This window comes from Quercus suber, unplaced genomic scaffold (assembly GCF_002906115.3).
Source record: "Quercus suber isolate HL8 unplaced genomic scaffold, Cork oak 2.0 scaffold_563, whole genome shotgun sequence".
Classification (NCBI taxonomy): Eukaryota; Viridiplantae; Streptophyta; class Magnoliopsida; order Fagales; family Fagaceae; genus Quercus; species Quercus suber.
In genome coordinates, this window is record NW_027070008.1 from 173,084 (window position 1) to 245,172 (window position 72,089).

Genomic DNA, 72,089 nt, shown 5'->3' on the forward strand with positions numbered 1-72,089 from the left:
TATGTTAAGAAATAATGGATAGTAATAAGCTTTGATTTTGGTTTAGGTGTTACCAATCGCCAGGTCTAAGCTCCTTCGACTTTAGACTCTCGGTTCCTCTACTTTTAGGTAAGGGATAAGTTATATGAGCATTTGGTAAGTCATGAGGTTATTTTAAAGTATATTATGCATTAACATGTTTTTGATTAGAGATATGGCATGTAAGCATTATTCAAACAAAGATATGTTCGTGGGCTTTCGAAACCCTATGCGTATGATTTAAGCATATTGAAGCTATGACTAATTCCATGAACATGATGTTTAAAGAAAATAATGGAAATGCTATTGTTATGAAATGTTATACAAAATAAGAAATTTCAGTATGATGTAATGTATGAAATATTTTCAGGTTATGTCCTCTGGTGATCTGAACTCGGCTAGTAGAGGTTAATTACTAGTTTTCCATGGAAAAATGTTATCTGTTTGGCCATTTAAAGTAGAGGAAATGGGGCTGCCCGTAACTCTAGGCCATTTAAAGTAGAGGAAATGGGGTTGCCTGTAACTCTAATCTGAACAAGGCCTTCTCCCCAATGTGTACGGACAGCGGGGAGGAACAAAACCTGGAGGGGATGTGCCATTAGGCCTCCCAAAGGGGACAATATCATACACACGAGAGCATCCAAATGTGATGAGGCTTTCTCTGTACAGACTTATCAGATATGGACTAACCAATATGTTATGAACAGCTATGTTATATTATTAATCATGAGGGAATTATTTTGTTTAAATGCATTGTGAAAAGTAAAAGCTCTCATGAAAAGAAGAAGTTTCGAATGAAAAGAAAGTTGTTCATTAAAGATAAAAGTTCTGAAGTTCTGTTATGCTATAAAGATAAAGTTTCTTATGAAAGTACAAGTTATGTTAAGAAGTTATCTGATATCTGTTTTTCTTTATGAAACGTTAAGTTTTATGATTATGAAATTTATAATATTTTATAAGAAGAAGTTTATGAAGGAAAGTTTTATTATTATATAAGATGCTTCCAGTTTAAGACAAAGTTACCGATTATCCAATTTAAGTTAAATGATTATTTTGTATTGAAAATATATACAGTGACTTTGTAAGAAATGAAAGAAATTTAATCTAAAAGGCTTTGATAAAATTATTCTGATAAGGAAAGGGAGAACAACTATTTTCCTACGAAAAACGTATAAGCTATTATTATAAATAGTATAAAATACTATGCATGAAATGATGTTCTCCTATCCGAACGTCGATAAAGTGAAATGAATTGATTTACATACATCCTTATTAAATTCTCATATATCTTACTCTTACTGAGCTATGTAGCTCACCCCTTCCACTTTTTCAGTTAGCAGGTTTTATTTTGGAGCAGAGGGAGCCTTAGCCGAGTTTTGGAAGGAGCTGGGTTTAGTTTTATATGAATAGATCCTAAATTAGTAATATGATGTTTAGATTTGTAGCATTGTGTATTTTAGGATCTAATGAAAGTGTATACCTTACAGTATTAAGAGATGTATTATGTGAAATTCCGAATTTGAATAATTGGTGGAATATGTCAATCTTTGAGTACAATGTAGATGTTCTGAATATCAAATGAAAAGTAATATCATTTAAGTAAAGAAATAAGAATGAAAGAAAGAGGGAAGCTTTTGATAAAAGTTTGAAAAAGCTAAGTTGGTTCTTGTTAATATCAGGTTTAGGCTTGATATTAGCATGTCGGTCATGGTCACAAATCCGGGTATCGGGTTTAGGGCATGACAGTTGTGGTATCAGAGCAAAGGTTATGATTTTGTAGACTCTAAGTACTGATCTTCAGAGTAAGATATTAAGATTGGGTAGTTAAGGGTAGACAATTAAGATACGTCTCTTCTGAGATGTTTGAATTGTTTGATCATTGGCTTATTATTTGATGTCTACTAGCATTTTTGGATATTTTGAATTATGAAAACATGCTCAGTATTGCTATGGTTTTAGCTATTTTGTTATTAGTACTATGATGCTTGCTACATTGGTGTTTTGTGGTCTGTCTTGTTTCCTACAAGTCAAAGAAGATCACTTTTATCATTTTTGTTCCATAGAAAAACCTCTGGAATCATCTTTGTTAGAGTACTATGGAATCATAGTAGGCTAACTCTAGGTTTGCTATATTATGTATTTCTCTGAAGAAAGAAATTGTGGTTGGCTTCTCTATTTGACTAGAAAATGAAAATGGAGCATAGACAAAATGTGTGATGTGTCTTTATTAAAAAATAGATTTGACTGCCTAAATGGAAGCCAAATCTTAAAGCCTTTAAAAAAAAAAAATTTACAGTATTTCAGTCTTTTTTATTATTTGGTGATCTGACTCTTTGTTCCACCTTTAGCCAAAGAAATTCATTTTTCACCAGAGATTTTGTTTATTACAATTGCTATTAAGTTAGCAAATTCAGTGCAACAGACATTTCTGAGGTGTCGGAAGGTTTAAGCAGTTGTATGGCACATGATTTTGTCAGCATGAGTATTTTGGCTTATTCAAGTATGATATACAATAACCATTGTTTGGTCCTCTATGATTCAAATTGATGACTTGGGGTTAGTCAGTTTTCAAATGGACTCAAGTTTGTTAAGTTTTTATTTATTATTTCTCTCATTTTTCCTTGCACTGTTTTTCTCCATTACATGTTCAGACCTTGACAAAGCTATTTTTTTTATAATAGCATTTTCTGGCATTATTCATAAAGCATTAATTTTTAACTAGTCTACTTTAGATGTGCATGGTGGACATATACTAAGAATTGGCCCAAGATCCTAGAAAGAGTATATATATTCACAATATATTTAGAAAAAAAAATTTGTGCTTGCTAACTTGCATATGTTCTTTCATAACAATTGCATGTGTCAATTGAAGTACTACATTTTTGAGTTTTCATGCAGAGTTGAGACAAAGTTTTCCATTATAAATAGTAATATTGTTTGAATAGTGAATGAGTAAAAATAAGATTGTAGATTATTTTGTTTGTTGGCTGCTAATGCTATTTAAAGATGTGTTTATCTCCTTCACCCCTTCTTTCTTCTTTATTATTTTAATATGATGCTTCGTAAATACTACATGGGAATTTACTATATCAAACATTAAATCAGCATTATTGCCATGGGCATTGTGCTTTTATGGCCTTATTTGAACACTATTAAGGTTGGCATCTAAAAAGCAACTTGACCTTGCATATTCTAGAGTTAGTAATCTTCTTGAAGCTAATATGATTATTCTGGCTCTAAAGAATTTTGGTAGTATGCATGAATTGTGGCAACTCTGATAATCATGTTGACGGTGGATTTAGGCAGGTTGAAAAATCTATCTATGAGTGCTTGTGGTGCTCTTGGAGTTAGGGTTCAAGACTAACTAGGGTTTTGGTAAGCTATGATTATTATGAAGACTATAATTGTGCTCTCTCTCTCTCTTTTCTAGTACAAGTGAACTTATGGGATGCCTCAAGTAAACTATAATATAGTGATAATATATTTATACTTCAACGATGAGGATTCTGTTTTGATTTCTGAAATGTAAAACAATGATTGTAATGTTTATTTGGAAATTGTTTATCAGATTTTTTTTTTATAAGAAAGAAAGAAGTTTTTGAGAGTGAGTTATTAAATGCTTTGAATATCTGTCTATCTTATTTTATTGTAGTCAGCCTTCCTAATGTTGGTATGGACTGAATTAGTTGAACACCGCTGGCCACGTGTGATTTGCTAAGTCATTTGCCAACTAACCTTATGTGGGGTGACATAAAATGAGTATTTTGCCTATTCCTTGGTTAGGTAATTTGTTAACTGCCGTTGAGCTCACGTGTGGTTAAACAAGTTATTGACAACGAAAATTTTTTAGTATAGCATAATATCACTTGCGATGATATTATTTGATGAAGTTTATTTATTAAAAAAGAAAAAATATATATGTTGTCAAAGTGAATTTTTATAAGTTTTGGGTGTTGATAATGTATCACGTTATATCTCATTTTTTAATAAAGGAGAGGTTTATGCTAAATGGATGCTTTCTAAGAAATTCTTTGAGTTTGTGGAATTGATCTTACTTGATCAATTCATTCTATGGTACCTCTTGAAATTTATTTTGTTGCCCAAGTTACTAAAATTTTGACGAGTGAATGATTTTTAATATCTATTTATCACAATTAAGATCTTTTCTTATTAAATCCACTAAGTATTGACATTATAAATTCTGATCAGTGCATTATAGAATTTCTTAATTGTATTCTTAGATTGAATATAAATTATGTGACGTACTCTTAGTGCTTGTCTGGATGTGTATATAGTGTTGCATCTTTTAACTGGGCATAAAAATTGTTGAAAGCATGTATCATAACTTAAGGAAATTTTATAATGAGGTAAAGATTTGTGATGTATATAAATGACTTGGCATGTGATTCTACTATGTTTTGTGATTTTTTTTCAACTTATCATTTCCCATGGTTGTAATACAAAGACATTTACTGTTATACTTTTTGAGGACGAAATTTTTTTAAGGAGGGAAGGATGTAACACCCCGACCCAACCGTATGTTAACTATGTGTTTGAATGGGTAATTATTATTTTAAGCTACTTTCTTTTATAATTAATAAAAGAGTATTTAAATAAATATATTATTTTATAATGCTTTTGGATAAGAATTGTGAAGATTAGAAATAATTGAAATGGCTATTGTATTATAAATATATACTAAGTATGTGCAAAATTATATTAAGTGGTTTAAGTTATTAGACATATAGTTGTTGATGTGTGCATTATATGTTTGGGGGAACCTCTTTGAGGTGGGAATTAGGATCTCCTTAATTCTAAGAGATAGGCTTTGAGATGAATGTGTAAGTGTATGTTAAGGAATAATGGATAGTAATAAGCTTTGATTTTGGTTTAGGTGTTACCAATCGCCAGGTCTAAACTCCTTCAACTTTAGGCACTCGGTTCCTCTGCTTTCAAGTAAGAGATAAGTTATATGAGCATTTGGTAAGTTATGAGGTTATTTTAAAGTATATTATGCATTAACATGTTTTTGATTAGAGATATGGCATGTAAGCATTATTCAGACAAAGATATATTCGTGGGCTTTCGAAACCCTATGCGTATGATTTAAGCATATTGATGCTATAACTAATTCCATGAACATGATGTTTAAAGAAAAGAATGGAAATGCTATTGTTATGAAATGTTACACAAAATAAGAAATTTCAGTATGATGTAATGTATGAAATGTTTTCAAGGTATGTCCTCTGGTGATCTGAACTCGGCTAGTAGAGGTTAATTACTAACTTTCCATGGAAAAATGTTATCTGTTTGGCTATTTAAAGTAAAGGAAATGGGGCTGCCGATAACTTTAGGCCATTTAAAGTAGAGGAAATGGGGTTGCCCGTAACTCTAATCTGAACAAGCCCTTCTCTCCAATGTGTACAGACAACAGGGAGGAACAAAACCTGGAGGGGATGTGCCATCAGGCCTCCCAAAGGGGACAATATCATACACATGAGGGCATCCAAATGTGATGAGGCCTTCTCTGTACAGACTTATCAGATATGGACTAACCAATATGTTATGAACAGCTATGTTATGTTATTAATCATGAGGGAATTATTTTGTTTAAATGCATTGTGAAAAGTAAAAGCTCTCATGAAAAGAAGAAGTTTCGAATGAAAAGAAAGTCTTAACTCCCATCCCTTTTGTACGTTCATAATGCATGTCCTTATCAATAGAAATTCCTAGAACGTCACCCTGGATAATAATACGCATGACTTGATCTTTGCTTCATTTAGCCGAGGGGATATTCCTCCTTAGCATACCTTCCATAACCCTCTCATGGGGTTCTGAGTCTTACCTCCCCAATGTTGTTTGTATCCTCGGACCACTCAATGTCCTTGGCTAAGGCCCAAGGCCAAATGTATATACTTTTGGGCCCCTTAACCCTACAATAGTCCCTCAAAACTCCAGTTTTTCCCCTTTTGTCTGAGGAGAAAAAATGGGTTTCGACTTTGGAGAATTAAATCCATTTTTTTCTCTGATTTACACACGTGAGAATATCGCTTCACATGTCCTGTAATTGTTCTTGACGCTTCGGAGCCCACGATGCCTCATTAAATGCTCTAGGCGGCGCTTTGTTTCTTGCATCCTACGATGAGATGATGATCTTACGACTAACATTTCTCCTTAAATTTTGAGCGAGATAACTCCTATTTTACTCTGCCTCCTATATAAGGCACTTGGTGGGTTTACTTTTTTCTTTACTTAACACATTTGCAAACTCTTAAGACCTCTCAAACTCTCAAGTACTCAAGACTTCCCAAATCTCCCAACTCTCAAGAAGCTCTTGGAGTGTCACCTGTTTTCATTTTCGTAAGTCCCCATGTCCTTAAGTTCTTTTCTTCTCGGTCAACTTCCTCAGGCTTCTAATCTTCCGTTTCTTTTCAAAAACATTTCCCTTACTTCCCTTAAATTGCTTAGATGGGTAGATTCAAGCATCTCGTAAATACTCCTGCCGGTATGGAGGGCTTTAGGGCCAAATAACACATTCCACAGGGGTTGCCCTGCGGTATTGTGCTCCAGTCCAGGTGGTTACAGATAGAAATGAAGGGAAGGTTGTCATTCCTATGATCGCATTCATAGAAGGAGGAATGACGCTCTCCATGGGTAGGGTGACCCGAGATTACCTAATCAACCATAGGCTGTGTCCCTACCAATGCACACCTAACCTATTTAGAGTTTTAGGTAGTGTCGACACTCTCAACAAGCAGATGGGTTTGAGATTAACCTGGCACGACATCATCCATATGTACGAGTGTCATTCACTTGTTGACTCAGGGTATTACCTCAAGTCTAGGTCCAACATTGTTAGGCTTGTATCGTGTCTTCCCAAGTCCAATAAGGGCATGAAGGACGACTACTTAATTGCCTTTGGGGAATGGCACGACGGTCTTCACTGCCTAACTTGGGAAGGAGAGTTAGGTGGTGTCACGCCCCAAACCCGATACCCGGATTTGTGACCATGACCGGCATGCTAATATCAAGCCTAAACCTGATATTAACAAGAACCAACTTAGCTTTTTCAAACTTTTATCAAAAGCTTCCCACTTTCTTTCATTCTTATTTCTTTACTTAAATGATATAACTTTTCACTTGATATTCAGAACATCTACATTGTACTCAAAGATTGACATATTCCACCAATTATTCAAATTCGGAATTTCACATAATACATCTCTTAATACTGTAAGGTATACACTTTCATTAGATCCTAAAATACACAATGCTACAAATCTAAACATCATATTGCTAATTTAGGATCTATTCATATAAAACTAAAACCAGCTCCTTCCAAAACTCGGCTAAGGCTCCCTCTGCTCCAAAATAAAATCTGCTAACTGAAAGAGTGGAAGGGGTGAGCTACACAGCTCAGTAAGAGTAAGATATATGAGAATTTAATAAGGATGCATGCAAATCAATTCATTTCACTTTATCGACGTTCGGATAGGAGAACATCATTTCATGCATAGTATTTTATACTATTTATAATAATAGCTTATACGTTTTTCGTAGGAAAATAGTTGTTCTCCCTTTCCTTATCAGAATAATTTTATCAAAGCCTTTCAGATTAAATTTCTTTCATTTCTTACAAAGTCACTGTATATATTTTCAATACAAAATAATCATTTAACTTAAATTGGATAATCGGTAACTTTGTCTTAAACTGGAAGCATCTTATATAATAATAAAACTTTCCTTCATAAACTTCTTCTTATAAAATATTCTAAGTTTCATAATCATAAAACTTAACGTTTCATAAAGAAAAACAGATATCAGATAACTTCTTAACATAACTTGTACTTTCATAAGAAACTTTATCTTTATAGCATAACAGAACTTCAGAACTTTTATCTTTAATGAACAGCTTTCTTTTCATTCGAAACTTCTTCTTNATTATCTTCAAAGACTTATTTACTTAGAAGTATTACATAAAAAATAATAATAAAACATGCTAATATAATAAGTAAATCTTTGTACAGTAGTCTTCTGTCATTTTCTGACAACGCACAATGGACTTATAAATGGGTCGTGGGATGTCAAGTCTGTCGGTGAGTTCTACCATGATGCGTGAAAGATTACCTCTAATTTTCCGCAATACACGCCAAAAACTTTACCAATCTTTCCACAATACATGCCTTCTCTTTTGAACAGAGAGTGAACGCATTGAAATAGAAGAGCATCTGTGGGTATATGCAGTTTCTACCCTCTTGCTTTTTAGCCCAATGTAGTTTCTACCCTTTATTTTGTGTTTTCAAATGGAAACACATGTTATGGTAACTCATTTAAGCCGTTACAATACATTACAAATAGAACTTTGAATATATTCATTACAAATTTTGAATATATTCAACTAATGACTAATTTATTCATCACTTATGTAATAATATTTAACAAGTTAACTAAATAAATCAAACTAGCACATGTTTATAACATACACATTCAAATTGTTTGAATTTAAAAGTGATAATATATTACAAATGACCCAAAAATAATAGATTTTTTCATCATATTCATCATATTGCCTAATCAACCTCATCGAAGTCAATGCTATCATCACATTTATCATTTTGCAAACTTATTTCTTCATTGAAACCATTTTCATCGCTATTGACGTATACAATCTCTTCTTGTTCTTTTTATTTTAATAATTTTTTTCAAAAATATTTCTTCTTCGCATTCTAGTTTCTTGGACTTATTACAATAATGACAAAAATAAAAAATAATTATATTATCAATTAATATCTTATTCATAGTATATAAAATATATTTGTAAATATTAAAGTGAAGTGTAAGTGTGTACTGTGTAGTCCAAATTTTGTAGGAGAAAGGGAGGAAAAAAAAAACCTATGAATATATTATTTTATTAGGCTATTTTATGTAACCAAATAATTTTTGTTAAAAACAAGTCTAACAACTTGTTAGATTCAAATAAAAGTATAAATTTTAACAAAAAATCTCATTTTAAAGCATTTGTCTATATATCATATGATACGTACAATTCTACAATACGATACGATTCATATAATACACACATTGTATTATACGATTTATGAGCACTTATAATACATCAAAGTGCCCCTAGGTCATAATGAGGTGGACAAGTCAAACTCCACAATCAAAGTAAGATGGCTTATGAATATGTTATTTTATTAGGCTAAATTATGTAACCTAATAATTTTCTATTAAAAACCAGTCTAACAACTTGTTAGATTCAAATAAAAGTATAAATTTTAACAAAAAATCTCATTCTAAAGCATTTGTCTATATATCATATGATACGTACAATTCTACAATACGATACGATTCATATAATACACACATTGTATTATACGATTTATGAGCACTTATAATACATCAAAGTGCCCCTAGGTCATAATGAGGTGGACAGGTCAAACTCCACAATCAAAGTAAGATTGCTTATGAATATGTTATTTTATTAGGCTAAATTATGTAACCTAATAATTTTCTATTAAAAACCAGTCTAACAACTTGTTAGATTCAAATAAAAGTATAAATTTTAACAAAAAATCTCATTTTAAAGCATTTGTCTATATATCGTACGATACATACAATTCTACAATACAATACGATTTATACAATACACATATTATATCATATGATTTATGATCACTTATGATACATCAAAGTGCCTTTAGGTCATGATGAGGTGGATAGTTCAAACTCCACAATCAAAGTGAGATTGTTATGAGATGCACTAACTATTGTCGGGGCAACTTTGTTTTAAAGCATAGACCAAAAACAATTGACTGCCCAATGCAAATTACCCAGTGGCCCACTACTACCATCATACCCTCCCACTTTTATTTATGCTAAATTAGCAAATCTTCGTGTGTAATCCACTTGTGTAATCTACTTTTTAGAACAATGTGTAATTGCATGTTGAATAATAATGTGCAATGGATATAAACTTTATCAATTATAATAAATGGGTAGTGGGTTGTAAAGTTTGTGTCTGTGACCCACCTCAAAAAAAAAGTTTGCATCTGTCTGAGACTGTACTACCATGATTGATGGTACCATCCCATATATATATATATATATATATATATATATTTGCTTATATTCTAATATTGAAATAAAAAGTGCGTTTAAATAAATTACTGGTTTACTTAAAAACAAAAAAAAAACCTACTTTATTTTGTTTATTATAAAACTATTAAAGGGTGAGATAAATTTATTTTAGCAAGGAAATAAATAAAAAAAAGTTGTAAATAATTGGTAAATCTTTGTGTAATCCACTTCTGTGTAATCTACTTTTTAGAACAATGAATAAGTGCATGTTTAAAGATATTACGCATACATTTATAAATAAAAATTATAAGCTAATCTTAGGATGCTAGGTTTTTGTTGGTGCATTCCGTGTATAAAATTGTATACATATTTATTTTTCTTCTATTGTGGAATTATTACACTATTAGAATTAGATTATAAATTTAAGGATTTATGCATTATTCAACTTATATTGGGTTGATTTTTTTTTCTTTTTTAATTCTTTTATATGTATGGAAAGAAATAAATAAATAAAAGAATACACTATGTTCAAGTTTTTTTTTTTTTTCCAAGTCTCATGGTAGCATGTGAGCCGATTGGTTGGCCTTGAGGAGTTCATGGTGGTGACTCAAATCCACAATGGATATCATCTTTGTGTAACAGTGATTGCACGACACACACTCAATTAACAAGGAACCTTAATTGTGACTACACTATTCTTTGAACTATAAGCACAAACATGGCTAGTATTTTCCTTGAGTCATGTATTAATTAGTTGAAGTATTAGCACAAACATAATTAGTTCTAACAATAATCAGCCGTGATAACTAATATCTACATTGGTTTGGGATGCTTGTTACCGCAATGTGTGGTCGTGACATGTTGGCCCACTTCTTTAAGCATTGATATTTAGGGTGCCCCATGGACACAGCCGAAAGCAAGAAATTACTTTTTGTGCTTTCCAAAAGCAAAAGCACAACAAGAAAAAATTGCAATCAATTGCATGCAACTTTAAAAAAAAAGGTAAGTCAATATTCTGATATTAGATTTCTATTTGTTGGAGCTATCTAACGATATACAAAAAATACAAAAAATTGATGCCGAAGTTTGTCCACAAATTGAAAATATAGTCCAAGAACCTTCGAGTCAATTGTCATGAAATTTCCCAAGAGTATACGGTGCTTATTAGTCATCATATGTTGACGAAAACTTCCACATCCACAAAATACTAAATTGAAAAGAAATTATACCTTGACTTTACTCGTTGAACATAAAAGTTTTGATTGTATTAAAAATAGACCTTAAATACCAAATTCATATGTTATAGCTACTTCTATCTCTCTTAATTCCCTAGATTCACATGCATGATACATTCTCTTTGTCATCTTCACTTAATTTTCAATCAGTATATATGCCTCCATGTCTATGAGCTTTTGGAGGTCCTAATTTTCATTAACAATAGGTGTAGACACCCCATTTCGTTTTGACATATACAATATCCGCTACCAAAATGATTAGCATCGTGTGTGGAGCCCAATGAGTAGATTAACCCATAAGTGGCCTAATACAATCTAAGCCCAAGCCCAATTTGTGACGTATGCACCTTTTGGATAAAAAAACTCATATCAGTCCATTTCCATTTTGATAAGATTCTAGGGCAACTAGCCTAATTCTAGGGCAATTAGCCTGATCAACTAGCTACACAAACATCTAACCTAACCTTAGAATACTAGTTCTCTATAAATACCCCAATTTTCACCATCCAAGGCTAAACTCTTCCACCTACTAAAACCAATGGCGAAGCCAGGATCTGACTTAATGGGGGGCAAAAATTACATTTGACATCACATTTACGCATGTGCAAGCGAACACACACACACACACACACACACACACACATATATATAGTATTTGAGATCAATTTGCAAAATAACAATTCATTCATGTGTATATTAAGCAATGTTTGAATGCAAGAAAATTCAAAACAAAATAACATATTTATTATATTATTTATCTATTAGGGGTTTATTTACATAAAAAATCATTTTGAAATTGTAATTATAAAAAATGTTATATCATGAGGGTTTTGGTTTAAAAAATCATCTTATTTATTAACTATTTATTTATATAATTTTAAATGCATTATTGTATATTATTATATAATAGATGAAATATTAATAGATTTTTTGGGTGGGGCTAGGGGGGGGGGGGAAGTGCCCCCCTGGACACCCCTAGCTCTGCCCTGACTAAAACTATGCTAAAATATCACTTGAAACCCTAAACCAAAGGGTTGAAGACTAGAAGGGCAAAAATAGTGAGTAATTTGATTGATCTTCAACCATTCTTTAGTAAAAAGATAATCTGCTACTCGCTAAGATTCTAAACTTTTAGTTGGTGTTAAATTCAAAGTTTGTTAGCAAATAACCTAGGGTCATTCAAAAATCCTAGCCAAATCATTCCAAGTTATTTTGCTCTATAGACAGTTGTGGTAGTGGGTTTCAGCCAAGAGGCCGGTCATCAACAACACTATATGTTCCACGAGGAGGAGATGTAGATCTTTTCCATGATCCATATTCTCATCCTTGACTCTTGTTTATTTTTTGTTTTTGAATTATTTTAATTCCTTTCCTTTTTATTTCATCAGTTTTAATTGTATGTTTCACTATCTTTTCTTAACTGTTATGTTTTCTTTTAAATACATGTCTTCTACCTTGTTTTATTTCCTTTTGTATCACATATAATAAAACTCAAGATACCTAGCTAAAATATCTTTCCTTTCTTTCCTTCTTTGAACCTAAAACCTAAAATATCTTATCTTTTCTCTCTCATTAACTTATATTTTTATTTCAACCTCACAAGGTAACTAAAAAAACTAGAGATAAAAAGGAAGACATTTGACTCATAAATGAAGGTAACAATAATTAGCTGGGTTTCACTCCCTTTTGGAAGTTAATTGATTTTTCAAACATAAATGAAAGTAACATTAAATAAGATTGGTTTCAAGATTTAAGCAATAATTCATTTAAGACTTAATTGGAAGAAGACATCTTAAAAGCTCCAAGATAATTGAGATATTTGATTTGAACTTAAATGGAAACATAAAAGTCAAATTAACTCTTCCTCAATTAATCAAGATTCAAGTCAATCCTTAAAACATGCAAGATCATTCAGGACGAATCAAGATCATTTAATTTTATATACCCAATCATGCATGTGTCTCATACACATGCATGATTGGGTATATTTATGCACACACTTGAGCGTAGTTGATATGATGTTCTCCATGCCTATATGTAGGGACGGACCTAGGATTTTAAGTTAGAGGAGGCCAGAGTATAAAGAAAAAAAAAATTCCAAATAGGCATCCATATAATATTAACAAATTATAAATACACAAAATCATTATTTCTTAATACATTCATATGCAATTATCTGCCAACGAAGACCAAAAAAAAAAAAACTATGATTTTTTAATACTAGGCTAGCTAGGATTTTCTTTTTGTTGAAGTTATTCACAATACTTATTTATTTTTACTACCTCACTTTACAATACACCAACATCGATGTTCTATTTTTTACTTCTTCATTTAAAATAATAATAAAAAAACTCATTTAAATAATAAGAAAGAGAGAGAATTTGAGTTTTTTAATTGAAGGAAGAGAGATAATCTTAATAAAATATTGTCTTTTATTTTTAACAACTTGCTACAGTCAACAAGTATTATATACCAGTTTACTGTAATTGTAAAAAATTAGCTATAACTTCTCAATAACACATGGTTTTTTGTCTTTGGTTGTATAAATATATTATTATTATATATTTTACTAAAATACAATCACCATTGCAAATGCTTTTATTGTTTTGTTAAATTTTAATTGAATTGTTACTAATTGTGCTAAGCTGGTTGGACTGACTGGGGAGGAGAAGAGGCTTAAGGTTTTGGAAATGGGGCCAACAACAAAAAATGAAAAATATCATAAGTTAAAAAAAAAATATATATATTAAAAAAAGGGCTAGGGGCCCAGGCCTCCACCTGGGTCCATCCCCGCCTACATGTTGATGATTTGAGCTTGATGCCACAAGTTGTTGTTCTTATTTGTATATCTCTTCACATGTTTCTGTGGTCACTGTTTTATCTTTCTTTGTCTGCTTCATAGGACACGTCAACTGCTCTTTAGGCTTTAGATATAGATGCATATGTGCTTGAGTCTCCAGGATAATTTATACTCCATCCAGTTTGAGTAACAATATATGAAGGCCAGTTATGGCTGGGCAAACTTGGGGTGCCTAACCTCTTTCCATCCTATACCCTAACTTCGAACCTAGTTTGGGTAAAAGACATTCATGGAGTCATGTTTTGGTTCCAGGATCTATAATCAAGTGGCGACACCTTCATCTCTTTTTAAGAGCTCTGTGTACTCCCAAGCTCACGCTGGCTTAGAGTTTAAAACTACTTTTAGGGAGTTAAATTATTGCGTATCCCGCCTTTGTAAGGAGGAACCGATACTCGATGTGTCATAAAAATGGGGAAGGTTCACAGAACTTACGGTAGGTATGGTAGTTCAGATTCTACTTCTAATTCATTACATGACATTATATGGTCAGAGCGGGATCAAGATCATGTTGTTTTGGGATTCATGTGTCTACTTATTTGCTGAATTTTAATTGATATTGTTTAATGTGGATCTAGGTTCATATTTTAACTTCAAATTTTTTCGAATTATTATATCTTTGTTTAATCTTTTCTAGTTCTTATTGTTAATTTGAGAACTACTGCCCTGACGTAGGCTTTTTGATAACCTTTTGCGCAAAATTGATATAATATATATATATATATATATATATATATATGGTCTGGTTAATGTGTGTCTTAAGGATTCGTTTAGTTGGAGGAGTAGAAAAGTGGGAGGATAGAAAATTGTAGGAGGATAGAAAAATGGACGGATGAAAAATATTTAGTTTTCCCTCTTGTGTGTTCGGTTGAAGGGGTAGAAAAATGAGAGGGTGGAAAACTCTTTTGTTTGGTTGGAGAGAAAAAAAGAAGGATGAAAATTGTAATTTATATAAAAGTTGTCAATACTTTTTTAATTCTCAAAAAATTTTTTCTAAAAATAAAAATTAATATGTACCCTTAAAACACATATTAATAAAATCCACACACATATATATATATATATATATATATACACCCAAAAAAGATGATAATATATATAAAATATGTCTAAGGTCTCACTGAGCAGTGAGCACGTCACTACTCACTAGGCCAGCAGGTCAGGTCTTAGACCTGGTTTCTTAACTCTTAAGTTTAAAAATAATGAGAAAAGACTTGGCTTTTTAAGTTTGAAAATAATTTAAACAAATAAACAAAAAGCCAGCTCATTCCCACTGCCACGTTTTCCAAGCAATCTGAATCTGATAGCTTCTTGTAGTCTTTACTTAGCTTTTCTTCCCAACATATGCTTCTCAGTCTCCTCACTTTTCAGTCTCTACTACACTTCTCTTCCCCAGTTTTTCAGACACACAGTAAAGCAACAAACTATCTCTCTTTCATAGCTTCAGCCTTCACTTACTCTCTCTCTCTCTCTCTCTCCCCCTAGTCCCTTCCTCACTCTTTCTTCTCTGAAGAACAGATCCAGCGAACACCGTATTGGACTCTTGGGAAATTCCAGGTTCTTGGACTTCCTCTTTTCAATTTGTGGTAAAAAATCTTCATCAATTTATTTATTTTTGTTTGTTTATAGATAGATAGTTCCAACAAATAGAAATTTAGGACCCGTTTGGTAGATGAGTTTAAAAACTGAAAATAATTGATCGAAAATATTTAATACGTGATGGTGAAAAAGTGCGTTGAAATGTGAAAGATTTTATTTAAAAACTGAAAATAGTTGTTTAAAAACACTAACCAAACAACTCCTAATATCAAAATATTTACTTGACTTGGCTTACTTTTTATTAAAAAATTGCATGCAATTGATTGCAATTTTTCTTCTTGTGCTTTTGCTTTTGGAAAACACTAAAAAGTATTTTCTTACTTTGGGCCATGTCCATGTATAAGAAACCAGAGTATCACAGTGTAATGAATCTAGAGAGAGAGATGGAGAATCAAGATTGAAAAAGTCTGAGATATTTTCATTAATTAATAAAATGAATTACAAAAGGTTTATATAGAAGAATTGGCCAAAAGAAAATAAAATAACTAACTCTAAGCTAATTCCAAAATATGCGGATCAACTATCTACAACTGATCATCACATTACACCACTGATCATCACATTACACGTGTCCATACATACTAACTAACTAATCCAAGACTAAAACTACATGTCGTATTTGATGCAATAGCCGTTTAGTGAAATAGCAAATTCATCCACAAATGCTCTGCTCCAATACTCTGCCTCTCTGCCTGATCTGGTGACTCATCTTGAAATGCTTCCATCTAACTTCTTATCATCTAAATTTTGACATTCCCGCTCAAGAGGAGAATCTGAACTATTGCTTGCATCTGTCTTCTTTTCATCTGACCCTTTGTCATCTAAACTTTTGCATTCCCCCTTAAGATGAGAAGCTGAGCTGTGGATATTCATAACATTCATTTTACTTAACAAGTATCTCAGCTGTGAACTTTTAAGGGCCTTAGTAAGTAAATCTGCCAGTTGTGTGTGTAGGAGTGAAGAACAATCTAACCACATTGTCTTGTACCTTATCTCTGATAACATGATAGTCAACTTCTATATGTTTGATTCTCTCATGGAATACAGGATTTTCTCCAATATAAATGGCTGCTTGATTGTCACAAAATAAAAGAGCAGGTTGAGGATGATAGATCTCCAAATCCTTAAATAATGCTAGCAGCTAAGTCAGCTCACACACTGTGACAGCCATAGCTCTATATTCTGTCTCAGTCGAAGATTTAGATACTATAGACTGTTTCTTAGACTTCCAAGAGATTAAAGAATCACCCAAAAATATACAATACCTTATGGTTGATCTTCTGATGTCTATACAAGATGCCCAATCAGCATCTGTATAAGCTTTCAAATGGAAATCTGAAGATGCAGACAAGAAAATTCCTTGACTTGGACACCCCTTTATGTACTGCAAAACCTTGTAAGCTGTATCTAAATGAGGTTTCCTGGGTTTGGACATGAATTGACTCAGCTTGTGAACTGGGTATGCTATATCTGGTCTAGTGATAGTTAGGTATAATAACCTACGCACTAACCTTCTGTAGACTCTAGGATCAGGTAACAATGTACCTTGAAGCTTGCTCAATTTCAAATTATGTTCCATTGGTATTTTACTAGGCTTACAAGTTGACATTCCTGCATCCTTTAAAATCTCTAAAGCATATTTTTGTTGGCACAAGCTAATTCCTTTATTTGATCTGGCTATCTCAAGACCAAGAAAATACTTCAAACCTCCAAGGCCTTTAAGTTTGAAATGTTGATCTAAAGAAACTTTGAGTGCTTCAACTTCTTGAACATTGTTGCTAGCTATGAGTATATCATCAACATAAACCACCAATGCTATGAAAGAATTATCAAACTTCCTTGTAAACAATGAGTAATCAACTTTTGATTGTTTAAACCCAAGCTGCTTAAGAACAGAACAGAATTTGGCATTTCATTGCCTTGATGCCTGTTTAAGTTCATATAGAGACTTATTTAATTTGCAAACAACATTCCCCCCTTTGTTGTGAAAGCCTTGAGGGAGTTGCATATAAACTTCCTCATGTAAGTCCCCATTTAAGAATGCATTGTTGACATCTAATTGGACTAAATGCCATCCTTTCACAGCAGATATAGCAAGAAGAGTCTTAACAGTAGTCAACTTGGCAACTGGTGAGAATGTATCAGTAAAATCCAATCCCTCTTGCTGAGTGAACTCCTTTGCAACTAATCTTGCTTTATATCTTTCCACAGACCCATCTACCTTGTATTTTACTCTATAGACCCATTTGCATCCAATAGCCTTTTTGTTGGAAGGTAAAGGGGTAAGAGTCCAAGTGTGATTGGAAGCCGAGGCTGCAATCTCAGCATTTATGGCCTCTTTCCATTTAGGATCCTTAACAGCCTCATAATAGAATCTTGGTTCAGGGATTGAGGTGAGGAGTGAGCAAAAATTGGCATAGGAAGGAGAGAGATGGGAAGAATCAATGTATTCAGAAAGAGGATATTTAGTACCTGACTTCTTGTTGAAATGAGTGGATTGTGTAAGCTTAGTTGAACTGACAGTGTTGCACTTATAGTCTTGCAAGTATGTAGGAGTTTTGGAAGGCCTGGAAGACCTTCTTAAAGAAGAAATGGAAGCAGGTGGAACAACTATGGGAGTGTGACCATGGGACAAAGAGTCAGGTTTTGCAAAATTGCTATGATTAGAATCTGATATAACAGATTCTGGTTCTATAGAACCTGAAATGATAGGAAGTACAGGATCCAATGCTTTATTAGAAACCTAAGTAGGACTACAAGTGGAAGAAGGCATGCTTGGAGAAGAAACAATAGGATCTAGAAACATGGCATCAACTGGGATTGCCACATTAGGACATATATGAGGGAAAGAAATGGATGACTGTGGTGAGGTGACAGAAGAAATAAAAGGAAAGACATGTTCATGAAATGAAACATTCCTTGAAATGAATATCTGTTTTGTGACCAAATTTAACAATTTGTAACCTTTAACACCAAAAGGGTAGCCAATGAAGACACAAGGAATAGATCTAGGAGCAAATTTAGACCTATTGTGAGCTAGGGTAGATGCAAAACAAAGACAACCAAACACTTTTAAATGATGATAAGAAGGGGTTTTGTAATAAAGTTTCTCAAATGGAGTTTTATGGTCCAAAACAGTACTAGGCAGCCTATTAATAATGTATACAGCTGTCAAAACACAATCCCCCCAATGGCAAAGTGGTATATTAGACTGAAATTTTAATGCTCTAGCAATGTTTAAAATGTGTTGATGCTTTCTTTCCACAATTAAGTTTTGTTGTGGAGTAGCAACACATGAGTGTTGATAGATAACCTCATGTTGAGCATAAAAGTCTTTTAGAAAGAATTCTTGAGCATTATCAGTTCTAATTACTTTGATATTGGTTTGAAATTGAGTAAAGATCATATTGTAAAATGAGATTAACAAAGGCCTAGTTTCTGTTTTAGATTTCATGAGGTAAACCCATGTGGACCTTGTAGCATCATCTACAATTGTAAAGTATTTAAAACCATCATGAGTTGCTTTAGCAAATGGTCTCCATACATCACAATGTATTAAATCAAAGGCATGCTCAGATAGATGATTAGAATTAGGAAAGGGTAGTCTTTTAAGCTTTGAAAGAGGACAAACAACACAGTCTTTATTTGAATCAAAAGAGGGTACATCTGATATACAATAGGGAAGTTTGTCATCAGACACATGTCCAAATCTAAGATGCCACAAGTAAGGCTTATTGACATTAGAAGCATTGGAAACAGAATGAACAAAAGATTTGAAAACTGACTCTAAGACAGTAGTGGCTTCTGATGTAGACTTGCAATTTTCTGAAGTTTGCAGCAAGTATAGGTTGTTATGAAGCTTACCCAATCCAATCACTTTCCAACAAGTAAGGTCCTGTATGAAAAAGTAGTTTGATAGAAAAACTAAGCAATATGACAAGGATTTGGTTAATTTGCTTACTGAGATCAGATTAAAAGAAAAAGCTGGAACACAAATCACATTTTCAAGAATCAAGGTTGGAGTGAGTTGAATTGTGCCTATGTGTGTGACAATGACTTTTTCACCATTAGGCAAATGCACAAAAGAAGATGGTGAACTAGTTATATTGGTACAAAGAGATGTATAATGGATGATGTGATCAATGGCTCCTGTGTCAAGAACTCAAGTTTCTGCATTGTGGGCTGTTTTGTTTGAAGGATTTTCAGCAAAAACTGAATTCTCCAAATTAAGGCAAACAGAATCATGGAAAGAAGCACAAGAAATACCTGAGAGAGCTGAATTGGTTGCATGAACAACCTCTTGATTGTTGGAAGGAGATGCATGTGAGCTCAGCATTGATAGTAACTGCTAGCATTATTCAGCTGTAAAAGGGAAAGAGCTTGATTGTGATGCAGCCTCGAATTGACCCGTTTCACCATCAAAGGTCACTTGATTTGCCACAGAAACTCTGCCCTTTTGCTTGTATCTTGGAGGAAATCCCATTATCTTGTAACACTTTTCCATGAAATGGCCAAGTTTGCCACAGTGGCTGCATACAGGTCTGCCCTTGCCTTTGTTCTTCCCACCTTGATTGAACCCTTGAGTCTTGACTGCAAGAGCTGTTGAATCAACTAACACAGTGCCTCAATTGAAACCTAAAGCCCTCTGCCTTTCTTCTTGTATCACCAAAGAAAAGGCTTTGTCAATTGAGGGACTTGGCTCCATCATTAGGATCTGAGTCCTGACTTGTGAGAAGGCTTCATTTAAGCCATTGAGGAATTGCATCAATGTATCTTGATGATTGAAGAGTGTGATTTTATCATTCACTCCGCAGATACATCTACCACAAGAACAAGATGGTAAAGGCCTGAGATTAAGCAACTGATCCCAAGAAGCTTGAAGATTAGTGAAGTAGGTAGTCACTGTTGCATCTCCTTGCATAATTGTTGAGATCATCTTTTGAAGCTGTGAAATCCGTGGACCATTAGCTTGGGAGAAACGGTTTCTGAATGAATTCCAAACCTCCATTGTAGTGTTTCTGTAAATCACACTTGCAGTGATATGAGGTGAAACGGAATTCAAGATCCATGAAGAAATCATGGAATTGTTCTTTGACCAAGCAATTTTCTCCAGAGGCGTAACAGCCATGGAAGCTGTGATAGATCCATCCACAAAACCTAGCTTGCTTTTCGCATCTAATGCCATAAGCATAGCCCTAGCCCAATTAGGGTAATTGTCCTCAGTTAAGAGTTGAGTGACTAGAATCGCACCTGGTGATTCTCCATGGTGCAAGAAGAAAGGACTTCTCAGATCCTCCATTGGAGTAAGCTCACGATGAGCAGTAGATTGAGAAGCGGAAGATGAAGAGTTTTGATCTTGATTCGCCATTGATGAAAGCACGAAGCTTTGATACCATATAAGAAAACAGAGTATCACGGTGTAATGAAGCTAGGTTTATATAGCAGAATTAGCCAAAAAGAAAATAAAATAACTAACTCTAAACTAATTCCAAAATATGCGGATCAACTATCTACCATTGATCATAACATTACATTACTGATCATCACATTACACGTGTCCATACATACTAACCAACTAATCCAAGACTAAAACTACAGGTCGTATTTGATGTAGTAGCCGTTTAGTGAAATAGCAAATTCATCCACAAAAGCTCTGCTCCAATACTCTGCCTCTCTGCCTGATCTGGTGACTCATCTTGAAATGCTTCCATCTAACTTCTTATCATCTAAATTTTGACACCATGGGGGCACCCCCACGCCAAACTCACATCCCAAATACCCTTTTTTTTTTTTTTTTTTTGAGGTGGGTCATAGACACAAACTTGACAACGAACTACCCTTCTTTTTCAATGCGTGCACTCTCTGTTCAAAAGGGTAGCAACCAACAAACTAATCAGGTTCATAACAACTTTAGTGCATTTCTTTTTATTCCCTTGCTTAAATCTATTTATCTCACCATTAAATAATAAAAAAATAAACTAGTTTTTTTTTTTTTTTTTTAAAGTAAGCCAGTAATTTATTTAAAAACACTTTTTATTTCAAATATTAGAAAACAAAAATATATCTATATATGGGATGTTATCATGGTATTACTCACAGACACAAAGGTGCGGTTTGGATAGGACGTTTTCTACGTTTTGCGTTTCCTGCGTTCCTCCTCCTTTTCTTTTCTTTTCTTTTTCTTTTTTTTTTTTCTTTTTTCTTTAGCCACAAAAGTTGACTTTTCAACCGTGAACAGTGCATCCATACATTGTTCACGAACCCACAAATATAACTTTTCAGCTATTCTTTCATTAAAAATGGATTTCACGGTATTATTTACACATTTAAAAATTATTTCGCTACAATGTTTTCAGTTTTCAGTTTCAGCAAAATAAGTTCTATCCAAACGGATTCCTAGTATTTGTTTGGATGTGCGTCCACGTCTATGCGTTTACGTTTTTTTTTTTTTTTTTTAAGCACGTGAACAGTAACATCACATGAATTTACTATGCAGAGACAAAATGTACTGTTCACGCACTATTTATGTATTGTTTACTCACTATTCACGGGTCCCACAGCATTATTTATATATTTAAAAATTATTTTGCTATTATGTTTTCTGTTTTCAGTTTTTAGTTTCAGCAAAAATAAGTTATATCCAAACGGACCCAAACTTGACAACACATTAAGTCCATTGCACGTTGTCAGAAAATTAAAATGACGGAGACCTCTGTACAGTATAGTTAGTACCTTGGTGGAAAACGCGTGTTATAGTGTTAATGTCCTTTTAAAAGCGTGTTTACAGTGTTACCTTCTTGGAAGGAGGAGACTTCTGTACAGTATATGTTTAACTCTACTGCTGGTTTTTTTTTTATTTTTTATTTATTACAAATTCTTTTACTCTCATACTTTCTTCTCTTCAATTGCAAACACATTTCTTGTTGCACTGATCTGATTCCTATTTCTTTCTTTGATTCAATTCACTCTTTTCTTAATCTTCCGTTTATAGATACCATCAATGGATTTCCTGAACAATATAGAAGCCACCTCTTCTTCTTCCACTCGCCGATGGGAGTACGATGTCTTCTTGAGCTTTGCAGGTAAAGATACCCGCGAAGGTTTTACTGGCTACTTATATAAGGCTTTGTGCGACAAAGGCATTAACACCTTCATCGACAATAAACTTTCGAAGGGAGAAGAAATTTCGGAAGAACTTATCCAAGCCATCAAAAATTCATCGATTTTGGTTATTGTCTTCTCTGAGAACTACGCCGAGTCCAAATGGTGCTTGGATGAACTTGCTGAGATTGTTGAGTGTAGAGAAAAGGACCAAGAGGTTCAAATTCGTCCAATTTTTTACAATGTTAATCCATCAGAAATACGATATCAAATGGGAAACTTTGGAACTGCATTGGCTAATCATGAAACGAAGTTCAAGATTAACAAGGACAAGGTGCAGAGGTGGAGGGATGCTCTAATAAAAGCAACTAATGCATCTGGATGGCATTACAAGAAAGGGTATGTATCTAATTGTTGATATCATGATTCATGAATTTACTAATATTATATACTGCTAATCTGGTTTGTCATAACCATTGCATGCAAAATTATGGAAGTAATTCTATTTTGATCATATCATCTAGTACGAAGTTAGTTAGTCTAAAAAGGTCCAATTATGAGTTTCTCATTTATTTTTATACTTCAAATATGATGTTAATATCAATAACAGTTATCAAATATATGAATTACATTCCATTTACTTTATTTAAAAAGAATGTGTTAGTTGTGTTTTATAACTCACAACTATAATATCTTGAATTCGTAGTTCATTTGCCAATCTAACTAATTATATGTTTTCTTATGCTATGTGATTATCAGCGGCGCTACATATACATATGAATCTCACTTCATCCAAGAAATTGTTAACGAGATATCAGATGCTAAATTAAATCAGACGCCTTTATATGTTGCTGAATACCCAGTTGGAATAAATTCTCGTGCAGAGGCCATAAAGTCACTTTTAGATATTGGGTTAGATAAAGTTTGCATCGTAGGGATTTATGGCCTTCCCGGAGTAGGAAAGACTACAATTGCAAAAGCTGTTTATAATAAAATTGCTAAACATTTTGATGGAAGTAGCTTTTTAATGAATGTTAGAGAAAATGTGGGGACAGATGCTGGCATAATCACACTACAAGAGCAACTTCTTAATGACATCTTAGGGGATGGTAATTGGAAAGTGGGCAACAGATTTAGAGGAATCAGTTTGATAGAGAAGAGACTTTGTAATAAAAAGGTTTTTTTAACTTTTGATGATGTCGATGGTTTGACAAGATTAGATAATTTGCTTGGAAAATGTAATTGGTTTTCTTCCGGAAGTAGAGTCATTATAACATTAAGAGATAGAAGCTTGTTAGCTGCCCTTAAAGAAAAAGTTTGTACAACTTACGAGGTCAAGGAATTCGAGGTTGAGCAATTAAATAAACATGAAGCTCTTCGACTCTTTAAAGCGCATGCCTTTCATGGAAACATACGTTGTGATGAAGATTATTCTAAACTTGCAACTAAATTCATAGATTTTGCCAATGGCCTTCCACTAGCTCTAGAAATAATAGCTCGTGATTTGTGTGGAAAAGCTAAAGATGTATGGAAAAGTGCATTAGATACGTATAACAAAATCCCCCATGAAGATATTCAAAAAATACTTCGAGTAAGTTATGATGGATTGAATGACCTCGAGAAAAATATTTTTCTCGATATTGCATGCTTCTTCAAAGGATGGAACAAAGATTATGTTGTAAAGATATTAAATGCTTGTGGATTATGTCCTGGCTTTGGTATTTCGAGACTCGTTAATAAGTGTCTCATAACTGTTAACAAATTTGGTAGATTGTCAATGCATGACTTGATACAACAAATGGGCAAGGAAGTTGTTCGACAACAAGCACCAGACATCCTCAGAAAACGTAGCAGGTTATGTTGTTATGAGGATTCACTTAAAGTACTAACTACAAATAAGGTATAAGTTCTTTTTCTTCAATTGATTTGTTCTTTAATTTTTTTTCTTTTTCACTAGCTACAAGTATTGTATTTTTTCTTTCATTTTTTTCTAACATTTTATAAAATATTAGTTCATCAGTATTGTTTTTGCATAAAATTTCAAAATCATTATAAATTTGGAAAATTCTGTTACTTTTTATAGTTGACTTGATGCTTCTCCAATTAGGGATCAGAAAACATTCGGGGCATAATGTTGCGTTCGCCTCAACCAGTAGAACTGCAACTACACACTAAAGCTTTCAGAAGGATGGAAAATCTCAAATTTCTAATAGTTGAGAATGTACATATTTGTAAACCACTTGAATTTCTTCCCCACAGTCTAATATATCTTAAGTGGCCCAATTATCCTTCTCACTGGCCATTCAAATATTTTCCTCAACAACTTGTTGTTTTTGAGATGCCATGTAGTTGCATTAGATTGCCAAAGCTAATCAAGCAGGTATGATTATGTATATTTTTAAATTGGGATTTTTGTTAAATTTTTTATTTCAAATTTTGTTGTAGTTAACTTTTGATTTTTTTTTTTTCTCCCTACAGAAGAGTCAGTTAGAAAATTTGACAGATGTCAATCTCAGTGGTTGTGAATTTATTACGGAATTGCCTAAATTATGGGCCCCAAATTTAGAGAAGTTGAACCTCTGTAATTGTAAAAATTTAGTTAAATTACCTAAATTTTGGGCCCCAAATTTAGAGAATTTGAACCTCTATCATTGTAAAAATTTAGTTAAATTTCCTAAATTATGGGTCCCAAATTTAAGGACTTTGTTCCTCAAAGGTTGTAAAAAGTTAGTTAAATTACCTAAATTAGGGGCCCCAAATTTAGTGTATTTGGACCTCTCTGAGTGTAAAAATTTAGTTGAGATTGATGAATGCTTTGGATCTCTTGAAATGCTTTACATATGGCATCTCACTGCTTGCGAAAAACTGCAAATTCTTCCAAGCCAACTCAGGTTGAAAGCTCTTGATTCTATTAGTCTTAAAGGTTGCTCAAGCCTTGAGAAGCTCCCTAATTTTCATCCAGAAATGGAACATTTAAAGGAGTTATTTTTAAGTGGGAGTGGTATTGGAGAGGTGCCTTCATCAATCGAGCATCTCACTGAGCTTAAAGAATTATGTCTTAAAGATTGCGAAAACCTTCGGGATCTTCCAGATAGCATTTATAAATTGACACAGCTTGAGACATTGGTCACTCCTACTGCCAAATTGAGACCGACGTGCAATTCTTTTGAAGGCTCTTTCGGATATGGGTTTGTGAACCTGACAGAACTGGATTTCGAGGGATATGAAGGCATAATTGAATTAGATCTTTTGATGAAGCCTGACTACTTCCCTGCATTGAAAAAGATAGATCTATCTTATACCAATATTGTTACCATCCCTGAAAGCATTAGCAGACTTCCCAGATTAGAAGAACTTTTTATTACGAATTGCAAGTTTCTTCGTGAAATTCAAGGACTTCCACAATCGATAAAAAGTGTTGATGCAGAGGATTGCATGTTGCTGGATACCCAATCACCAAGCGGGCTATTGAATCAGGTCTCTCTCTTTCTTTAAGAAACAATTTTTGTTAATTTCTCTAAATACTTTACGAGATTTGCTAAATGAAAAATATCTTGAATTTTCTAATTGCATGCAGGTAATAGAAATTATTGGGATTTTACCAAGTAGAGTATGTGGTTGGGCAAGAAGCCACAAATTAATGGATCCACAGTTGACCAATTACTTCCCATCTGAAACTGAGGATGCTGAATATGAAGATGAATATGAATCTGAAACTGAGGATGCTGAATATGAAGATGAATATGAATATGAATTTGAAACTGAAACTGAAGGTGCTGAATCTGAAACTGAGGGCATTGAATATGAAGATGAGGACATATCAATGGATTCACAGTTCTCCAATCATTTCCCAACTGAAACTGAGGGCATTGAATATGAAGATCGGGACGGTGATCGTAATGTTCTTTTTTGGGGAACTGAGATGCCGAATTGGTTTAATCATCAAAGTGTTGATAATTCCATAGTTTTCTTTGTTGGTCACAAATTTCCAAAATTGGCTGTCTGTTTCGTTTCTGGACAAGATGACTTTATTGGCTTTCTTGATATTTCCATCAATGGTTATGAAAATTGTGGATATAAGTCTATTGATCTATTGGGAAATCATCTATGTTTATTTTCTCCAACTCAACGGTCTCTACAGAAACATTTGAATGAATCAAATCCAATTGACCAGAATCTTGTTGAGGTTTCAATTAGATATAAGTCAGATGACACCTGTTATTCTATAAAAAGGTGGGGGGTCCACATAGAATGCATCTGTCCTCCTAAAGTTGATGATGCTGTTGATTATGGGTATTCTATAAAAAGGTTGGGGGTCCAAGGAGATGATGTTGAGTACTTGCCAACTTCGAAGAAACAAAGGACACTTGATGAACTCTGAAGAAATGTGCCTCAATAAAAAAATCACATTGAAACTGTTTCTCCTCAGTCGTTTCTGACCTGTTTCTTTTTGCATTTGATGCCAAGGTTTGTTTCCATTTTGGTAGCACTGTTTCATTTGCATCTGTTACACAATGGCAATGGATATCATATAAACTTATAAGTATTTTATTGTGTTTCTATTGAAAAAAAAAAAGGGTACTGAATAAGTTTTTGAACTTAAAAATTGTAATTTGGTTAATTGGTCTTTATTTTTTGTTAATGCAGTTGACTAGGATGGTTGTGGTTGAAGTCACTGGCAGGCCCCAGATTTCCTTTTGCCTTGGATGCGAGCTCTGTCTGGTATGATTTTGTGTTTTTTGATCTGATTTTTCAAATTGAGATGCATAATTTCTGCTTAGCTTACCATGGTGAAGAAAGATCTTGCAATTGTTTCCTAGTTTTATTCATTCGTTTGGACTTAATTGGTTTCTTGATTTAAAAAATTATGTACACCAGTCACTTAGAATCCTAACTTTTGTAGAAAATGTGTATCATTCTGAATTTTAGAAGCTACATCAAATTTGTTGGTTGTGTACAAGATTGTTTGAAAGAAATCGTAAATGATTTGCATCACGCCTAAATCTATATCTATATATTACTAAAAGCTGAAGAGTGGCATTTATTGCTTTGAGCTCCTATTGCGCCACCTCATTCGCCACATAATTATTAATTATTAATTATTCCTTCTTTTTTTTTTACAAAAAAATATATATAAATAGATTATTGATTTTACATATTCATCTTTGTCGGTTTTAAAATCTATATATATTTCTTTTTTATTTCCAATTTTCCTATAATTTTTTTTTACATTCACTTATTTTTTTTAAATATTTACACTTTCTTCAACCTTTCTTCTTCCCTTACCTTTTCATCTCCCCACTACCCTTTACTTTAATATTGCTATTCATCTTTCCCTTTATCTTCCTTTATTTGTCTTTTCTTATCCCTTCTCTCTTACTATAAATTTGTCACTCTTTTCCATTCTTTGCATAGTTTTCTCTCACAAAAAAGTTCTCTCTCTCTCTCTCTCTCTCTCTCTCTCTCTCTCTCTGTCTCTCTGTCTGGATTTTTATTTTTTATTGCATCTCCGCTTTAAGTTGATAAATTTTTGTGTTTTTAAGAACTTTAATTTAGGTTGATACAATTTAGTTTTGTGTTTTAAGTTATTATTATTATTATTTTGCTCCTTGATTGTTAAATTTTATCTGATTACATTATAAAAAAGTAAAGATAGTAGATAAAATAAAAATAGTATTTCATTACATAGCATAATTTGAATAATTTAGTGTTTATTGTTAAATCTTTTAATTTTTCTTATTTTTTTCTTCTCTTCTATTTTACTCAATATTGAAATTCAACCACATCCTTATCATTAAATTATTTATATTTTCTCTCTCTTTTTGTTTAAAAAAAAATGTAATATTTTACTTAAATTCAAATAAAAGAAAATTGTGCTCGTCAAATTGTACTCATTTTTTTAACATTTACACTTTCTCCAACCTTTCTCCTTCTCTTTACCTTATCATCTCCCCAAATATTCTACCTTGATATCACTCTTCCTCTTTCCTTTTATCTTCCTTTATTTTGTTTCTTTTTATTATCATCCTCTTAGTATAAATTTGTCATTCACTCTTCAATTCTTTACATAATTTTCTCTCGCAAAAAAGTGGTTATTTCCTACTCTTTCTCCCTCAATATTTTGGTGGATTTTTATTTTTCTTGTATCTCTATTTTAGCTTGATAAATTTTTGTACTCTTTAGAACTCTATTTTGGTTTATGGGATTTAGTTTTGTGTTTTAAGTTTTATTTTTATTTTTATTTTGATTGTAAATATTATCTATTGCATTGTAAATAATTAAAAATAGTATATATAGAATGTATATTATTATATTAATAGAATTATTTGGATAAGTTAGTGTTTATTGTTATGTATTTTATTTTATTTTTTTCTTATATCATTTTATTTAACATTAAATTCAGCCACATCCCCATATATATCATTAATTATTTATATTTCCACTCCTTTTTATTTATAAAATTTTAAAATATAATATTTTGCCTAATTAAATAAACAAAATGTCCACATTAAGTGGTGTAATGCTAAGGAAACACTCTTCTCACACCCAATGCATCAAAGGAAAGAATGAAATAAAAAAAAATCAAGTAGAGAAAACACAATTAAAAAAAAAAAAAAAAACTAATAATGCATATTTAATGTCATAGAACATCATAAATTTGGAAAACGATAGGTTGCAATGAGGAGGAGAAGAGGAGAGAGAGAAGAGAGAGAGAGAGAGATGGTATAGAAAAAAAACCAATACAAAGTAAAAGATAGATTAATAAAAAAAAAAATCAAACGTCAATTAGTAATCGTTGATTGGAAAACAAAGAGGTTGTAAGGAGAAGTAAAAATAAAATGAAATTACTGTGGAGAACATTAAACTTTACAGTGTTATAACATAAACCTTAAATTCACTTAAAAAATTAAATCAACAATCAACAATTAAATACAATCATATACTAAATTTAAATTTAAAACTAATCAAACTCTAACTATGGAAACTATTAATCATAACTAAAAAAAGATTTCTTTGATAGTAGTAGAAATTACATAAGAATAAAGTTAGAAAATTTAAAAATTATTTTTTGCATTTCATTTAACCTTATTTATAATATATATATATATATATATATATATAATTTTCATACACCATTACTGTCGAAAATCTAATGAACAATGCTACCTCTCATTTATCGTCTTTGTTATACAAATCATCAATTAAAAAATATATGATAATGGTAAGAAACGTTACAAATGAGATCACTAAAAAATATATATAAAATTAATTAGCCACTATCATTATGTAGTATTAGTCTATAATTTTACGCATCCAAAAAAGTAGAATATATAGAGTTTTCTTAAAGGTATGTGTAAAGATTCACTATGTGTGTGTGTGTGTGTGTGTGTGTGTAAAGGTAAAAAAATGTATATTTAAGGTTTTTATTAACTTAAAAACCAATGAAAAACTAATGGTTAATAACTAAAATTATAGTATTAATAAAATATTTAATGAGACCATCCTAAAACAATTATCAAGTGCAATGCGCGGGTATGTGACTAGTAATAATAAATACAAAGACCTATGGATTTCATAAGGTATTTTGTTTATGAAAGCTCAAATAGTATAAAATACTATAGCTTGTTTAGACCCTCAATTTTAAATACCTGGCTTAATTACTTTTACTCTAACTTATTTAAGGGTGGAACAAGAGTAAATGATACACAATAACTAGAACTACTCTCTAGGCCATAACCACAAGTAAGCAATAACAAATATAAAACTTAAAGAATAAGGGAAGAAAGATGCAAACACAAGATAATACTGAGATGTGTTATCGAAGAGGAAATCAAAGAACTCGACGAAAACCTCTCAACAACCCTCCAAATCGAAGTGATCTACTAGTGAATAAGTTGAAGTACAAGGATACCAAAAAGACCCTTCAAACCTAATCTACCCAAAATACTTGAGCCCTCCAAGTTCCAACTATCAACAGACTTCTCGGAGTCTTGTTTTCACTAGTTATCTGAATCCCGCAATATCATTCGATTACATCCGCCAAGCCTCACCGGCTTCTTTTGGCAAATCCCCAATGCTTCCTAAGTTCCAAAACACTCTCTACACTCTGAATAGGTGTGAGTTGTGTTTGGGTAAAAATCTCCTCTTAAGGTATAACAATGGGAGAGGAAAGGAAAAGAGACTAAAAGGATTTCTCACTAAAGGATGCGTAGCTCTCTCTAACAAGGTGGGTGTGTTGTAAAAACCTCTCTAGGGTTTTCAATTGAATATCCTCCTTACAATTTTGTAGATAATGAGGGTATATATAGTATGGGTGAAGGATATAAGAGTTACACTTAAAATCATCCAAACAGAGAGTTTCACAGGTCACTCTCGACTCGACCAAGTCGCAAAGAGACTTGTGAAATACAACCTAACACTTGACTCTTCAACTTCCAACATGTGCTTCTCATGTGACTTTCGCGGGTTGCACCACTTGCAAGCCAAGTTACGAGATCAACTTCTTGAGCAATCTTCACCAACTTAACTAAACCCATTACAATAAATCCTACAAAATACAAGGAAATGATTGAACAAATACAATCAAATTTAGCACGGAATTAAAGCCAACAATAACATAATTGTAAATCACAACTTTACAGTTTATACCAAGGACCTATAGGTTTTCATAACTTATTGTTTTCTTTCTCAAATGAAAAATAAGCGATCATTATATTTACAATCATCAAATTGGATCGTTTGTATTACATTAAAAAACCAGCCATTGGCTACCTAGTACGTACTACCTTTCTTGGGGAACCATATCCATCTTAAGGCCTAAGGGGTTCACATCAAATGTGTTGTTGAATGATTTCATCATTGGACCACAATCTTGTTCATAAGTGTAAGGTTGAATTTAATCAACCATCTTGTTAGCTTTATTTCGTGCCAAATTTGCTTGTATTTTAGCAATTAGTAACCCTGTATCTAGGTGGGAATCATGTAAGGGTAGTGAGTGAGAGAGTGTGAAGAAATGCTCAAGATTGTGCAAGGATGCAGAAACTCGCGGCTGGGACTCGTGGGTGACTCGCAACTGGCAAGCCGCCAACTGCAGCACACGAGTGAAGTGTACGAGAAGATGAACAGTCGCACCAGCTAGAGCACTACAGGACAAAAAGTCCAGCCTGACCGTTCTGTTATCTCGTGGCTTGAACTCGCGACTCAGTCAAGTCATGAGGCCAAGCCGCCAACCAGCTCTGTTTTGAAAAACCTGACTCTTCGCATTCCATTCTCACCCTAGTATAAATACCTCTTATACCCACGAAATGTAGAGAGCTTCTAGAGAGAATTTTGAGAGAGAAACCCTAGAGAAAAACAAGATTGATTCATCCACAATCTTTACATAAAAACTCTTCAAATTCCTCTACTCTCACCTTCTCCATTATTACATCCTTGAGAGTTTCTTACCCAAATCCTTTTCTCACCATACTCACATCTGTGAGAAGGCTATTTGGTACTTTGGGAAGTAGTTAGAAAGGAACCAATGATTATTGGTTGAAGCTATAGGCTATAGCGGAATCCGGTAAGCTAAAGAATAAATAGGTTCGGCGCAACCTCGTTTGAGCAAAAAGCTTGGAGGGCTTAGGTACACTGAGTAGATTAGGCTTGGAGGGTCTTCTATTGTGCATGTATCCCAACTACATTCTTTAGTGGATTATTTACAGCTTGGAGGGCGGCGGAGAGGTTTTACGCCGATGGCTTCGGTTTCCTCCTCGATAACACATCATTGTGTTGTCCTTATGTTTGCATCTCTCTTCCCTTAATCTTTGCCTTTTAATTTATGCTGCGGATGTGATTTAATTGGTTTAGATTTTTTATCAATTCTGTTATTAGCTTATGTTCATGTTCTGCACATTTATTGTTTAATAATAAACTTGAATTGGTAATTTGTAATTTAGGGGTCTAAACGTTCATAGTGTTTTACACGCTATTTGAACATTCAATTGGTATCAGAGTGGGTACACTTGTTGTGGTTTAAATACCTAAGTGTGATTATTGAGCCCTTGTGTTATTTACCATGGATATTGCTTTTGTTAGGACATATATGTTTTCACTTATTAAGAACATATGTCACTTATTTATGTAAATTGGCTAATTCTTTGACAAAATGCACTCTACTTGTAATTGGGTAGTTCTAGGTGTTTTTAATACTTCAAGAAACAAGGTTTCAAGGTCAAGTGTTGAAGTCATCAAGTCTGTCCAAGAAAAAGCAAACTGAAGTGCAATTTCATTAAAGCTCGACACCTGCTCGACAGCTACCTCGACACCTGCTATCTGTCAAGATTTAAAAACTCAGATTTCCAATTTGATTTTCTTGGGATCCGTGAATATCTTTTTGGGCCTTCTTTTCTTCTAACCCTAAACATATAAAAGGATTGTTTTAAGAGCCGTCAAGTGTGACACAAGTTGCAAAATCATTGAGCAATCCCTGTTCAAGCAAATTGTGATCAAAAGACGAAGTTCTTGACCTAGATCATCTTCCTTCAAGAAGTTGCTGTGTATTTGCACCGTAGGGTTTTGTAACCAAGCATCTTCCTGCTATTCATCATAAAGGATGAACTGAAGAACTTTGCAGCCAACCTTTCTTCCTAAGTTGGTATTCTAAAGTCGCGTACTGGGATCTGCACATTGGTTAGTCACGTACTTGGGAGCCGTGCATCAAAGGTGGGAACTGTCGCTACAGATCAAGTCCAATTGGGTATTGGGGTAAAGGTTCAACTGTAGGTTGGTAAGGTACTTGGGATTCCTTTACTTGTAACCGCTTGATTTGATAATAGTGGAGTTTCGGGCGTAGTGACCTGAAAATCACCCGGTGGGGTTTTTGCCGCGAGGTTTTTCCCCATTCGTAAACAAATCACCGTGTTATTTAATTTCCGCTGCATATTTAGTTTTTGGTGATTTGTTTGTACTTCCACGCAATTGCATGATAAATTGATTAATTAAAAACTTGGCTAATTAATTAATTGGTTTTATCACAAGGGGTCATTCAGTTTGTGGCCTATCAGCTTTGTATGCCTCTTTTTGTGATATGGTTAATGATGAATGTAACATGCCATGTGTTTGTGAAAATGCCTCTATGAGTGATAATCCTCATGATTGTGATGTTATGTTACATGAATCTTTGGATGTTGTTGATATTCTTTACATCAAACCCTTGAAAAAAGAAGGTTAAGAAGTTTCAAAAGAATTTGAGCAAGTTATTTTGTGAAAATGATGATTTGATTGCTAAGCTCAATGAATCCAACAAATTGTTTAAGGAGCTTGAATGTTTGAATGTGGACTTGGATGCTAAACTTGTTTTATCTAACAAACTTGTTGATGAACTAAAATGTGAGAATGAATCTCTAAAAATGCATGCCAAGTGTTTGATTGCTGAACCTATAGCTAAAAAGGATGAAAATATTTGTTGCAATCATGTTGTGGTACCCGATTTTGTGCCTACTGTGTGTTCTACCTCAAAGAATAAATCGCTATACATTCCTCCACATAAAAGAAACCAAAATGTGGAGAGAAAGGTTGTTAAGTCAAAGCCTCTATTTAGGTCTCAACTTAAGGTTTTGAATGGATCTAAGTTTGTTCCAACTTGCCATCATTGTGGTCTGATTGGTCATATAAGACCTCAATGTTATAAGTTGAAGAAAGAACAAAACTATGTTGCTAAATCCCTTCCCAAAAAGTCTAGTGAACCTAAACACATTGTTTGTCACTATTGTGGTGCTTTTGTTTATGTTAGACCTCATTACTCTAAGTTTCATACTCTCAAAAAAATCAAAAGAAAAGAGAAATTTGATCTTCTTGGAAGTTATGCTAAAAATGGTAAACCGGATTTGAGTGAAAATAACATGTTGTTAAAGAAAGTGTTTAATACTCTTAACTCCTTGTTTATGTGCATCTCCGGTTCTCATTCTTCCAACCCTTGTCTCATTTCTCATGAGACACTCATTCCAAACAATCATTCCGTTTGGATGAGAAAGGGTTCCTATGGTTAAGCATTTGCTCGTTTGGTCCTTGATCTAATTCTTTCGATCTTTGTAGGACCCTTCATGCATTGAATGTCATATTTTCATGCATTTTGTGCATTTTGCATTTATTTGTATGCATTGCTTTTGTTTTGATCTTACTTTTATGTTTTAGTTTTGTGTGAGTAAAAATCCAAAATCACATAAAAAGTGAAAAATTCAAAAAGTTTGATCGTATATATTTGAGCCCATATCACACGTGAGTTTTTCCTTGTACCTTCGTACAAATGGCTTTATGCATTTACGAGTTTAGCTTGTTCTTTATGCACTTATATGTTTGTGGGAAAAATCTTGACATCTTTGTGTGATTGTTGTAAATCGATCTTCAAGCTTGTCATGAATGATTAGTCAATAATCATGTTGGTTTAGATACATGCATAGATTTGTGCCTATATATCTTCCCACACTTTTTATTGTTTTTGCTTAAAGAGCTCAACAAATGTAAATCTCAAAATGAAAAGAGATAATGAGCTGCAAAAGCCGTCGCACATACTAGTATTTGACTAGGAAAAAGGGAAAGCGACTTGTTAATGAAAATGTATGATGCCTAAAAAGCCAAAGACTTGTTCATCAAATTGAAATATCAAAAATTTCAGGCATCGATCTCAAAAAGAGATGTAAAAATAAAAAATGATCAAATGTTATGAATTGTAAAGAAGCCAAATGAAAAACTTTAAAGATATATAATCATTTTCTTGTGGGGAGTCATATATGTTCATTTCTATAAATGAGATAGACCACTTGGCTTAGTACTAGTTGTGTATGACTTGATTGAATTGATCATTAAAGCATCATTCTAGACTAAGGACTATTCCACACTTGATACATACACACAACACACATGCCTAATGTTCAATGAGTGCCTTATTCATTTGTTCAATTGTACTTATTTAAATGTGATATGTGTATGCTCAACTATATATGGATCAATCAAAAAATATTTTTGATCATTTTATATGTATATGGAAGTGATTTTTATCACTCTTTGTGTTCATATTTAGTGCTTACTTTGTTTTTCATTGTTTAAACATGTTCTATGTTGAAAAACTAGTGTCAGATTTTTTCGCAACTCACCAATCGCGAAACCCCAATCGCGAGTTTTATCCAGAAGCTTTGGCGACTCACTTGCGACTCGCAAAAATTCTCGCGACTGAACTTCGCGATTCGCCCAGTTGCGAAATGCCCAAAAATAGCTTTTTAAAGGGCTTTTCGTGGGAAACCTGTTTTAAATCTCTCACATCCTCTCTTAAACCCCTCTTTCACTATTTTTACATCAAAACCCAACCAATTTGAAATTTGTTTCATTCCATTAACATCTCTAAGGTAAATTTAAACTCTTTTCATTGTTTTGGATCCTTGAATTATGTTTTTGTGAGTTTTGTGCTCTTGATTAAGATTTTCATTATAGGGGTTGGGAAAACTTAATTTTTATCAAATTTTTGTATGGGATTATTTTCTTTTGATGATTTTCTTTGGATATTGGCCCCTTGTGGCAGAAAGAGCATGTATTTAGGGTGGATTTCATGATGTTCATGCATTGTTTCACATTGTTGTTCATAGTGTGCTTGCTAGGCGTTTGGTAAAATGCCTCTTAAGCATTTTCTCACTTGTTTGGACTCCAATGAGTATCAAACTTTGGGGTTTCTCATGTTTCCTCATTAGGAACATATTTGGTTCATTGGTTGTGTCTTTATCACACCTTGCCCCACATGTGCATTTTCCATGCATTGGTCATGCATTGCACATTGCCACCTCTTGCACACACCTTGCTACTCTTGTCATGCATTGGTTTATACATTGATTCTTCATCCTAACATGTCATGTTTACTTTATGCTTTGTAGCATTTTTTAAAGATGTATGTCTTTCGTTTGAGCTCCATTTTCTCATTCGTCTTGCAACCTTCATGCATCATCTTTTATCCTTGTTCATATTTTTTTTCCTTCCCTCCTTCCTCTTGATTTATTTGTCTATTAGTGACAAAAAGGGAGAGAGTATCGTCATTTCTATATGACTCATGTGCACACTCTTATGGGGAGAAATTCTACCTTGTGCACATTCGTAAGGGGAGAAAGCCATAGGGAAGATGCATATACCAAGGGGGTGAAGACATTCTTTTTTGAGAAAACCTTGATTTACTTTATGCTTGTTTTCTCATTATTTATGGTGCTTTGAGTTATGTTTAGTATCTATGCTTTGCTACTCTCATCGCATCGTGCTTGTGTTTTGGACTTGCATACGTTCTTATGCTATTGTGCTTCATTGTATGCATGTTCAGATGATCATTTGCTTTGCTATGTGATCATTGTAGTTATTTCTATATGACTGTTTTGGTGTATGATCAAGTTGCTCACATGTTTCACATCACATTTACTTGATCGCAATTTACTTGTTACATTATACTTGTCCATTTATTACTTGCTTTACCTTGAAGGTCTAATATGTTTTGTGCAAGTGTCGTAGGTTACAAGTATATATGTTCCAAATTTATCACAGCTCCTATAATTCATGATAGGGGGAGTGATATGATAAGGGAAGTAGTTTGCTGTTTGTACCTATTGCTTTTGTAAGTTTTTAAGGTTTTATGTACCCTTGCTTTGTAGCTTAAGTACTTGATGTTAAATGTCATACATTTTCTTTAAGTACATATCACTCTTGTGCCCTTTGTTGGATTTTTATCCTTAATGCAATTACCTTGAGTTGTTGCATTGGTTAAGTGTTGGACATACAAATGATACTTTGCAATTGAGCTTATTAGCTTGCATGTCCTGATGTTCATTCCTTATGTGAATGAGCATTATAATCACTATTCATAGTGATTGTTCATTTTTGGTCAAGCCATGGTTCATTACTTATTTCCATTTTGCTTGATCGCATTGTGCTTACTCCATTTGCATTTCAAGTTTTCTATATACAATGATCATATGTGTTGTTGTATTTCAAGAGATACTTGTTCTTATGGCTCAAGAGCTTTACAGATTCTAGAGTTAGGTGTGAGTGAGTTTTGATCAACTATTCTCAACTCATGCGTTAAGTCTAGAGTTTGTTGTAGAGTTTTGTCACGGAATAGCCAAATGGGGAGATTGTAAGGTTGAATTTAATCAACCATCTTGTTGGCTTTATTCCGTGACAAATTTCCTTGTATTTTAGCAATTAGTAACCCTGTATTTAGGTAGGAATCATGTAAGGGTAGTGAGTGAGAGAGTGTGAAGAGCTCAAGATTGTGCAAGGATGCAGAGACTCGTGGCTAGGACTCGCGAGTGACTCGCAACTGGCAAGCCTCCAACTGCAACACACGAGTGAAGCGTGTGAGAAGATGAACAGTCGCACCAGCTAAAGCACTACAGGACAAAAAGTCCAGTCTGACCGTTCTGTTATCTCGCGACTCAGTCAAGTCGCGAGGCCAAGCTGCCAACCAGCTCTATTTTGAAAAACCTGACTCTTCGCATTCCATTCTCACCCTAGTATAAATACCCCTTATACCCACGAAATGTAGAGAGTTTCTAGAGAGAATTTTGAGAGAGAAACCCTAGAGAAAAACAAGATTGATTCATCCACAATCTTCACATAAAGACTCTTCAAATTCCTCTACTCTCACCCTCTCTATTGTTACATCCTTGAGAGATTCTTACCCAAATCCTTTTCTCACCATACCCACATCTGTGATAAGGCTATTTGGTGCTTTGGAAACAGTTAGGAAGGAACCAATGATTATTGGTTGATGCTATAGGCTATAACGGAATCCAGTAAGCTAAAGAATAAATAGGTTCGGCGCAACCTCGTTAGAGCAAGAAGCTTGGAGGGCTTAGGTACACTAGGTAGATTAAGCTTGGAGGGTCTTCTGCTATTCATGTATCCTAACTACATTCTTCAGTAGATTATTTACCGCTTGGAGGGCGGCGAAGAGGTTTTACACCGAGAGCTTTGGTTTCCTCTTCGATAACACATCTTTGTGTTGTCTTTGTGTTTGCATCTCTCTTCCCTTAATCTTTTCCTTTTAATTTCTGCTGTGGATGTAATTTTAATTGGTTTAGATTGTTTATCAATTCTATTATTAGCTTATGTTCATGTTCTACACATTTATTGTTTGATAATAAGTTTGAATTGGTAATTTGTAATTTGGGGGTCTAAATGTTCATAGTATTTTACATGCTATTTGAACATTCAATAAGCCTTTTCTCTCTCCAAGCACTCCTTTAATTCAATCAATACATGGCTCATGCTTGGCCTTTGAATGGAAATTAATGGCGCACATGCTATTGCGATCTCTATTGCCTTCCAAACCAAATTGTTGTCAAAATTTCCAGGCATTCTTGGATCAATGATATTTCTTATATCCCCTCTAACAATAAGGGGGCTAACCCAATCAACAATATTAGTGTTATCCTTGTTATAGCTTTTATTATTGCTCTCTTGCTTGTGATTAGTTCCAAAAGTACAATTCCAAGGCTGTACACATCACTTCTCTCAGTTAACTTGTTGGAAGTGTAGTATTTGCATAGAACAACTCTTAAGGTCATTAATATTATCATAAACTATAGTCTATAGTCTATGGTCTATACTATAAAAGTAATATACTCTATTGTTAGTCAAAACGTGTTGAAGAAAACTCAAACCAAAAATGAATTGAATGGAAGTATACTGAACGACAAAGACTTACTCTGGATCAAGGTAACCCATCGTGCCAACAATAGCAATGGATAAATGACTTTGACCTTCAGTTGGGAAGAATTTTGAGAAACCAAAATCTGCTATCTTGGCCTGCAATTTTTCATTCAATAAAATGTTGGCTATTGTCACCTCTCTGTGAATTATAGGAGGTTTGCAACCATGATGCAAGTACTCCAGGCCTACATGTATAAGTTTGGCACATCTTAGTTACAACGTATGAACCAAAGTAGAAGTTTAACTTTATTAAGAGCAACTAGTAAGTTGCCCATGCGATGAATGGATAATGTTATAATGTTTTATGTAAATTTAATTTTGGAAAATATTATACATATATTATAGCATATTTGTTATAAAACTTTGTTAATAATGAGTTTATCATAAAAAGTAACAATTATAAATTGCACACATATATCTATTAGGGTAAAATACTATTTTGATCCTTAAACTTTACTAAAAGTTTATTTTTTGCCCCTAAACTTTGTAAAGAGTTTTTTTAATAGTATAGAAACAAAAATAAGGATGAAAAATGAACTTTTTCAATAGTTTAGAGATAAAAACAAACTTTTAGTAAAGTTTAATGACATAAATAAAACGTTTTCAATAGCTAGGGACGAAATATGAACTTTTCAATAGTTTAGAGACGAAAAATAAACTTCTTAAAGTTTAGGGGTGAAAAACAAACTTTTCGTAACAAAATAGTATTTTACCCTATCTATTATAATTATTTTGTTTAAGTAATGAGCAATAATTAAAACAATTTTGGAGTAATATTATATTGTGGGTGCATTTTTGGTGAGGAGACCAAGTGTTGAACTTGTAATCTCTGGCTTGCCAAGGAGACCAAATGCACTTGTAGTCTCTGGCCTTTGTCCCACATCGAAAGAATCTTCCCCCACTTTCTGCCTTATAAGCCACAAAACGAAGGAGTAGTGTACCATCAGTTTATAGTTATTCGAATAACTAAACTGATGGTACACTACTCCTTCGCTTCGTGGCTTATAAGGCAGAAAATAGGGGAAGATTCTTTCGATGTGGGACAAAGGAATGTGGGACAAAGGTCAGAGACTACAAGTGCACTTGGTCTCCTCGGCAAGCCAAAGACTACAAGTGCAACACTTGGTCTCCTCGGCAAGCCAGAGATTACAAGTTCAACACTTGGTCTCCTCACCAAAAATGCGCCCACAATAGAAGGAAGCTGGTAGTGGTACACTCATGTTAGTGCTTTTGGAATGATTCCCTTTGTGACTTTTAGAATGTCAAAGTTGATGTAGAGCTTTGTTGCCCATGTGAATGACAGTCGATAGTTACCTACAAATTTTTTTAATCAATTAGGTATTAACATTTGTCATGTTTTCATTTAAAGTATATGAGAATAATATCTAATAATATTTAAAAGAAACACCCAAACGATCAAATAGTTAAACTTAGAGATGAGAAAAACATACTTTCATTTCACAAAAATGATATAACTCTCATGCTCAACACCATATTGCAAAGAACAAAACCATATTTATATTTCATGCTTCTTGATTCTAGGCAAATCAAAGTATTCATACGACATTGCTTGAATTAAACATGAAAGATCTAATTTCTTCCAATTGATTGTAATTCTACACAAAATAAAGGATAAAAAAAAAATGGTTGTTTGTGGCTGAACAAAATATATTCTACTAAAGTATCAATTGATCCCACTAAACTCCATCATCTAACTATGAAGCTTTTTTTTTTATATAAGTAAACTATGAAAGCTAATAACGTTTATTATTCTAATATTTGCAACTATGAATTTTCACAATGAATATTCATTAATTGGAACATTCATTAAGGTAAAGTTGGCATGTCGTAAAATGATAACAAAGAAACCACATCAAGAGCAACCATTTTTTATCTTTCCTTTAGATGCAACCCTACACCAAGTTGTTAGAAGAGACTTTGCATGGTTAGACAATTCATTACATCTCACTAACAGGTTTCTCTTGAGTTCACTAATCCACAAACAAATTGATCAGTGCTACTTATTGAATGTGCAAATAGTTAAGTCATTACATCTTACTAACTGGTTTCTCATTTGATTGAAACCTAATCACATGAAAAATCACATCAAGCTCAGATCAAATGCATAGCCAAACAGACTTTGGATTAGCCAAAAATAATTACAAATTTATTGGAAAAAATAAAAATAAATAAAATCAGAGAGAGCAAAAAACCTAACAATGGATTGCTATTGGCAAAACAATGTGAGAGGAGATAGGAAGATTGCAAATCTACATAGAAAAGTCATTAATTTAGTTGATACTAAAAATAAATCTACAAAATTTATATGAAAAAAAAATAATAATAATTATAATCAATTCAACATTAAATATTTACTCAAAGGAGTTTGAATATGTACTGAATGATGAAGGACGTGACATAAATTTATATGAAAATGCCTTTATATTGTAAATTAGAGATAAAAGGAAGGAAAGAAACACCTTTGGAGGCTTGATGTCAATGTTTTCATATAGTTCATTGCAGAGAGTACAACTACCTCTTAAATCTCTTGTAAACCACCTATGTCAGTGTATGATTCTAGCAAAGCCATCTCAATCGACTCGAACATAGCTAAGACACTCAGACACTAATCAACCTTAACATTGCAAGTAAAGTTGTGGCCCACTCGTAGAAGATATTTCTGCAGGGAGTAAGAGAATCAATCAAGATAGATAGTTCAGTTGCACACAGCCACACACACTACTCTCTTTGTGTATTTGTAAATGTGATTTGTAGACATATAAATGTTCAACTTGAAGTATAATTATGACTATTCTGCCTATTAAAGTTTCTCAACAAAACAACAAAGTAAAAGCATGAGACGGTTCAATATTAATGGTTTGAAAGCATATTTACGTTTTTGGTGAGCTAACAATAAAGAATTAGATAAAGGAAACTACATGTTACATACCTATTTCTACACTCCCTGTTCTGCAGAATGCTAGAATAGCCGTTAGGATTGCAAATTGTTCACTTTGAAATGGCTAGCTTTGCAAAGTAACCCACAATTCAACCAACCTATAAAAACTACTATGATACCAAAACTCACAACCCAAATCCAATACCCAAAATTTTGATTTTTAGGGACCATAAGAATTGTTTTAGCAGTGTCGAGAGAGAAATCTAAATTAGAGAAAAGAAAGAGTAGGGAGGATGTGTTTTATTGACTATGAATTATATTGACAAACATACGCAATCAAATTTTCAAATTCTTGGGTGCATATCACACTCTTAAAATACAAATTGACTTTAGAAACCAATAATACTCAAACTAAAAGCCAAATATCTAATGCTAAATTGACTTTACAAATTTACTTTAGAAGCCAAATTGACTTTAAAACTGAAAAAAAGTTAAAACGATTCAAAAATATCTAATGTTGGCCTTGCCATTGCCATCTACCCCATCAATCTCTGCTAAACATTTAAAACAAAAGCACTCCCAAACATAACACTAAATGTTAAGAAAAAGAATATATCAAGTATTGAGCACACACTTACACTAAATTTTTTTTGATGATATTATTCTTTCTTGAAACTTGATTATCCAATCAGTAGCTGTATTTTCTAAATTTCTCATAGTTCTATCTTCTCCTAGGCCTTTCCTAAACACATCTATTTTTAATAGGGCAACGCAATCAAATTTTCAAATTCTTGGGTGCATATCACACTCTTAAAATACAAATTGACTTTAGAAACCAATAATACTCAAACTAAAAGCCAAATATCTAATGCTAAATTGACTTTACAAATTTACTTTAGAAGCCAAATTGACTTTAAAACTGAAAAAAAGTTAAAACGATTCAAAAATATCTAATGTTGGCCTTGCCATTGCCATCTACCCCATCAATCTCTGCTAAACATTTAAAACAAAAGCACTCCCAAACATAACACTAAATGTTAAGAAAAAGAATATATCAAGTATTGAGCACACACTTACACTAAATTTTTTTTGATGATATTATTCTTTCTTGAAACTTGATTATCCAATCAGTAGCTGTATTTTCTAAATTTCTCATAGTTCTATCTTCTCCTAGGCCTTTCCTAAACACATCTATTTTTAATAGGGCGATACTTCCAGTGCTATTAAAAAATACTAAACCCGTCTTTTTTAAACTGTTTTTGTTTAAAGTTTTTTCTAATTAAATATTAACAAATGATAAAGAGACACAAATTTAAATAAAAGCAACAAAGGAAAATTAGGCTAGCCTGACCTTTCTATTTAATCAAGTAGCTCTTCTTGAATATCTACCAACTGTCCTATAAGCCAGAGCATAGATGATAGATCTACATTGGCACGTGAGGAAAAAAATGTCATTGAATATACAAAATTACTGATAAGTAACAATGTAAATGAGGCCCTCGAAAATTTGGCATATTAATGAATTATTAGTACTTGATAGGAAAAACTCAGCAAATCTGAATTTCAACAAAAAATGAAAGGGTAAGAAGGTTTTTTAAAATGACAGAAGAGAATGATGAAAAATAGACACACACCAAACAAATTATCAATAAGTAAATAATCACACAACCATATTAAGTAAATAATCCCTTAATATGCAGTAACACATTTTTTTAACAAACTATTTGCTATTTATTTGTTTGTTTCTACTCAAAATTTCACTCTGGAAAAATTCTCAAAACAAAAAAGTAGAGACGTTAATTTGAGACCAAAGCATCCCAATAAAAACCAACCTCGCAGCTTCTAGGCATTTTATCAAACACTTCGAGTGCATAATTAAGCATGCTACTGTCAAGAATAACAGCATATTTTGATTCTGTCAAATTCTTACACCCAAATGCAATGGGTAGGACTAACTTCCCTTTCACAATCCTAACAGTCATATGAAAATCTGCTAACCCAAGTTTTCGACTAATGCTAAATTAATCATTATGCATGAGCATGGAAATACCTTACTTTGATGCATGAAATGCATAAGAAGTCAATGAAATTTAGAGAAGATATAGGGCTTACCAATTGATAAAGAGCAACAACAATTAATAAGGAATAAATATGCGTAAGGAATTTGATGGAGCAAAGGGTTTATCCATGTGTGTCTGATCGAATGGGAGAATTTGACAGTTGCAAAATGGTTCAGATTGTAAGAGATGTTATTGTTTCTTGATAAAAGAAAAGGGTTCTTTTCAATTTCTGAAGAGGCAAAATTGTTTGCGATTTTGGATTTTCTATTCCCTATGTCTGCTGTTTTGAAACAGAAAACACAAATGGAACGAAAGTGGGTCAAATTTGGTAAACTACATAGATTTAGTATCTGAAATAGTAAAATTAACAAAGCTATACTGAACTTGTGTGTATGGAGTTGCAGAAACGAAACGGACAGAGAACGAACAGGGGAAGAGTAGAATATGGCTTAAATTGGTAGTTTGACTCCTTGTTGGATTTGGATAAGGAAGGAATTTTGTTCCTTTTGGGTTACTGTTGTTTGAAGTTATCAAGCCTATTAAAAGTCTTGTCTACTACTTGATTTGGAATTCTATTTGAAAGAGGAGTGATTCTCCTTTTGTGTGTAGAAAAGAAGTCTAGTCCTTCTTGGTTTTGGATATACTAGCCGACTCAAGTTTCCTATATAAACATAGTGCTGCTACGGAAAATTAGAGAGAGAGAGAAAGAAAAGAGAGTGTGTGTGAGAAAAAGGCTTTCTCTTCGTTTGGTTGTTTGATATTTGTGGGTTGCAATTTGGAATAGTGAGAGAGGTTTGTTGCCGCTTGATTTTGGTTCTGCAGTTTGGTGATTTGCTCTCTCTTGGTGCGTTGCAACTTTTGGATTTGATTTGTGGCTCTCTCTTTGGTTTGTGCGCAATTTGTATTTGGTATTTAGTATGGTATTTGGTATTTGTGAACCTTTGGTTCTTTGGTTTTGTTTGTGAGAGAGAGCTATTTGGGTGTATTTGGGATTTGGGATTGTGAGAGTGCCTCTACACCAATTTGTATTATCCCAAATTTGTTATAGTGAAATTTGTTCGTTGTCACCCGTGGATGTAGGCTATTGCCGAACCATGTAATTCTTGGTGTTTTGTATCTATTTTCTTTTGGATTAATTTTCTTCATTCCTATTATTAGTTTGGAGATCTTTCTTAGGCCTAAAATATTTTCACAATCAATTTGGTAATTTCTGGTATTAGAGCCAAGGTTCGCTACCTAGGCATTTGGATTTGTTCTCTTTGGAGATTTTGGTGATTGGTTCGTGGATCTGATTATTGGGGAGAAAGATGTCAGGTGATTCCTCTACAAAATCTTTGGCAGATTCTTTTGGAAAATCTTTGTCAAAGTCTTCTGCAAAACCTTTGTCGGTTAGGACGATGGTTTCTAATGCCAAATTTGAAGTAGAGAAATTTGAGGGAATGAATAACTTTGGCATGTGGCAATGCGAAGTTATGGACGTCTTGGTCCAACAAGAGTCGGATATTACTTCGGAAGACAAACCTAAAGGGATGTTAGACAAGGATTGGGAAAAGATTAATAGACAAGCTTGTGGCACCATTCGTTTGTGTTTGGCCAAGAATCAAAAGTATTTTGTTATGAGGGAGACGAATGCTAAAGAGCTTTGGAAGAAATTGGAGGACAAGTATATGACCAAGAGTGTGGAGAATCGTCTCTACTTGAAGAAGAAGCTCTTCCGTTTCCAATATCGTGCAGGTATTTCTATGTCTGAGCACTTGAATGATTACAATAAAATACTTGATTATTTGCAAAATTTGGAAGTTGATATAAAGCTCTCTTGTTATTGAATTCATTTCCTGATTCTTATGATCATCTAATTACTATACTCTTGTATGGAAAAGATGAAATTAAGTTTGATGATGTGTCCAATGCTTTGACTAATAATGAGTATCGTACGAAAGATAAGAAAGCTCAAAGGGATACGATGACTGAGGCTTTGATTGTTAAGGGCGTGTCTAATGATAAGAAACTCAAGAAAGATGAGTGTGCCTATTGTCACAAAAAGGGGCATTGGAAGAAAGATTGTCCTTTGTTGCAAAACAAAGACGAGAAGGATTCTAATGCAAATGTAGCACATAATTGTGATGAGGATTCTGATTTTGCATTGACTAGTTCATCATTTGTTTGCCATTCAAATGAGTGGGTTTTGGATTCAATTTGCACCTTCCATATGTGTTTGAAAAAGGAATGGTTTTACAACCTAGAAGAGTCGAAACTTGGTTCAGTCATCATGGGTAATGATCAAACCTGTGAGATTTTGGAGAAAGGTAAAATCAAGCTGAAATTGCATGATGGAACAGTTCGTTTTCTGAATGAGGTTCGATATGTACCTGAAATGAAAAGGAATCTCATCTCAGTTGGTTTATTAGAATCCAAGGGTTTCAAGATTGCTATGGAGAATGGAACTTTGAAGGTACAACATGGTGCTTTGGAAGTGATGATGGCCACACGTTGTAGGAACATGTATTTCCTCAAAAGGAATATTGTTGTAGCTGGAGTAGCAATTAGGCAGGTTACTTTAGATACTATTAGACATTTGGAGCATGCCAACGATAATACTTTGTTTGAGAGTGCCAAGAACTGCAAATTTGAAGTTTGTGGGCCTCGTGCTTTGGAGAAGCAAACTAAGGTCAAGTTTGGTACAATAGTTCATCATACTAAGGGTTTGCTTGATTATGTACACAATGATGTATGAGAGCCTATTAAGGTTGCTTCTTTTGGAGGTAGGAATCACGATGTTATTTTTGGTGGTGACATGGTGATTAAGCCTTTGCACAAGTTCAAGTGTTGCTTGGACTTGTTTGGTATTTGCAATTTGAATTAGCCCGTAGGGGCTTTGGTGGTGGCGACGGAGAAGTTTCATTTGTGGTGATATGCATTTTGGATTTTGGATTTGGCACCATCTTTGGGTGCATTTGGCATCCATTGGCACTTTTGGAAGTGGTTTTGGATAATTTGCACTTTTTTTTTGTTAAGCTCTGATTTGATTGAGTGCTTTGCATATGTGGTTTGGGAGATGTCTTGTCAAGGTGGACACTTGTTAAGGATTTGTATTTGGTGGTCTACAAATGTCGTTTGTGAGGCTTGATGGAATTCAAGCCAAGGTGGAGATTTCTAGAATATGGCTTAAATTGGTAGTTTGACTCCTTGTTGGATTTGGATAAGGAAGGAATTTTATTCCTTTTGGGTTACTGTTGTTTGAAGTTATCAAGCCATATTAAAAATCTTGTCTACTACTTGATTTGGAATTCTATTTGGAAGAGGAGTGATTCTCATTTTGTGTGTAGAAAAGAAGTATAGTCCTTCTTGGTTTTGGATATACTAGCCGACTCAAGTTTCCTATATAAACATAGTGCTGCTACGGAAAATTAGAGAGAGAGAGAGAGAGAGAGAGAGAGAGAGAGAGAGAGAGAAAGAAAAGAGAGTGTGTGTGAGAAAAAGGCTTTCCCTTCGTTTGGTTATTTGATATTTGTGGGTTGCAATTTGGAATAGTGAGAGAGGTCTGTTGCTGCTTGATTTTGGTTCTGCAGTTTGGTGATTTGCTCTCTCTTGGTGCGTTGCAACTTTTGGATTTGATTTGTGGCTCTCTCTTTAGTTTGTGCGCAATTTGTATTTGGTATTTGGTATTCGTATTTGGTATTTGTGAACTTTTGGTTCTTTGGTTTTGTTTGTAAGAGAGAGCTATTTGGGTGTATTTGGGATTTGGGTTTGTGAGAGTGCCTCTACACCAATTTGTATTATCCCAAATTTTGTTATAGTGAAATTTGTTCATTGTCGCTCGTGGATGTAGGCTATTGCTGAGCCACGTAATTCTTGGTATTTTGTATCTATTTTCTTTTGGATTAATTTTCTTCGTTCTTATTATTAGTTTGGAGATCTTTCTTAGGCCTAAAATATTTTCACAATCAATCTTGGTAATTTGAGCTTCCGCTATTTTACAACAGAGTTTCAGTAATCTCAACGAAATATAAAACAAAAAATAAAAAACAAAACAAAAGCAAATATCTAAAATTGAGGAAACAAAAATTTTGATAGAAAACCCAAAAACCCAAAACAAAACAAATAAAATCTAAACCCATTAAAAAAAAAAAAAAATCAATTAAAGTAACATTTCATACCCAAATCTTAAAAATGGAAAGAAAAAATACCAAAGCCAGTTTCGACGATCTGGGTGGCGGATGTATGGCCTAACAGTTTCTTTCTGTGTGCTTGTAGTTCGGGCGGTCTAAGTCTGGCGAGCGACCCAAATTGCAGTAAACATAAATCATAGTTATTGCAAGATTTAGGTTTTTACTTATAAAAATTTATAAAAAATCGAAAAACAAAGAAAGCAAAGAAGAAAACTCACTCTATAATAGTGCATCGCCGGTTGAGGGAAGCAAGAATTTTGGTGGTCAAAGTCCGACGGAGGTACTGGCCTGAGATGTCTCTAACTCTGCCTCTTTCTCTATTTCTTTCTCCAGGTCTCATCGCCTCTCTATTTCTATCTCCGTGTAGCAATCCTTTTTTTTTTTTTTAAGCGGTTAGTTTCCTTTTATACCGGGCTCCCAAACAGCGTTCTAACATAGTGAAAAATTATAACTTGTCACTTTTAAAAGGTGTTGCAACTTTACCAAACAACGTAATGTATCACTTTTTAAAGTTAAACGTCTCTGAATTTTAGATAGGCAATTATCCTATTTGTCACCATCTCCTTAATTGTAGGAATCCACTTTCTCTCAGCTTCTGCTATTATATATATATATATATATTGATTCTGCCAGCTGACCTTGTGCCGCATCAACTGCAATCTGAAGTCTCTCTTTCCAACTCAAAGCATCTCTTGTTTTTTCGGCAGCCATAACATAACAAACCAGAAGTCCATTATTTTTAAGCTATTTTGTACCAATGGAATGTCAGCCAATGAGGAAATAGATTAGTACCTGATAGATGCTCTGCTAAGTTCCCATATGCCATGTACTCATAGATGATCCCAAAATTTGTACTCTCATTGCAGTATCCAACAAAGGAAGTTAAGTTTCTATGATGAACCCGCATCAAGAGCTGAGCCTGCAATTCAAAATGACACTCAATCATAGATACATAAATACTTTAATTGAACATATTTTGGTAACAATTAAAGTTCATGGGTGTAGAATAGCATACCTCTGTGAGAAATTGGTTTGAGCCATCAGTTGATGATGGGGAGAGCATTTTGACTGCAACTTGCATGCCATCACTTAGGCATCCAAGGTATACCGTTCCAAATCCCCCTTTCCCAACAATTTTCTGAAAGTTGTTGGTTATACTTAAAACCTCAGAGTATGTGAATTGTCGATTGTCTGACTTCAGTGGCCTGCCTCCTTGGTGAGTTCTTGGAAGTTGCTTTGCAGCTAATAAGATCATCATAATCTCCAATTATTGTATGCTCAAGTAATTCAAGGGATTTTTAAGAAAATTTCATTTTTATTATTCTAAATGTGATAGTATCTCAAAAATAATAATGAAATGGTTTCTATATTGATAGTGTCTATTATTGAGTGGTTTGGATCACAATAAAGAAACTTTGTACCGGGTATACCTTGTTTTCTTTTGCAGCGCCAACAAACAACTAGCATAGTTAAGACAACCAGAGCTGAGACAGTGGCTGCAATTAACGGGACAACAAAATTCTTTTTCTCCTTTTTGCATGGAGCCATCACACAAAGGTCTGGATTTCCATCCACACTATGAAATTATAAAAGATGGAAGTTAAATCTTTAACAAAATTAAATAAACAAAAGGGGTAATGAAAAGCATTGAATATTATACACATTACCAAATCACCAATCATATAAATTCATGATTTTTGGGTAAAAACAAACCTCAATGACAGAAAACCATTATTTGATCTTTCTAGGAGAGCAGAAGGAACTGAACCAGAGAGTTTGTTTCCTGACAAATTCCTGCAAAGAATTGTTTGAGTTAGATGGTTTATTTCAAATTTAAGTATGGGACATTAACATCAAGGGCAAAACCACTTACAGGGTTGTTAATTTTGGCATTTGTGACAAAAATTCTGGTAGTGGTCCTGTTAAGCTATTGTTTGATAAGTCCCTGAGAAATGATGCATTGGATTTGTTTGATTAGATATTTTGAACACTAAGTTAAGAAATGCTTTATAAAACTTTATATCTATGAATGATTGAGAAGTATTGATTCTCATGGAGTGACATTGAGTTGACAAAATAGTTTGCTAATTGTGTCAAAAATGCTCAAATGGCAAATGCCATCATTTGTGTGAAGATTGAAAGTTGCTATTGAATAATACTCACAGGTACTCTAATGATTTAAACCTACCCATTGAAGGAGACATCTTTCCTGTCAATCCACTTGAGCCTAGATTCCTGCAACTAAATTTAAAAGGCTCAATTAGGCTAGTAATGTATATCATTAGATATCTAGATGACATATTAATTGGGTTTAACAGACACTAGGAGATGATTATAGGGGGCTTGTAACCATTGTCTTTGCAATTCAGGCCATCCCATGCAGGTCGTGGCAGACATGGATCTCCTTGCCAGATTTTAGTTACCCCATTGCTCACTTTGATGTCCATGATAGCAATAACTAATATACACCAACATTATTCACAATTTGAATCGAAGTTGTATCTCAACCCAATAAAAATATAAGAACAACAAAAAGAGGAGACATAGTAAAGCTGCATCTCAGCGGATCGACAACAAATTGTGTAAGAACAGCATACCATCTTCTTGGTCTGTTGGTGCTTGTAAGAAGTCTTTCACTATGTAAACTTCCATTGCATTGAGAATAGGAGGAAGGGTGGAATTTTCCGTCTTGTTAATAGAAAATTTGAGCTTAGGTCCCCTCACTGGCACGGTGCTATATGTAGTAGTTGAAGACAGGTAATTAGGAACAACACTGGCTTCCAGCCAGGGGTTACCATTTAGATTAATGTTGAATTGTCTGTATTCATTCTCTTGGAGTGTATCAAGTTCGGAAAAATGCAGGTATATGTAACACTGTAAAGTAGGATCAACAATATCCACTTCAAAATCAAGGGAAACATTATTCATGGGTTTAACTGCCGTGGCCATGACAATTGATGGCAGTTTATATTGAAATTGAGTCATGCTATCAATAGCAAAGGAGGTGTTGAATGGTATCGACTGGGGAGTGTTATAAGGAAACCACATTCGATCATAAACATCATCTTTGTACCTGAGGCATTTACAAATATATCATGCACTAGTAAAGGATGTTAATGCAAAAGAACATATTATCCAAAGATCCTTGCAAACAGAAACTTGGAATTCGCCCCAAATTGGATGGACAGAACATAATGTGAATAAGATTCTTAATTAATCAAAACTACCAATTTCTAGTAATGGTACCAAATTAACTCATATTTTAAGCATTTATCCTGGTTTTATCACTATGATACTCCTATTATATCCCACCTATCCACATCTCTTGCCTTGGTATATTTCTTACGTAACACTGTTCTATGAAAAATAGTACTTTTATTTAGAAAATTAGACTGGACTCGAATATTCTCATCAATGGCTGACCTATTGATAGGGGTAGCTTGAGACAAAAGAAAACTAATCTGAATCACCATAAGAAATAACTCACCAGATTATTCGACCAGCTGTTGAACCATCATCGAAATGACTGTACAGAGCCAAGGATTTGTTAGATGAGATTTCATAAGTTGAACTATGGAAGTGCCTCAACTCTAGTGCTGATATGAAAGGAGTTCCAGAGCCAGTATTTAAGAGGCAAACATTTATGTCATCCACCAAAGAAAAATGTATAATCTCCTTGATGAAAATATGAGATTCATTCTCAAACTTTACTTTGTCCCAAAGATTAACTCATATATAGATCAAATTCTGGCAACTTGTCCTGCTCATCATAATTCCCATACATGAAGGTGGCTCTGATGAAGTACTTGGTATCTTTGCCTTCGTGAGGTCTAATGGTGTAGCAATTCCTGTTTCCCTGAGGAAAACTTCTAACATTCCATAGATATTTTTGAAGGGTTTCAAGATTGAAGTTGGAAGATATGTTCTTATTCTCTCCAGAGTCAATATATATGTCTGAAATGTATTCTATCTCAGTTTTGTCATCAGTGTATCCAAAATCATCCGGAATGCCACAATCAATGCTTATGTAACCTATAAGCCAGCAAAAATTTTAGAATAACTTTCTGTGTGGGTGCGCATGCGTGTGTATGTATATTAAGCAGATCAAATATATCAACTATGGCAAAGTTTGGAACTCAAAGTAGGTACGAGTATATAATCTGCTAGCTATAAAATTTTAAGTGCTATGATCAATGTTTTTTTGGTTTCAACAGAAATGCAAGCTGTGCTATTCAGTTAGAAGAAAGACACTAACATAGGCAGACCCCATGTCTCAAAATCAAATATCTGGCTTCTTCAATCAGTGGAAGAAGTGACTTACCTCCTATGTCGTCTAGTTTCCTTCTGCCATGTTTGTAATTACCAAACTCCCTCTCTGAAACCAAATTAGCTGAACTTGCAGAAAATGCCCACAAGGCAAACAAGAAGGATTTCTTTTCCCCTTGTAATTTGATCTTGTACAAAATATTTGTGATCATGTTGTATGCTCATTTTGTGATTGTGTAGTTGTATGATTTTTTTAGTTTGTAATTTTTAAGTTGTTTAGGATTTTAATTTATAGTGTTGTGTGTGCTTTATGGACTACTGATTGCTCTAGTTATAACCAATAATTTTTCATTGTCTATTAAGCGAATAAAAACTTTTCATATACCCTCCACTATAAAGCCCAAGCCTTATAACATTTAATATGTATTTCAATTATAGCTGACGTTTAATGTTCTCATGAATAAAGCCCAAGACAAATAGTCTTTCACACTACAATACCTGTTCAATTGCCACATTACTTGAAAGATCAAAAGACAATATATATGAACTATCAAAAGTCTCTTATAATCAAATTATTAATAATATTGAAATATACAAAGAATGGAAGAGAGAATAACAAATTTATACTAAAATGGTGAGAATAAGAAGAGACAAAATAAGGAAATATGAAGAGAAAGATGAAAAGTGATATTAAAGTAAGGGGTAGTGGGGAGATGAAAATGTAAGAGAGGGAGAAATGTTAGACAAAATGTAAATATTAAAAAAAATTATAGAAAAATTGTGGAAAAAAAAAACATGGACGCAAATGTGGCCCAATTTTAACTTGTTACACTAAGATTTTCCTTTAGCTTCTTTTTATCCAAGCAAAAAATAGTCCAAATCTAAACTTTTGGGATAATCTTCTCAAAAAAAAAAAAACTTTTGGGATAACAAAGAAAATGCTGTTAAAAATTAAACCTCATTTGTGAAGCCCAAAACCCAAATCTGTTTTGGGCCAGCTCCACCCAATCCAAACCAAACTTGTGTATTATGGAATTTTTAATTTGGGAAGCTTCTGCAAAGAAAAACGCGACTCAACCCCTAGCACCAGATTTCTTTGGTGTTCGTTGACATAAATATTTAAAACATTCATTAACGCTATTTTTTTTTTCCCTGGCAATTAGTAAATTGACCCTTTAGGCAACCCAGAAGATATTAGAGGTTACTGAAACATTTAGCATTACATTAGAATACTTTAAAATTTTTCTATTTACTTTATAATGTTAAATGTAATTACATTAGGACAAAGTCACTGACTTCTGCAACAGGTATAATGGCTTGGCCTTCCGAGAAAACAGAATCCCAATGGCAATTGAATAGTCCACTAAGTTTTTATTAACAGTAAGAGATAGAATTTTATTGAAACAATAGTATTGTGTTACATCACATCATTTGGATGTTGGCTAAGCATGTATAGCCAATCCAATCAAAATACCCAGCATGGGCATGTGTGGAAGCTTAGTTTACAAATATACTTTTTGCAACCCCACTTTGTATTCCTCTATTAACATAGGCTCTGGTATTCCTGCAAAAGTGACAACACTCTTGCAAAATGTCCAAAGGTTTAGATTGTTTTTTGGCAAACAGGTACCTGTTGCGTGCATTCCAGATGGACCAAGATAATGTAGCCCATACCTCCAATTCTTTTGTTGTATGGACCACCATCAGTTCTCTCACCGGGATATAAAAGTCCTCCACTTTAGAGATACGTTTTTGCATCTTACCCTTTACCAGCGCCCATACATTTCTAGCCAATGGATAGCCCCATAGAGCGTGGGCCACGGTTTCGTCATCTTGCTGGCATATTCCACAAGCCGGGTTTAATGTATTATGAATATTTAAAAAAAATAATTGACTAAAGTAAATCAAAAATAAAAAAGAACAAAACAACTTAAAATACAGAATTATATTGCATCAATCAAAAATAGAATTCTAAATAATACAAAAATTTATCAACCGAAAGCAAAGATGCAAGAAAATTACAAAATCAACCAAAAAGTTGAGAGAGAGAGAGAGAGTTAACCTTTTTTGTGAGAGAAAACTATGCAAAAAATGAAAGAGAGAATAACATATTTATAGCAAAAGAGGGTAAATAAGAAGAGACGAAATAATGGAAGATGAAAGGAAAGATGATGAGTGATATTAAAGTAAGAGGTAGTGGGGAGATGAAAAGGTAAAGGAGAAGAAGAAAGGTTAGACAAAGTGTAAATATTAAAAAAATAATAATAAAAAAATTTGAAAGAAATAGGATAATGACGTGGATGCTGACGTGGCTCAATTGGAGCGTAGCAACAATAAATGCTACGCTTCAGCTTTTAGATATATATAGATATATATATATATATATTGATTCTGCCAGCTGACCTTGTGCCGCAACAACTGCAATCTGAAGTCTCTCTTTCCAACTCAAAGCATCTCTTGTTTTTTCGGCAGCCATAACATAACAAACCAGAAGTCCATTATTTTTAAGCTATTTTGTACCAATGGAATGTCAGCCAATAAGGAAATAGATTAGTACCTGATAGATGCTCTGCTAAGTTCCCATATGCCATGCACTCATAGATGATCCCAAAATTTGTACTCTCATTGCAGTATCCAACAAAGGAAGTTAAGTTTCTATGATGAACCCGCATCAAGAGCTGAGCCTGCAATTCAAAATGACACTCAATCATAGATACATAAATACTTTAATTGAACATATTTTGGTAACAATTAAAGTTCATGGGTGTAGAATAGCATACCTCTGTGAGAAATTGGTTTGAGCCATCAGTTGATGATGGGGAGAGCATTTTGACTGCAACTTGCATGCCATCACTTAGGCATCCAAGGTATACCGTTCCAAATCCCCCTTTCCCAACAATTTTCTGAAAGTTGTTGGTTATACTTAAAACCTCAGAGTATGTGAATTGTCGATTGTCTGACTTCAGTGGCCTGCCTCCTTGGTGAGTTCTTGGAAGTTGCTTTGCAGCTAATAAGATCATCATAATCTCCAATTATTGTATGCTCAAGTAATTCAAGGGATTTTTAAGAAAATTTCATTTTTATTATTCTAAATGTGATAGTATCTCAAAAATAATAATGAAATGGTTTCTATATTGATAGTGTCTATTATTGAGTGGTTTGGATCACAATAAAGAAACTTTGTACCGGGTATACCTTGTTTTCTTTTGCAGCGCCAACAAACAACTAGCATAGTTAAGACAACCAGAGCTGAGACAGTGGCTGCAATTAACGGGACAACAAAATTCTTTTTCTCCTTTTTGCATGGAGCCATCACACAAAGGTCTGGATTTCCATCCACACTATGAAATTATAAAAGATGGAAGTTAAATCTTTAACAAAATTAAATAAACAAAAGGGGTAATGAAAAGCATTGAATATTATACACATTACCAAATCACCAATCATATAAATTCATGATTTTTGGGTAAAAACAAACCTCAATGACAGAAAACCATTATTTGATCTTTCTAGGAGAGCAGAAGGAACTGAACCAGAGAGTTTGTTTCCTGACAAATTCCTGCAAAGAATTGTTTGAGTTAGATGGTTTATTTCAAATTTAAGTATGGGACATTAACATCAAGGGCAAAACCACTTACAGGGTTGTTAATTTTGGCATTTGTGACAAAAATTCTGGTAGTGGTCCTGTTAAGCTATTGTTTGATAAGTCCCTGAGAAATGATGCATTGGATTTGTTTGATTAGATATTTTGAACACTAAGTTAAGAAATGCTTTATAAAACTTTATATCTATGAATGATTGAGAAGTATTGATTCTCATGGAGTGACATTGAGTTGACAAAATAGTTTGCTAATTGTGTCAAAAATGCTCAAATGGCAAATGCCATCATTTGTGTGAAGATTGAAAGTTGCTATTGAATAATACTCACAGGTACTCTAATGATTTAAACCTACCCATTGAAGGAGACATCTTTCCTGTCAATCCACTTGAGCCTAGATTCCTGCAACTAAATTTAAAAGGCTCAATTAGGCTAGTAATGTATATCATTAGATATCTAGATGACATATTAATTGGGTTTAACAGACACTAGGAGATGATTATAGGGGGCTTGTAACCATTGTCTTTGCAATTCAGGCCATCCCATGCAGGTCGTGGCAGACATGGATCTCCTTGCCAGATTTTAGTTACCCCATTGCTCACTTTGATGTCCATGATAGCAATAACTAATATACACCAACATTATTCACAATTTGAATCGAAGTTGTATCTCAACCCAATAAAAATATAAGAACAACAAAAAGAGGAGACATAGTAAAGCTGCATCTCAGCGGATCGACAACAAATTGTGTAAGAACAGCATACCATCTTCTTGGTCTGTTGGTGCTTGTAAGAAGTCTTTCACTATGTAAACTTCCATTACATTGAGAATAGGAGGAAGGGTGGAATTTTCCGTCTTGTTAATAGAAAATTTGAGCTTAGGTCCCCTCACTGGCACGGTGCTATATGTAGTAGTTGAAGACAGGTAATTAGGAACAACACTGGCTTCCAGCCAGGGGTTACCATTTAGATTAATGTTGAATTGTCTGTATTCATTCTCTTGGAGTGTATCAAGTTCGGAAAAATGCAGGTATATGTAACACTGTAAAGTAGGATCAACAATATCCACTTCAAAATCAAGGGAAACATTATTCATGGGTTTAACTGCCGTGGCCATGACAATTGATGGCAGTTTATATTGAAATTGAGTCATGCTATCAATAGCAAAGGAGGTGTTGAATGGTATCGACTGGGGAGTGTTATAAGGAAACCACATTCGATCATAAACATCATCTTTGTACCTGAGGCATTTACAAATATATCATGCACTAGTAAAGGATGTTAATGCAAAAGAACATATTATCCAAAGATCCTTGCAAACAGAAACTTGGAATTCGCCCCAAATTGGATGGACAGAACATAATGTGAATAAGATTCTTAATTAATCAAAACTACCAATTTCTAGTAATGGTACCAAATTAACTCATATTTTAAGCATTTATCCTGGTTTTATCACTATGATACTCCTATTATATCCCACCTATCCACATCTCTTGCCTTGGTATATTTCTTACGTAACACTGTTCTATGAAAAATAGTACTTTTATTTAGAAAATTAGACTGGACTCGAATATTCTCATCAATGGCTGACCTATTGATAGGGGTAGCTTGAGACAAAAGAAAACTAATCTGAATCACCATAAGAAATAACTCACCAGATTATTCGACCAGCTGTTGAACCATCATCGAAATGACTGTACAGAGCCAAGGATTTGTTAGATGAGATTTCATAAGTTGAACTATGGAAGTGCCTCAACTCTAGTGCTGATATGAAAGGAGTTCCAGAGCCAGTATTTAAGAGGCAAACATTTATGTCATCCACCAAAGAAAAATGTATAATCTCCTTGATGAAAATATGAGATTCATTCTCAAACTTTACTTTGTCCCAAAGATTAACTCATATATAGATCAAATTCTGGCAACTTGTCCTGCTCATCATAATTCCCATACATGAAGGTGGCTCTGATGAAGTACTTGGTATCTTTGCCTTCGTGAGGTCTAATGGTGTAGCAATTCCTGTTTCCCTGAGGAAAACTTCTAACATTCCATAGATATTTTTGAAGGGTTTCAAGATTGAAGTTGGAAGATATGTTCTTATTCTCTCCAGAGTCAATATATATGTCTGAAATGTATTCTATCTCAGTTTTGTCATCAGTGTATCCAAAATCATCCGGAATGCCACAATCAATGCTTATGTAACCTATAAGCCAGCAAAAATTTTAGAATAACTTTCTGTGTGGGTGCGCATGCGTGTGTATGTATATTAAGCAGATCAAATATATCAACTATGGCAAAGTTTGGAACTCAAAGTAGGTACGAGTATATAATCTGCTAGCTATAAAATTTTAAGTGCTATGATCAATGTTTTTTTGGTTTCAACAGAAATGCAAGCTGTGCTATTCAGTTAGAAGAAAGACACTAACATAGGCAGATCCCATGTCTCAAAATCAAATATCTGGCTTCTTCAATCAGTGGAAGAAGTGACTTACCTCCTATGTCGTCTAGTTTCCTTCTGCCATGTTTGTAATTACCAAACTCCCTCTCTGAAACCAAATTAGCTGAACTTGCAGAAAATGCCCACAAGGCAAACACCGATGCAAAAGTTAACCACATCATTGAATCCAGAGACCATTTGTTTCCATATACCCCACCCATCTACCGTGGAGAAATAGAATGAGATATTGTGTTAGTGAAGATATATGGAAAAGATGTATCCAGTAAATCAGTGAGTCTTTTGCACTGGTTGTTGAGTAGCTAAAGAAGAACATGGAAGAGGCTATAAATCAATTGCTCCTGCTTCAAGCTTTGAAATTTACACTTTATCCATCGTACGTTGCCTTGCTTTGAATCTTCCAAATTATTGTGACTAATTCAAGCCAATATTGTTGTTCAATGAAGTTTGTCATTCACACGTGAAAATGAAAATGGTCACCTTAAAACAGCGTGATATCATGGTTTTGCAATAATTCAGAGCTGGCTCCTTACTTGTCTTTGTCTTGTGTTTTTTTTTAAATGGGCTCACTTACTTTTCTTAATGTTTACATTAACGATTGTCTTATGTTTGATTTACCTTTTTTTTTTTATTTTTTTTATGTAGATCACTCTTTCATGATTTATTTGCCGGTCAAGTTTGTTTGGACGTTTGTCTCATGGAGTGATGGACCCGGTATCCCCCTCTAGATATCTTCTCCTTCTTTTCCCTTTTATTTTTTGGGCAATGTTTTTTTTCTGTTTTTTGATAAATTCAATAGTTCTAATGACTAATGAGATGGAGAGATTTTTGATATGTAGACGTTCCCTCTAGAAACATAAAAGATGTAAATTAACATACAAAATTTCTTAACTTTTGCTTAAATTTTTTTTTTTTTTTTGTTAGTCTTTTGTTGGTTCTTGGTCCACTTAAATTAAACTCTCCTTCATTCACTTATCTCTTTGTTTAATAAGTATTTTTTAATCACAAATGAAAGAGACATTGGATTAATCATATTTTCTATGGAAAAAGAAATATTGGCAGAATTTGAATAAAAATAATAATCAACAATTAATTTTATATCATAAAAGACAAAATGAATAGATTAAAAAAATTATATAAGAGATTGAGTATTATTTAAGTGATATTTACGTTAATTTGTATATTTATGCTATACGGTTAACATAAATACATTTTATATTTATGTTATATTTGTATCACAATTAAAATTTTGCCTCATTTGACACTTAACAATCAGGTTACTCACAAAGATGAACAAGGGAATCATCTTAAAGATGTACTTAAATGTGATGATCAAAATGAAACTTTTAAAATATAATTTAGTTTGGCAAAAAAGAAATGTTTAGTGTGCATTTGTCAACAAATTTTTTACCTTTAATTTTATTAATTTATTTATTTACGTATAACTTAAAAAAAATTAAAAAAAAAAAAAAACTCACCTTTTTCAAATATAAATACAACTATAAAAACTACACTCATTTGCATCCGCCAACAGCTTATTGACAGTTACGGGCCTTATTAATTATTACGGCCTTCTCACTATAATGATCTGTGAAAGTTCAATATGGGTATGAAACACCCTTAAATGTTTAGACCTCAAATTATAAAAATATAAATTCAAGCTTATAATCAAACAATTAATGTGCGGAACATGAACATAAGCCAATCACAGAATTGATAACTAATCTAAGCCAAATATAAACACATCCACAACAGTAAATATAAGGCAAAGGTTAAGGGAAGGCAGATGCAAACACACGAACAACACACGATGTGTTATCGAAGAGGAAACCGAAGTCCTCGGCGTAAAACCTCTCCGCCACCCTCCAAGTAGTGATAAAATCCACTAAAGAATATAGTTGGGATGCATGAACAACAGAAAACCCTCCAAGTCTAATCTACCCAGGTACCTAAGCCTTCCAAACTTCTTGCTCCAATGAGGTTATGCCGAACCTATTTCTTCTTTAGCTTCCCGGATTCCGCTACTTGACCAGAGCATCAACCAATGTATATTGGTTCCTTCCAAACTGCCTCCCTCAGCACCAAATAAACCTTCTCACAGACGTGGGTGTGGTGAGATAAGAATTTGGTAAAAGACCTCTCAAGGCTATGACAATGGAGAGGAAGAGAGTAGAGGAATTTGTAGAGTCTCTTTGATGAAGATTGGGGATGAGGCAATCTTGTTTTTCTCTAGGGTATAAGGGTCTATATATAGTAAGGTGAGATGAGAATACGAAGAGACAGTTTTTTGCCAAACAGGGTAAATTGGCTGCTTGGTCTCGCGGCTTGTCCAAGTTGCGAAATCAAGTCACGTCGTAATGGCCTGGCCAGCCTGGGACTTTTGTCCTGTAGTGCGACAGCTGGCGCAACCCTTCAGCTTCCCTGTGTGCATCTCACGTGCCTGAAGTTGGCAACTTGTGGCCGCGAGCCACTCGCGAGTCCTAGCCGCGAAGCTCTGCTTCTTTGCACATACTTGAGCTTTTCTTCACATCTTCTCACACACTACCCTTACAATAATCCCACCTAAATACAGGGTTACTAAGTGCTTAAATTACAACCAAATTGGCATGGAATAAAGCCAAAAAGATGGTTGATAAATTTCAACCTTACAATCTCCCCATTTGGCTATTCCATGACAAAATCCTAAAACAAACTCTAGACTTAACGCGTGAGTTGGGAACAGTTGGAAAACTCAATCACACTTAACTCTAGAATTTGCGAAGCTTAAGAATCATAAGAACAAGTAACTCCTGAAACACAACAACACAATAAGTTCATTGTACACAGAAACTTGTAATGCATATGAAGCAAACACAATGCGATCATGCACAATGGAATAAAGCAATAAACCATGGCAAGACCAAAACAGGTAATCACTATAGCCAAGTGATCACAATGCTCATTCACACTTAGAATGAACATTCGGACATTCAAGATGATAAACACAAGGTAAATCACTTGAATGTTCAACACTCAACCAATGCACAGTACATGAAGTATGTGCATCTAGGAAAAATCCTACAAGGGCACAAGAGTAACAATACTTAGAAGAAAATGCAAGACATTTAGTTGAAAGTACTAATTTTAACAAAACACAAAGGTTGCATAAAGCATGGCACAAACCACAAAGGCCTACAAATGTGCATTGAAACAAACCCTTAAAGCTTACAGAAGCAACATGGGTACAAACCAACAACATAAAGAAATGTAAGCTGAATAACATTATAATATATATATACTGAAATAAACAACTACCACCACAGTATTTTGAGTTATCAAAGTTTTATATACAGAAAATCAAATGAAAAAGAAATGATGAAGAAATCTCCCCCTCAAAACGAGCACTCCCCCTCAAGAGCTGCCCCAAAAGTTCTCCCCCTTTTTGACACAAATGGCCAAAGGGTCACTGTTGTAACATGGTGAAAATGCTATCAACTTGGGCTGCTACAACATCGATCTAGTCCTGCATAACTGCTATTCTCTCTGACTGCTTTCTCTGGCCTTGTTTGAGATTCTTTTCCACTTCCTCAAGGTGCTTGTGGAGGTTCTCAAATAACATTTCCAACCTATCAGGTTGAGGGGCAGACTGTGCTTATGTAGTGAGAGGTTGCTGTGATACATGTGTGTCTGGTTCAGGAGTAGATTGAGTAGTAGGAGAGAGATGTGCACTCTTCGGAGATTTGGATGAATGACTTCTACTAGCTTGTAGAGTGGACATAAAGATTGGATGAAGATGCGTAGTTATTTTCCCAGCTAAGGGAGGAGTAACACCTTCACTTAGAACAAATTTCATAATGAGACTGCAAAATGGAAGACACCCTTGTGCTACTGTTCGAGTTGCTGTCTTTCTTATGATATAATAGATATGGGCAAAGATGTCAATGGTGGTGCCTGTGATGAGATCACATAGAAATTGAGCCCTGCCAAGGTTGATATACACCGTGTTGGTCAACGGATATAGGTTGGTAAACACGATCAGCTTCAATATTATCAATTCAGGTGAAAACTTTGTAGTACTTATGGATGTGCCAGAACTGGAGATGTCATGGTCAGGACCAAGAACTTGGAGAATGTCGTGAACCATTGGAGTGCGATCATCATAAGGAGTTAGGTCAGCATTCTCAGGTCTAGTGATTTTGAGAAGTTCAGCTATGGTGTCCGGACTAATGATGAACTCCGTTCCTCTTACCCAACAGTGTAGTTCACTTTCAAGATCAACTGTGTTGGCGAAACACTCCTTCACTAGTTCCATCATTGGATCAACAAAATTTCCAAATAAATCTGCCCAATCTTTTGTCTCGAAGATCCGAGGGACAAAAGTGGTTTTCAAAGAGTCAAATCTGACCTCCCGTTCCTCTTTTAGGGTTCCCCGATCAAAAATGCTTGAGTAAGCATGTAGGTGCTGAGGAGATCTGAACAGATCAATATTGAGCTCAGTAGATGGCTGTGATGAAGAACGTGTTCGTTTTGCAACAGGCACTGTTTCTTCTTCTGTCATAACCTCTTTTCCTTTAGAGGATTGTCGAGACATCTGTAAGAGGGCAAACACACAACAAAGTACCAAATGCAATACCACAGGAAACCAACATCAACTTGATTAGATTCAGTTAAGAATGTAAAAAAAATTTCACTTAATCACAAACAACAAGAATCAGATTAACACTAAGAGAACAAATGGTTAAAATGATATACACTCCACACTGAAGCATAGAAACATTCCATGGAGCACAAACTCTATAAAGACCACAGAACCATAGACAAATGACCCAAGGCCACATACAGAGTGCACCACATAAACCCCAAACCCATATGTCTAATGAGTAAAGAGAAACTCTATCAAACGAATAATGCTCAGACTAGAGGCAAGCATATTGAAGCACAGACAAGATACAAAATAAACTCAGCAACAAAAGACATTAACCTCAAACAAACATATTCACCATTTTAGGCAAACCCATTTTTGAACACAGTATATCGCAGAACACATGTGCAATGTTCAAATCAAGAAGGTAATGGTCAACATAGTAAGAATGAAATGAGGGAAAGAAAACCCATACCTTATTCTTGGTGTTTGAAGAAGACATGATGCAAAAATGGATTCTTTTACAGTGAGACACGGAGTGTTTGAGTGAGAAATGAGGAAGGCAATGAACAGTCACAAAGCTTCGAGGGAAAAACTTAAAAACTGTTTTAAAACTGTTTTTAAAACGCAAAACACGCGTTTTTCGCGACTGGGTCAAGTCGCCAGTAAGTCGCCAGGATAAGCCGCGAAACACTGTGAAGGAAAGAAATCTGAAAATTTCTCTAAGTGTTTTTCACGACTGGAAGGTCTAAGTGCGAGATAGTCGCGATATGAGCCGCGAAAATCCCTGAGTACCCCTCGCGACTGGACCTTCCACCCGCGAACAAGTCACCACACGGACCCGCGAAAAATATAAAACTCAAATTTTGGAAAAATTTTCTAAGACTTTTTCGCGACTGGGATGCTAACCTGCCAGTGACCCGCGAAAATCTTTGACAGAGGTTCGCGATTGGAGCATGCGACTAGACCTACCTGCAACTTAGTCGCCAAAATAGGGCAACACTATTTTTGAAATTTAACATTTTTGAAACAACAAAGTACTTTCCCAAAACAAACTAAAAACACTCAAAAAATCTTTTTATGTTTGACCAACAAAGATTGAGCTTGTGAAAACACATTTAAACAAGTACAATCACACAAATGAATATGACATTCATTGAACATAGACTTGTGTGTTGTGTGTGGATATCAAAAATGAGATAGTCCTTAGTCCAATGTGAAACTTAAATGATTAATTCAATCAAGGCATACACAACTAGCACTAGATAATGTGACCTATCTCAATTATAGAAACATGCATATATGACCTCCCACAAGTACTTGATAACAATTCTTTGAAGCTTTTCATTTGGCTCCATATTCAACATATCATTTGCAACTTTTGAGCAAAGAAAATCTCATTGAGAGATAGATGCCTGAAATTTTTGATATTTCAATTGATGAGTTAGCCTTTGGCTTTTTGGGCATCATACATTTTATTTTGGTCGCTTTCCCTTTTTCCTAGTCGAATACTAGTTTGTGCGACAGGCTTTTGCAGCTCTATATCTCTTTTCATTTGGAGATTTACATTTAAAGAGCTCTTTTAAGCAAAAAATAATAATAAAAAGTGGGAAGATATATAGACATGAGTCTATGCATGTCTCAAGATCAACAAAACCATTCACTAATCATTTATGACAAGGTTGAAGATCTATTTACAACAGTCCCATAGATTTCAGAATTTCTTCCACAATGATATGAGTGCATGAGAGACAAGCTAAGCTCGTTAAATGCACAAAGCCATAAGTACAAAGGTACAAGGCAAAACATGCTTTGAGACAAAACTCAACAAAGTGATCAAACTTTTTGGATTTTCTCCTTTTTATGTGTTTTTGGATTTTTGACACAAAAAAAATAAAAGAATGATCAAAAAACATAACATAAAGAACAATGTAAAAACATTTGAACCAAAGACAAACACACAAGACAATAACGACCTAAATACTAGCAAGAAGCACACAACCAAGCATATTCACAAATATGGGAAGTATTGATGCATGAACAATGTTGTAATGTTTATGCATGAGTACCCTTTGTCACCCACACGTCACGTGCGTTTGGGGGATATCCTTGACGGATCGGGTACGAGAGTTGGGACTGTCAAACCTTCGTGTGAAGCTTTCCAGGCAATTGGTGAAGGCACCGATCATCTTTATCACGTCCATCATTCCTGGATCACGGTTTTGGCTTCTTGGTTGCTCACCACCCCAAGTCCTCATATCATTTCTTCTTTCTCGTGACGAGGTGCACTTGCATTGTTGTCTGCTCTCAGCTTTTGACATTTGGGTCTGGTATGTCCTTGCAATCCGTAATAGTGACAAACATACTCCGTTCTAGGACCCTGCTGCTGTCTTGGGAGTAATCTTCCTCTAGCTCCATATCTGGATTCTGATTGATTACTGGACTTATGTAATACCCATTGATCAGCCACATTCTTCTTTTTCTCAGCCTTTATTTTCTCAGGACTGGACCTATCTACAGTCGTCTCCTTAGCCTTTATAAACTTCACTTCTTTGGTGACATTTGCTGATGAGCTACTTCTTCTGGCGTATCCCAATCCGGACTTGTCTGAGACATGTTTTTGAGATGAAATAACATCATCTAGCCTCTTGGAGGAGACTCTATCTACCTTGGCATGAGCTTGCACAACTTCTTGCTCAAGAAACCTTACTTTTGTGTAAGCTTCTAGATAGCTCACCATTAAGTGTTTCAATTTCACATTTTGCCTCCTTGTATCGTGCCAGGAGACTTTTATAATCTTCCTCAGCCCTCTTCATCTTCTTAATGGCTGCATTAGGCACCTTAGCATATTCACCGGTCTTTTCAAGGAGTGAGTTGTAAGTCTCTTGCAATCCCACTGCTTCTCCAACTTCCTCATCTTCAGACTCCTCAACTATTCCAATAGATTCCAAATCAGAATGTTCCCCAAGCTCCTTCACAAGTGTACCCAAATCATCTGAGGTCTCCACATGTGTAATAGTCATGAAAGCGGAGTAATTTCCTTCTCCGTCACAGCTATCTTCAGAGTCAGAATTTGATGAATCAGCATCACTCAAGGTAGTGGCATAGACCTTTCCTTTTGTCTTCAAATAATTGGGACATTCCTTTTTAAAGTGTCCATGTCGATTACACTCAAAACACACAATGTCCGAAGAAGATTGAGACTCCTTCCCTTCTTTCCTCGTAAACTCTTTCCTATCACCTCTTGAAGATAAAAATTTCCCTCTGTTGAATGGTTTTCCACTGTTCTTCATCTTCTGGAATTTTCAGAAGTTTTTCGCAAGATATGCTACTTCCTTCTCCACTCCATCTTCTTTGGAAGGATCGTCCATTCTTTCGGTGACAGTTTTAAGAGCAAGCGATTTACTCGTCTTATGGGAAGACAGTCCAAGCACATACATTTGAAGTGACCCAATCCAAATCCTTGCTTTCCTCTATGGCGGTGACCTTGGTAGGGACCTCAAATTTTTTCTCACCACTTTAGTATCTTCAATCTTCTCACCAAGATTGAGCTTAGCAATGACAATTTCGTTGAGCTTCCCATAGAATGAATCAAACGTGTTGGAAATTTAGACCCCTTAAAGACACAGATTGCGTAGCCTAGATTAATTAGCCAAGTTGTTACTTAGTCAAATTATGCAATTCTAGGTTAAAGCAATCAAATAATCATATCAAGATATAAAGTAGCGGAATAATAAATAACACAAGATATGATCACCTAAGAAACCACTCGGTAAAAACCTGGGGAGGATTTGACCCACCGATCCTCAAGGCATAACAGAATTCACTATGAAAGAATTGAAGTTCTTACAGAAGGACTACAAGCTCCCCGCTCGACTTCCTAATGCTACCCACCAGTAAAACTTCCTAACACGACCACGCGCAGGCTCCGAATCCACGGACTACTTCTTTCTTGAATTCTTCAATCAGCTACAAGCTCCCCGCTTCCTTTTCTTTTTAAGTTCCAATGGTTGCAACTATAATGATCTTCAAGATGTTGAAATCATCTCTACCTTGAAAACCCTAAGTTTTGTGTAAAGGAAGTCTCATCAAAGATTTCACACGAGATTCACACAAAATAGCAATCTATGAGCAACAAAGCAATATGGACAACCCTCAAAAACGTGGCTAGGGTTTAGTTTATATACCTCGGGTAAAAACACAAAACCCTAAACGTTTAATGAAGTAGGGCTGAGTTGGAAAATCTGCAGAAAATTCAACTTGTGCGATTTTCGATCGATCGAGTCTATTCTTCGATCGATCGAGCCAGTCCGAAAGTCCCAAGTACTTCTGCAGCCACTCGATTCCAACTTTACAATATTAAACCAACTTTGAGCAATTCTAAACAAGACTAAATACACTTTTTTGATCATGGTTTGCCAACATTACAAATTAGAGTTCTAAATACAAAAACTCCTAAGACCTTAGAACCTAACAAATCGATTCATCTTCACCCATCTTGAGCTCTTCAAATTTGGTGGTAAGTATTTGAAACTTTGTGTCCTTCACCTTCTTAGTCCCCTCATAAGTTGTTTCCAAAATCTTCCAAGCTTCCTTGGCCACTGTCATGTGAGATATCCTGTGGAATTCATCTGGAGACACAGCACAGAAAATAGCATTTAACGCTTTACTGTTAGCATTGGCTGTCGCAAGAGCTGCCTTATCCCAAGTAGATTTAGGAACCTCCGGTCTAGTCCAACTGACTTCAACCGCATCCCAAACGGTATCATCAATAGAGCATAAAAATGCCCTCATTCTAACTTTCCAGAAGGCATAATTATTCCCATCAAAAAAATGGTGTAATAGTGAGAGATTAAGACATATCCATCTCAACAAGAGGTCAAGGATCACACTCAGGTATTAAAACCACAACAAGTGTACCCACTCTGATACCAATTGAAAGTTCAATATGGGTATGAAACACCTTTGGACGTTTAGACCCCAAATTATAAAAATACCAATTCAAGCTTATAATTAAACAATTAATGTGCGGAACATGAACATAAGCCAATCACAGAATTGAAAACTAATCTAAGCCAAATATGAACACATCCACAGCAGTAAATATAAGGCAAAGATTAAGGGAAGGAAGATGCAAACACACGGACAACACACGATGTGTTATCGAAGAGGAAACCGAAGTCCTCGGCGTAAAACCTCTCTGCCGCCCTCCAAGTGGTGATAAAATCCACTAAAGAATATAGTTGAGATACATGAACAACAGAAGACCCTCCAAGTCTAATCTACCCAGATACCTAAGCCCTCCAAGCTTCTTCCTCCAACGAGGTTACGCCGAACCTATTTCTTCTTTAACTTCCCGGATTTCGCTACTTGACCATAGCATCAACCAATGTATATTAGTTCCTTCCAAACTGCTTCCCTCAACACCAAATAAACCTTCTTACAGACGTGGGTATGGTGAGATAAGGATTTGGTAAAAGACCTCTCAAAGGTATGACAATGGAGAGGAAGAGAGTAGAGGAATTTGTAGAGTCTTTTAGATGAAGATTGGGGATGAGGCAATCTTGTTTTTCTCTAGGGTTTTCTTTCATAAAATTCTCTTTCGAACCTCTCCAAATTTAGTGGGTATAAGGGTCTATATATAGTGAGGTGAGATGAGAATACGAAGAGACAGTTTTTTGCCAAATAGGGTAAATTGGCGGCTTGGTCTTGCAGCTTGTCCAAGTCGCGAAATCAAGTCGCGACGTAACGGCTTGGCCAGCCTGGGACTTTTGTCCTATAGTGCGACAGCTGGCGCGACCCTTCAACTTCCCTGCGTACATCTCATGTGCCTGAATTTGGCGACTTGTGGCCGCGAGCCACCCGTGAGTCCTAGCCGCAAAGCTCTGCTTCTTTGCACATACTTGAGCTTTTCTTCACATCTTCTCACACACTACCCTTACAATAATCCCACCTAAATATAGGGTTTCTAAGTGCTTAAATTACAAGAAAATTGGTATGGAATAAAGCCAACAAGATGGTTGATAAATTTCAACCTTACAATCTGGATCGGCGAGTCGATCGGGACTTAAATGGTTTGCCAATGAAATTGACCCACAACAGCCTAGCTTCCATACAGTACCTTGTAGGCCCAATTGACAAGTAAAAACGAGCCGAAACTATTTAATTGTTCTATGGCCTACGCAATACAATCCAAATGTGAGGTCCTTGAAATCAATTTGCAAGTTGCAACCATGAACGAGATTTTTTTTTTTTTTTTTTTTTTTGGAGTTGCAACCATGAGACGAAGACCTAGGCAATAACATGCAAATTAAGTCTACATGCATCAACCAACCAAGCTAGCAACACGTAAAGCTTTCATGTTCAATGTAAAAATTATATTTTTTGGGTTGATTTGGAGTTCGTACTAAGAAGGCTTTCAGCACTTTTAAAGTTTTTTTGATCCAATCGAAATTAATGAAACTTTAAAGGAACTAAATAGAAGTTTACCAAAACCAAAAAGTTTGGACATAGGTACTGTGGAGATTATGAGGGAGACTCAGAGCTAATAGTGAATACATCTATATTGTGACCTCTTACATAACTTCATTGAAACTTTTGAAATTTCAAAATTTTAAAGGAACAACATATATGTTTACCTATAAAAAGAAAAAAAAAAGTTTGGGCATTATTGAATAGATTAAATTATATCACCAAAAGATTTGAAAAAGGAAAAGCCAAGAAATTCAATGAAGGATCCAAATCATTATTGTCTGTAAGTTTTTTCTTGCATAGGCATTGATGTATTTAAAAATAATAACACACACACACAGAGATATATATATATATATATATATAACATTTATATTTAAGTTTAATACTAGGTATATTTGGTTTTTATTTATTTATTTTCCAATTCTTGTGAGATCTTGTAAAGATATTGTTTGAGATAATCTGCAAATAGTTCATTCCTAGTTGCATCTTTTTTGTAAGTTATAGAAATAAGAAATAAAAAAGGTTAATTTGGAGAAACTCTGATGAGTAATGACAAAGGCATGCACCTCAAACGTGTAATTCATAGAGATAATGCTATCTTCTACTCCCTCCGTCCTAATTTATTTGTCCTGTTTCTAAAGTCAAATTTTTTAAGAGAACATTATTTATTGTATTGTCTACGGAATAAAATGTATAAGTTTTCAAAACTACCCGCAATAATTTAAACTATAGAAAAAGAATAGTATTGACTTTTAAATAAAGTAAAGGGTAAGGTAGAAATTTTATTTATTAATTTTATAAAAAGAAGACTTCATTTTGAGACATTCCAAAATTGAATGGAAAACCAACAAATTGGGACAAATGGAGTAATTACTATAACAAAAATTAGAAAAGTTAAACCTAAAAATCGAAGTCTAAGTGTGAACTAGTTCGCGAACATTTAAGAGAAGAAGTTACGCAAAAATGTATAATCTCCTTATTGACAATAAGAGATTCATTGTCAAACTTTATGGTGTCCCAAAGATTAATTCGAACATATGGATCAAATCCTGGCAAATGGTCCTGCTCATCATAATTCCCATACATGAAGGAATTCCTCTGATGATGTAGGTAGTATCTTTGCCTAGCTTCCAAAGGTCTTATGGTTTAGCAACTCCTGTTTCCCCGAAGAAAACTTTTCACATTCAATAGATATTTTGAAGGGTTTCAAGATTGAACTTGGAAGATATGTTCTTATTTTCTCCCGAGTCAATGAAATTTCTGTCTGTGAAGTGTAATGAATGTAGCTGAAATCGTCCAGGTTGCCACAATCAATGGTTATGGAGCCTCTATAAGCCAGCAAAAATTTTAGAATAACTTTCTGTGTGCGTGAGCGCATGCGTGTGTATGTTAATATCAGATCAAATTTGTCAACTATGGCAAAGTTTTCCTTTGCTATAGCCAAATACTATGGCAAAGTTTGGACCTCAAAGTAGGTACAAGTATATAATCTGTCAGCTATGAAATTTTTGTTTGCTATGAACAGAAAGGCACGCGATGCTTTTCAGTTAAAGAGAGAGACACTAGCATAGGCAGGTCCCATTTATCTGAAAATCAAATATTTGGCTACTTCAATTAGTAGAAGAAGGAACTTACCAGTTACCACCTATCGCCTATGTCATCTAGTTAATTTCCTTCTAGCATGTTTGTAAATTGTAACTAGCAAATTCCCTCTCTAAATTTAAACCAGCCGATCTTACAGTATACTACCCATGAGGCAAACACCAATGCAAAAGTTAACCATATCACGGAATCCAAAGCCTATCGGTTTCCACGGACATACCAAACTCATCTACTGTGGAGAACTAAAAGGCAACATATCTAAGCAGAAAACATTAGAAGATATGGATTAGACATATCCAGTAAGTAAGTCTCTGGCAGTTGGCACTACTTTTTGGCC

General features: G+C 34.3%; 3 protein-coding genes, 1 long non-coding RNA gene and 1 pseudogene across 7 annotated transcripts; 1 reads left to right on the forward strand and 4 right to left on the reverse strand.

The window, feature by feature from the left end:
* Nucleotides 1-15,511: 15,511 nt before the first annotated feature.
* LOC112010035 (disease resistance protein RPV1) lies at nt 15,512-27,792 on the forward strand. 2 transcript variants are annotated; one of them, XM_065764467.1, is made up of 7 exons: nt 15,512-15,747; nt 22,781-23,289; nt 23,650-24,790; nt 24,998-25,270; nt 25,369-26,367; nt 26,468-27,357; nt 27,538-27,792. In XM_065764467.1, the coding sequence occupies exons 2-6, from the start codon at nt 22,790-22,792 to the stop codon at nt 27,269-27,271; spliced, it is 3,717 nt and encodes a 1,238-aa protein (XP_065620539.1). In that variant the 5' UTR covers nt 15,512-15,747; nt 22,781-22,789; the 3' UTR covers nt 27,272-27,357; nt 27,538-27,792. The 2 variants fall into 2 exon arrangements, with proteins under 2 accessions (XP_065620539.1, XP_023898181.2); XM_024042413.2 differs by having other exon boundaries at nt 15,513-15,776; nt 27,538-27,791.
* Nucleotides 20,144-21,157, reverse strand: LOC112010560 (uncharacterized). Its single transcript, XM_024042932.1, has 2 exons — nt 20,485-21,157; nt 20,144-20,388 (listed from the first exon to the last, which is right to left on the reverse strand). Exons 1-2 carry the CDS (start codon nt 21,155-21,157, stop codon nt 20,144-20,146), a joined length of 918 nt encoding a protein of 305 aa, XP_023898700.1.
* A 2,950-nt stretch (nt 27,793-30,742) lies between the features above and the next one.
* Nucleotides 30,743-44,003, reverse strand: LOC136061327 (uncharacterized). Of its 3 annotated transcripts, none has more exons than XR_010625323.1 (4): nt 43,863-44,003; nt 42,093-42,292; nt 39,608-39,797; nt 30,743-31,438 (listed from the first exon to the last, which is right to left on the reverse strand). It is a non-coding gene; the product is annotated as an uncharacterized LOC136061327 (long non-coding RNA). The 3 variants fall into 3 exon arrangements; XR_010625324.1 differs by having other exon boundaries at nt 42,149-42,292; nt 43,863-44,001; XR_010625322.1 differs by lacking the exons at nt 30,743-31,438; nt 39,608-39,797 and adding an exon at nt 40,847-40,926 and having other exon boundaries at nt 43,863-43,992.
* Nucleotides 44,004-49,479: 5,476 nt separating this feature from the next.
* Nucleotides 49,480-53,218, reverse strand: LOC111993629 (putative leucine-rich repeat receptor-like protein kinase At2g19210; annotated as a pseudogene).
* A 2,292-nt stretch (nt 53,219-55,510) lies between these two features.
* On the reverse strand, nt 55,511-59,483 carry LOC111986950 (putative leucine-rich repeat receptor-like protein kinase At2g19210). Its single transcript, XM_065764458.1, is given in 11 exon segments — nt 55,511-55,690; nt 55,787-56,013; nt 56,202-56,347; nt 56,485-56,565; nt 56,645-56,716; nt 56,935-57,006; nt 57,094-57,229; nt 57,369-57,844; nt 58,259-58,501; nt 58,503-58,803; nt 59,093-59,483. Coding segments are annotated over 11 exon segments (2,100 nt in total). The 5' UTR covers nt 59,259-59,483.
* Nucleotides 59,484-72,089: the final 12,606 nt, after the last annotated feature.

What these genes read in the sequence shown, in the direction of transcription:
- LOC112010035 (XM_065764467.1), top strand. Translation starts at nt 22,790, where the DNA reads ATGGATTTCCTGAACAATATAGAAGCCACCTCTTCTTCTTCCACTCGC. An exon ending in AAGTACTAACTACAAATAAG is followed by an intron (nt 24,791 to 24,997) that starts GTATAAGTTCTT and finishes TTCTCCAATTAG; the next exon opens with GGATCAGAAAACATTCGGGG. An exon ending in TGCCAAAGCTAATCAAGCAG is followed by an intron (nt 25,271 to 25,368) that starts GTATGATTATGT and finishes TTCTCCCTACAG; the next exon opens with AAGAGTCAGTTAGAAAATTT.
- LOC112010560 (XM_024042932.1), bottom strand. Translation starts at nt 21,157, where the DNA reads ATGGCGAATCAAGATCAAAACTCTTCATCTTCCGCTTCTCAATCTACT. An exon ending in GATCCTAATGATGGAGCCAA is followed by an intron (nt 20,389 to 20,484) that starts GTCCCTCAATTG and finishes TTGATTCAACAG; the next exon opens with CTCTTGCAGTCAAGACTCAA.